Below are 72,089 nucleotides of genomic sequence, written 5' to 3' on the forward strand. Positions count from 1 at the left end.
TCTCTGGCTTGGCACACAATAATGCTCCACAAGCGTCACCTCCGCTGGTTGGGTCCCTGGCTTTGCCCACCTTCCAAGCCAAATCGCCAGGACACCATTTCTAGTCGCCATGGCGACCTGGCGCCCAGGATTTGTCGAGCCCTGCAGTAAGGGCTTCTTATTTGTATTCCATGTCCTTCCTGCCAGTAAGACCAGCACCCTAGTGCTGCAATATATTCCTATGAGTCCTGTATTTCGTGCTCTCCAAGCTCTAGGGTTGCCACCTCATCCCTTTAAACCTGAACACATATGAATTACATGGGTTCTGAGGCAAAATTAATGCAGATAAGGCACCAAGTGAGATTACCACCTTAATCGCCCACTAATCAATATGCGTTCGGGTTTAAAGGGATGAGGTGGCAACTGTACCAAGCCCTGTACCAGGCCAGATGTAACCTTCACAGGTTCACTCTCCGAGCACACCGCCATCCGGCATGAAGGCAGAGTCCACGATCCCAACCGTACATATGGTGGGATAAATATAAAATAAGATCTTATTACCTTCTCTGCCGCCAATTCCAGTATTTTCACCTCACTACTTTATACCGACCCACCCCTCATCCAGGACTTCCTATTTATATCTGACATCACTTCCTGTCTTCCATAGAGACTTCCTATTTTGATATAAGTGAGATCACCATCTTGTGGATCTCAGAGGAACTGCAGCCCCAAGAAACGTCTCGTAGTGTGAACATGGCCTTGTGCTGTGTGTGTATGTACTGTATATCCTTATAGATGGGTCATCTCCACTCCCACCAAGGGGGAGAGAAATATATTACTACAGTGACTATGGAGGAAGAGGACGGACATGACGGGGTTACTGGGTGTAAATAGAAAATAAGATCTTATTACCTTCTCTACTGCCACATCCAGCAACGTTTTCTCTCTACTTCCTCCCGACTCACCTCTCTCCCAGAACTTCATATTTATACCTGACATCACTTCCTGTCTTCCATAGAGACTTCCTGTCTCTATGGTAGAAGTGAGATCACCATCTTGTGGAGATCAGAGGAACTGCAGCCCAGAAAAACGTCTCGTAGTGTGAACACGGCCTTGTGCTGTGTCACTGTGTGTGTATGTATTGTATATCCTCAGGGGCGGACTGACAACTCATGGGGCCCCCGGGCAATAGGAGATTATGGGGCCCCCAGGCAATAGATTTTGGGGCCACACAGTATACACACACACATACAGTATGCACACACAGAATACACATACACACACTGAAAAGGTGCTGGAGAGGTAGGGCAGCTATAATCTTGGGATTTTTTTAAAAACACAGATTTTTACATACTGTCACTGGTTTTACTGAGGCTGGCAACCCTGATGGTGCCCCCTTGTGGCATGGGGCCCTCGGGCAGTGCCTGAGAGCCCAAATGGTCAGTCCGCCCCTGTATATCCTTATAGATGCGTCATCTCCACTCCCACCAAAGGGGGAGAGAAATAATATTACTGCCTAGTCCAGACTTTCTCAGCCAGGGTTCCTCCAAAGGGTTCTAGGGGTTCCTCTCTGTCACATACCTGTAGGCCCTGGTGCAGCTTTGAAATCGCGCTACTTTAGAGCGATTTCAAAGCCACACGTCTGTGCGATTTGCACTGCCGATTTCATTGCGACTTAACCACTTTGACTCCAAAAGGTTTACTACCCCCCCCATGACCAGGCGTTCATTTATTTGACAATTGCGCGTTCGTGCGACGCTGTACCCGAATAAAATCTACTAACAGACTGCCGTTCTGCCTCAGTTGTGAATGATTGGAGGGTCCCGGCAGACATTGGGTCTGCCAGACCCACTGATTGGCTCCCACTGTGTCCAGACCCATAAGAGCAAAATTACATACTTGTATGTGATTTTGCGCAGGAAAGCCGCCACCCCGCAGTATAAGTACGTGGGGCGATTGGCAAGTGGTTAATAGAAGTCTATACAAGTCGCAATTAAATCAGTTAAAAGTAGTGCAGGAACCTTTTTCATAATCGCTGCGACACGAGTCACGGTGATATGATCAGTTCCATTGCCAGAAATGTGGTGTGACTTGTCATGCGATTTTGAGCTGTCAAACCGAGTGATAAATCACAGCGGTGTGAACAGGAGCTCAGTGAAGCTTGGGATGAAGAGGATGGCCTCTTGCCCAATTCCCATCCAAGTACCATTGGTGGTAGAGACAGGAACTTCTAGGCCAGCGGGAGGATGTAGGCGCCAGGAAGTTCATTCAGCTGACTTGAATTTGGAGATACTGAGGTTAGATGAACAGATGTGGGGAGTTGGATCATTAGCCGAGTTTGGTAATAGCCAGGCAAATATGTACACATAGGTAGATTCAGGTAGAGTTAGGCCGGCTTATTAGTAGATAAGCCGGCCTAACTCAGAATCTACGCCGACGTATGTTTAAGCGTATGCTCAAACAGAGATACGCTTAAACATATCTAAGATACGACGGCTTGCGCCGTCCTATCTTAGATTGCAATTTTTCGGATGGCCGCTAGGTGGCGCTTCCATTGCGGCCGGCGTAGATTATGTAAATGAGTTTGTACGCCGATTCACAAACGTACGCCCGGCCGCCGCAGTTGATTTATGCCGTTTCCGTAAGGCCTTTACAGGCCTAAAGTTATTCCACCTATTAGGTGGAATAACAATGTTAAAGTATGGCCGCCGTTCCCGCCGTGAGGTTCGAATTTTTTTACGTCGTTTGCGTAAGTCGTCCGCGAATCGGGAGTTACGTCGTTTACGTCCACGTCGAAATCAATAGGCCCGTACGGCGTACTTAGCCGCAATGCGCACTGGGAAATGTAGGAGCCCGGCGCATGCGCAATTAAAGAAAAAGGTCAAAAACGTGAGGTCGAGCCTCATTGCCATTAAACACGCCCCCCCCAACCCATTTGAATTAGGCGCCCTTGCGCCCGCTCGTTTTAGGCTACGCCGCCGTATATTATCAGGCAAGTATATAGAGAATCATTACTAGCCTAGCTAAGTTACGCCGTAACTTAAAGCCATTGTACCTGAATCTACCTAAGAATCACGATCAGAATCCTAATCAGAGGCAGGCAGGGATCAGCAACAGGCTGGCAGTGAGGTACAAAATCTGTAGGCAAAATCTTAGTGAAAAGTCTAAGCTGGGGTCGGTAACAGGGATCAGCAGCAGATATAAATGTAGCACTACCCCCGGAGGAGGTGCTGTTTTTTTTGGGTGGCACATTTACCTCGTGGCTCTTCCGAATTCCTAGGGGTGAATGGTGCGTATAGCAGTAGTAAAGGAATGTCCGCAACAAGTGTCTTTTCTGTGCTCTTTATTACCCAGCCGGGTAAAAACAATGAACTGGTGATGAAAGGATAGAGTTTGAAAGAAGAAGGAGAACAGCAGATTCAGACGTAGTATTTGGAACAGTCCTGCTCCCATATGTAAGGCCGGGTACTAACGAGCAAACATGTACGGTGAAACCAGTCCGTCGGACCGTTTTCACCGTACATGTCTGCCAGAGGGCTTCTGTACGATGGCTGTACTAACCATCGTACAGAAGTCCGCGCGTAAACATTACGCGGGGCGTGTCCGCGTCGTCGCCGCGATGATGACGCGGCGACGTGGGCGGGCCTGTCATTTAAAGGCTTCCACGCATGCGTCGAAGTCATTCGACGCATGCGAGGGACGGCGGGCGCTCGGACATGTACGGTAGGTCTGTACTGACGACCGTACATGTCCGAGCGGGCAGGATTCCAGCGGACGGTTTTAAAACACGTCCAGGAATATTTGTCTGCTGGGAAAAGGCCCGGCGGGCAAATGTTTGCTGGAATTCGGCCCGCTCGCGCCTACACACGACCGAACATGTATGCTGAAACTGGCCCGCGGACCAGTTTCAGCATACATGTTTGGTCGTGTGTACGGGGCCTAACACTTTCCATACCACTCCTGCCTGAGTGGGCTTAGCGTACCCGGACAGGCCTCTCTCACTGACCCGGACAGGCCCCTCTCACTGACCCGGACAGGCCTCTCTCACTGACCCGGACAGGCCTCTCTCACTGACCCGGACAGGCCTCTCACTGACCCGGACAGGCCTCTCTCACTGACCCGGACAGGCCTCTCTCACTGACCCGGACAGGCCTCTCACTGACCCCGACAGGCCTCTCTCAATGACCCGGACAGGCCTCTCTCACTGACCCGGACAGGCCTCTCTCACTGACCCCGACAGGCCTCTCTCAATGACCCCGACAGGCCTCTCTCAATGACCCGGACAGGCCTCTCTCACTGACCCAGACAGGCCTCTCTCACTGACCCCGACAGGCCTCTCTCAATGACCCGGACAGGCCTCTCTCACTGACCTGGACAGGCCTCTCTCACTGACCCGGACAGGCCTCTCACTGACCCGGACAGGCCTCTCTCACTGACCCGGACAGGCCTCTCTCACTGACCCCCGACAGGCCTCTCTCAATGACCCGGACAGGCCTCTCTCACTGACCCGGACAGGCCTCTCTCACTGACCCGGACAGGCCTCTCACTGACCCGGACAGGCCTCTCTCACTGACCCGGACAGGCCTCTCACTGACCCGGACAGGCCTCTCTCACTGACCCGGACAGGCCTCTCTCACTGACCCGGACAGGCCTCTCACTGACCCGGACAGGCCTCTCTCACTGACCCGGACAGGCCTCTCACTGACCCGGACAGGCCTCTCTCACTGACCCGGACAGGCCTCTCACTGACCCGGACAGGCCTCTCACTGACCCGGACAGGCCTCTCTCACTGACCCGGACAGGCCTCTCTCACTGACCCGGACAGGCCTCTCACTGACCCGGACAGGCCTCTCTCACTGACCCGGACAGGCCTCTCACTGACCCGGACAGGCCTCTCTCACTGACCCGGACAGGCCTCTCTCTGACCCGGACAGGCCTCTCTCTGACCCGGACAGGCCTCTCTCACTGACCCGGACAGGCCTCTCTCACTGACCCGGCAGCCGGAGTATCACTCGAACCTTAGTAGGATAAAGTCTCTGCCACAGACCCTCCTGAATGAACGTCAGGGAGACGGCTCCTTCTATAACTACATGTCGGAAAAGGAAAAAGTCTGAGGTACAAATATAAAAAACAAAAACTACACAGGGAAAATAATAATTTAATAATGCAAATCTGAAGGCACACTTTTATTAGTCAAGCGTAACATGATTTTAAATGCAGATTATATATATACTGTATATAGCTTTTCATTTATTTCATACTAAATAGATTTGCAGGTATTATCTCCACAGAAATGTAGCTGCCTGGCTTTTTCATTTGAATTTATTTCTAAAGGGGGGGTGCAGTGGCATCACTATGGGGGTGTGCGGACCACAGTGCTACCGTCATCTTTCCAGCAGAGAGAGGCAAGACAGCTCAGGATAGAGGGTGGAGCTGCCTGAGTTAACAGCTGGTGATTGGTTGTTAGGACCGCCCTGCATCCAAACAACTAATCATCAGCTTGCAGCCCCTGCCCTCTGTGGCTCTGTCCAGACCAACTGTGTCTCCAGCCCGCTGGACTGTCAATGTGAGGGAAGACAGGAGGAGGAGCAATGAGGAGGCAATAGGGGGGGGGGCTGAGCACAGTAATGGGGTACTCTGAGGGGTGACTGAAGAGAGTAATGGAGAGCTGGGGGGGGACTGAGGACAGTAATAGGGGGCTAAGAACAGTAACGAGGTCACTGAGAACATTAAGAAGGGGGACTGAGGACAGTGATGGGGGGTCATTGAGGACATTATTGGGTGGGCCTGAGGTCACTCAGGATAATAATGGGGGGACGGGACTGAGGACAGTGATGGGGGTCACTGAGGACATTAATGGATGGGCCTGAGGACAGTATTTAGGTCACTGAGGATATTAATGGGGATCACTGAGGACATTATTGGATGGGACTGAGGACAGAAATTGGGTCACCGGGGACATTATTGGGTGGGCCTGAGGACGGTACTTGGGTCACTGAGGACATTATTGGGTGGGCCTGAGGACAGCTATTGGGTCACTGAGGATATTAATAGGGGTGGGGACTGGGGACAGTAATGGGGGTCACTAAGGACATTAATGGATGGGCCTGAGGACAGTATTTAGGTCACTGAGGATATTAATGGGGATCACTGAGGACATTATTGGATGGGACTGAGGACAGTACTTGGGTCACTGAGGACATTATTGGGTGGGCCAGAGGACAATACTTGGGTCACAGAGAACATTATTGGGTGGGACTGAGGACAGAACTGGGTCACCGAGGACATTATTGGGTGGGACTGAGGACAAACTTGGGTCACCGAGGACATTATTGGGTGGGACTGAGGACAGAACTTGGGTCAATGAAGACATTATTGGGTGGGCCTGAGGACAGTACTTGGGTCACTGAGGACATTATTGGGTGGGCCTGAGGACAGTACTTGGGTCACTGAGGACATTATTGGGTGGGACTGAGGACAGTACTTGGGTCACTGAGAACATTATTGTGTGGGCCTGAGGACAGTACTTGGGTCACAGAGAACATTATTGGGTGGGCCTGAGGACAGTACTTGGGTCACTGAGGACATTATTGGGTGGGCCTGAGGACAGTACTTTGTTTACTGAGGACATTATTGGGTGGGCCTAAGGATGGTACTTGGGTCACTGAGGAAATTATTGGGTGAGCCTGAGGACAGTACTTGGGTGGGCCCGAGGACAGTACTTGGGTCACAGAGGACATTATTGGATGGGACTGAGGACAGTAATTGGGTCACTGAGGACATTATTGGGTGGGCCTGAGGACAGTACTTGGGTCACTGAGGACATTATTGGGTGGGCCTGAGGACGGTACTTGGGTCACTGAGGAAATTATTGGGTGGGACTGAGGACAGTACTTGGGTCAACGAGGACATTATTGGGTGGGACTGAGGACAGAACTTGGGTCAATGAAGACATTATTGGGTGGGCCTGAGGACAGTACTTGGGTCACTGAGGACATTATTGGGTGGGCCTGAGGACGGTACTTGGGTCACTGAGGACATTATTGGGTGGGCCTGAGGACGGTACTTGGGTCACTGAGGACATTATTTGGTGGGCCTGAGGACAGTACTTGGGTCACTGAGGACATTATTGGGTGGGACTGAGGACAGTACTTGGGTCACTGAGGACATTATTGGGTGGGACTGAGGACAGTACTTGGGTCACTGAGGACATTATTGGGTGGGCCTGAGGACAGTACTTGGGTCACTGAGGACATTATTGGGTGGGACTGAGGACAGTACTTGGGTCACTGAGGACATTATTGGGTGGGACTGAGGACAGTACTTGGGTCACTGAGGACATTATTGGGTGGGACTGAGGACAGTACTTGGGTCACAGAGAACATTATTGGGTGAGCCTAAGGATGGTACTTGGGTCACTGAGGAAATTATTGGGTGAGCCTGAGGACGGTACTTGGGTGGGACTGAGGACAGTACTTGGGTCACAGAGGACATTATTGGGTGGGACTGAGGACAGTACTTGGGTCACAAAGGACATTATTGGGTGGGACTGAGGACAGTACTTGGGTCACAGAGGACATTATTGGGTGGGACTGAGGACAGTACTGGGGGCACCAAGGACATTATTGGGGGGGGGAGTTAGGACAGTAATAGGGTCACTGAGGATGTTAATGGGGGAGGAGCCTTGCCAATGCACTAGCCTGCTGAGTGCCTTACTGGGGTGGGGGGAGGGACGCCATGTTTTACTGCACCGGGTGACACCAACCCGAGTGACACCACTGGGGGAAGATCAGACTCTACTGTAGAAAGGACTTTTTCTGTAATGAATTGCCCCCCCCTTACTCTAGCCAATCAGGGCAAGCCTTGCACTCAACACTGATCACTCGAGGGTCGTGTGGGTTCTCAGGTGTCGGTCAAGATGAAACTTCTGTGGAAAACTCTTCCCGCACTCGAGGCAAGAATACGGTTTCTGCCCCGTGTGAGATTTCTGATGTCTGTAAAGATGGGACTCCTGTGTAAAACATTTCCCGCACTCAGGACAAGAAAACGGTTTCTCGCCCGTGTGAGACTTCTGGTGTCTGTAGAGATGGTAGCCCTGTGCAAAACATTTCCCGCACTCATGGCAGGAATACGGTTTCTCCCCGGTGTGAGATCTCTGATGTCTGACTAGCAGCGACTTCTGCGGATAACTCTTCTCGCACTCAGGGCAGGAATACGCATTTTCCATCGAGTGCGACTTTTGATGGGTGACGAGTTCCGATTTCAAGGGATAACAATTCCCGCACTCGAAGCAGCAATACGGCATCTCGCCTGTGTGACACCTTTCGTGGCGGACGAGCTGCGATTTCTGCGAATAACATTTCCCACACTGAGCGCAGGAATACGGCTTCTCCCCAGTGTGAGATCTTTTATGTCTGACAAGCAGCGAATTCCGTTGAAAACTTTTCCCGCACTCGTCGCAGGAAAATCTCTTCTCCCCCTGAGCTCCGGCACCGCCCCCCACGGTACGAGGTTGCTCAGAGTCGGAGGGACTCCATGGTCTATCCACACTGTGAAGTCCTCCATCCATAGTGGAGCTCATTGTCTTTCCTCCTCCCCAATCTCCTGTGATGTCCTCGTCTTCTATTTTACAACCTGGAGATAAAGTGAGACGATCCTTCGAGGGTTTCTCCATGGCGTGTCCTGGAAAAATAGAAAAACATCGTCAATATATCTGAGAGGGTTAGTTCACTTCCATCAAGATTCCATCTGGATCAGGTAGATATGAGTGAAGAGATGTTCTCTGTGGAGGTCCCAACCAGCTGGGACTCTTCCCCCCATCAAAGAACCTTTGGTCCTCAAACCTTACTTTACTCTAATGCCCCGTACACACCTTGGGGCAGATCCACAAAAGGATTCATTTTAAATTTCCTGCGTCGTATCTTTGGTTTGTATCCACAAAACAAGATACGACGGCATCTGGGATCGATCCGACAGGCCGTCGAATCTAAGCTGCAATTTTTCGGGGGCCGCTAGGTGGCGTTCCCGTCAAAATCCACGTCGAGTATGCAAATTAGCTAGTTACGGCGATCCACGAACGTACGTCGGCCCGGCGCATTTTTGCGTTCGGCTTTTTCCGGCGTATAGTTAAAGCTACTGTTATGAGGCGTACTCAATGTTAAGTATGGCCGTCCTTCCCGCCTAGAAATTTGAAATTTTTACGTCGTTTGCGCAAGTCGTTCGCGAATAGGGATTTGCGTAGAGTGACGTCACCGTCAGAAGCATTGGCTTTTTCCCGGTTAATTTCGAGCATGCGCACTGGGACACCCCCACGGACGGCGCATGCGCAGTTTAAAAAAAATAAAACATTTTTTTTTAATATTATGAAAGATAATGTTACGCCGAGTAAATTACCCAACATGTCACGCTTCAAAATTGCGTCCGCTCGTGGAATGCCGACAAACTTTTACCCTTTAAAATCTCCATAGGCGACGTTTAAAAAAATCTACAGGTTGCATGTTTTGAGTTACAGAGGAGGTCTAGGGCTAGAATTATTGCTCTCGCTCTACCAATCGCGGCGATACCTCACTTGTGTGGTTTGAACACCGTTTACATATGCGGTCGCTGCTCGCGTATGTGTTCGCTTCTGCACGCGAGCTCGTCGGGACGGGGCGCGTTTTCTGGCTCCTAACTTTTTTAGCTGGCTCCTAGATTCCAAGCAAATTTGTCAACCCCTGTCTATTACTGACTGATCACTGGCCGGCTGCAGAGATCCGCTCTCCTCTCCTCGCTGACAACTTCCGTGTGAGGAGAGGAGAGTCAATCGCCTAGCAACCGGCTCTCTATTTACATCACATGACGGCTGTGCTTGGACACAGCTGTCATGTGATCAGGAGGGCCTATTACAGAGCCCTCCTGCTGATCGGAGATACGCCGTGTCCGGGTGACATGAGCGCCTCGGGGTTGCACGCAATCCCCCTCCTTCTGAGGGACGTATATGTGCAGTTGTTTACATAAGGCTTTTTTGGGAGCGTAAAGTTACCCCTGCTCTATGAGGCGTACCAATGTTAGGTATGGACGTCGGAACAGCGTAAAATTTTTCACGTTTTACGTCGTTTGCCCAAGTCGTCCGTGAATGGGGCTGTGCGTAAGTTACGTTCACGTCGAAAACATTGAGTAGTTGCGGCATAATTTGGAGCATGCGCACTGGGATACGTCCACGGACGGCGCAATGCGCCGGCGTAACTTAAAGTGCAAGTTCTTTGAGAATACGGTACCTGCCGCTCTAAGTTACGGCGGCGTAGTGTATCTGAGATACGCTACGCCCGCCTAAAGATAGGCGAATCTACGTGAATCTGGGCCTTAGTTTCTGTTGAAACATTTTGCAAAAAGGTAATTTTTCTCCTTCACTGATGAGCACTGCTGGGGCGGCACTGATGGGTACTGATGAGGCTGTACTGATGGGTTCTGATGAGGCAGCACTGGTGGGGCAGCAGTGATGAGGCTGCACTGATGGGCATGGTTAAGTGAGCAGTATGGGTGGAGGAATGTATTTATGGGTCACCTGTGCTGATCTCTGTAGGAGTGTCCTCCTCTATAAATGTCCCCGTTATTCCATCCTCCTCCATAGACTTTTCTCCGTGAAAACAATCTGCTGTGATTTCCTCATCTTCCATTTTCCATCTTTTACAATCTGGAGGTGAAGTGAAACGATCCTTTGTGGGTTTCTTGAGGGCGGGTCCTGAAAAAAAAATGATCAATGGATATAGAAAAAATGGATCAGGTGGATTCAGGCAAGATGTAGTGATGAGCCGACCGAGCAACTTTCCGTTTTGCTGGAGGCCTCCCCCCCGCACCCTGCTTACCGGGACATGGCTGGCGCGTGACCCTGCTTTTGCCTCCACCGAGGAGAGCATAGCACCCCCCCCCCCTACCACCACCTTTCCCAACGCATTGTTCCCACCATGGCGAAGGAAAAAACTAAGGCCACGCACGGTGGAAGCGTCCTGCTTTTAAAGATCTGTCCAGGGTTTCCTGAGAAAGTGGGTGGAGCTACACTCTCTCCAGTTGCTGTCCTGAAAGCTGATTGGGGAGAATACAACCCCCCGGGCCCCCTCATTCCAGCTATATGACAATATCCTTGGCCTGGTTACAAGAGTGGCTCTGCGTTCACAATTGACGTCACTGACCAAGTATGGTCAACTCAAGGTTGACCCGAACCCAAAGCTCATCTCTTGTGTGAAAGACGTTCTGTCCCCACAGGCTGGAACTCTTCCCTATGGCAGGGACTTGGTAAAAGGACCTAAGGTTCTTCTTTCCTTAAAATCTACTTTTTAATCGCACATCCATGTCAGAATGTTATGGGAACCAATGGGGGACTGGGAGGTGCTCTTCACACAACTGCATACTGATAGTATTTCCGACAGAATTCCGCTAAAGCTGGGCTTGCATACACACGGTCACACAGAAGTTCTCTGAACTTTCGACCGTCAAGATCAACACTACGACGAACTGAGAAAATTAAGTTCAATGCTTCCAAGCATGCGTCGTAATTGCTACACAGAGGATCGGAATTTCCAATCAGAATTTTTTCCGTCTGAAAGTTTGAGAACCTGCTCTCAATCTTTTGCTGGCGGAAATTCCGCCATCAAAAGTCCGATGGAGCCTACACACGGTCGGAATTTCCAAACAAAAGCTCACATCGGACTTTGCTGGCGGAATTTCCAACCGTGTGTACGCGGGCATTAGACACCAGGGAATGTCATCTCTGCTAAAGAGTAGGGATGAGCTTGGATTTGGTCTGGACCCTGAAGGAAGCCGTAACTCTTGTCCATTGCTGTCCAATCAACTGTGGCCGGGGCATTCTCAGCTGCACGTACACAAAAACCGGAGTTAGACTTACCGGTAACTCTTTTTCTAGGAGTCTTCCAGGACAGCCTGGTTTCAGGGCTGTCCTGGAAGACGAAAGGGGAAAGAGGTGGGGGATGGGAATGAGATCATTGCCCTAATGACCATATTAGATCAATGAGATTCACCAAGTGGCCAGATTACGTCAGTGATGTGACAGAGCAGAGATAAGAGAAGAATATATTATGGGTCACCTGTGCTGATCTCTGTAGGAGTGTCCTCCTCTATGAATGTCCCCGTTATTCCATCCTCCTCCATAGACTGCTGATCATCCCTCACATACGTCTCTTCTTCTTCTGAATTACCTTCAACTTTTATATCTATCAGATCTTCACCCTAAACCAAGAGAATCAGTGAAATGTATAATCTTCTAGGATCCATACCTAATCTCACTTTCGTGTTATAAATAGTCCACTCTACGTACCTGATGATGGTGGGGGATGGTGTGACCTTCCTGTGTGGAATCCCGGGAATACAGAGGACGGGGACATCTCTCTGGTGGGTTTCTGTAGCTGGATGACTCCACCATGGTGTCCTGGTACAGATCTTTGTGTTCTTCCTCCATCACTCCATCCTCATCATCCTCCTCCTTTATCTCTTCTTTAACCTCAACTTTAGGATCTCTCAGGTTTCCACTCTGAATATAGAATAAAAATGACATCAATGGTAACAATGCAGATAATGTACAGATCCTAATGATACTATCAGTGATTGTTCCTCATCTACCTGATGATGGTGGGGGATGGTGTGACCTTCCTGTGTGGAATCCCGGGAATACAGAGGACGGGGACATCTCTCTGGTGGGTTCCCGGTATTAGGTGGCTCAATAACAACGTCGTCACATTCTTCTGAAAACTCCTTCATCACCCCATACTCATCATCCTCATCTTCATACTCTTCTTTAATGACAATATTATAGTCAATCGGGCTTTCACTCTGGATATAAAAGAATCAGACAGTGACATCCTGACACCTTATAGGAACCTGACACACACAATGATACAGTCACCATCCAGACACACCCCTTGTCTGTTACTGGATAATGTCCCAGAATCCTCCTCACCTCTCCTGTCAGCAGCTCCATCATCTTCTTGGTGACTTCTAGAATCTTCTCCATGTTGTGTCTCTCAGGTTTTAGGGAGTCACATGGAGGCACTGTGATGGTCATGTGATCACCTGACTTCACAAGAGGAAATCTCTGTAGTGAGGAACCAATAGGAATATCGTGTTAGAATCCCAGAATCCTCCTCACCTCTCCGGTCAGGTCTGTATTATTAATAGAGATAAGAGTGATGTCATGTGACCTCCCAGAATCCTCCTCACCTCTCCGGTCAGGTCTGTATTATTATTAGAGATAAGTGTGATGTCATGTGACCTCCCAGAATCCTCCTCACCTCTCCGGTCAGGTCTGTGTTTTATTATTAGAGATAAGAGTGATGTCATGTGACCTCCCAGAATCCTCCCCTCCGGTCAGGTCTGTGTATTATTAATAGAGATAAGAGTGATGTCATGTGACCTCCCAGAATCCTCCTCACCTCTCCGGTCAGCAGGTAGATGATCTCCAGGGTAAGGTTTAGTAGGCTTTCAGTCGTTTGACTCCAGTCTTCGTCCATCACCATTTTCTGTAGAAGGACAAGGTAGAATGATCTGGACTGTACTGGTTGTACAATATTAGGATGGGGATGTATGGGGGATAATATGAGGGTTTCTATCATGTGAGAACAGTCCCCAGTGGGATTACATACAGAGGAACATTCAGATTTGTTTTTGGGGTCCAGGAGCCTCTTACCCTTTGGCCTGCCAGATCAGAAAGTGTTTGGAACTTGGACCAGACCTGCAGCATATCTGTGCGGATTCCTACGTGAAAATACACTGCACATGTGCAGACATGCTTCCAGGTCTCTGGTGGCTCCAAAATCTGGCAGAAGGCATCGTCATGTGTGCGCAAGGGTGGAATCTCATGGTGAACATGCTCCCCATAGCAAAACACTGCCTCCTGGGAGGTGGGATGTGGTCATCTCGCCTACACGAAGAAGTGATGGGCTGTAGCACCAAAAAGGTACAAAACCTTTGCAGATGCGACACCGGACCCTCCGCTTATACAGCATCCCTTTCCAGCCACCCAACCCTCCACTTACACTATATCCCGCCAAGATTGGATGAAACATGCGCTCTTCCCTATTGAGAATTGGGGTATCTACCTTCATCCCATTATTGGTTAATCTCATAATTCCTATTATAATGAGGGGCGAGTTCTTCACCTCCTCCACCGTTATTGGCGACTGGTGAAAGTCATAGACTGTGCAGCGCATTATGGGTGAGCGCCAAAATTAATCAAACATTCAGGTAAAATTCAAATCCTCGAAACTAGGGTGCAGATTTAGTACAACCCGAATCTCATTCCTCGTTATAAGAGACTGTTAAGTTGAGAAGGCGACCCATCTTCAAACAAAGACAATTAGCCAGATTCAGAAAGACTGGCTTAACTTTGTGGCGGCGAAGCGTATCGCATATACGCTACGCCGCCGTAAGTCAGAGAGGCAAGTGCTGTATTCACAAAGCACTTGCCTCCTAAGTTACGGCGGCGTAGGGTAAATGGGCCGGCGTAAGGGCGCCTAATTCAAATGAGGAACAGGGGGGGCGTGTTTTATGTTAATGACTCGCGACCTGACGTGATTGACGTTTTTAACGAACGGCGCATGCGCCGTCCGTGGACATATCCCATTGTGCATTGCTCCAAAGTACGCCGCAAGGATGTATTGGTTTTGACGTGAACGTAAATTACGTCCAGCCCCATTCACGGACGACTTACGCATACGAGGTAAAAATTTCAAGATTCGACGCGGGAACGACGTCCGTACTTAACATTGGCTAGTCCAGCTTTTTGTTGGACTAACTTTACGCCTGAAAACGCCTTACGTAAACGGCGTATCTTTACTGCGACGGGCAAGCATACGTTCGTTAAAAAAAGGCGTATCTTGCTGATTTACGTATTCTAGGCGTAAATCAGCGTTCACGCCCCTAGCGGCCCGGCCTAAGTAGAAAGCTAAGATACGACGGCGCAGGCCGTCATATCTTAGCTACATTTACGTGTATCTCATTTTCAGAGTTACGACGGCGTATCTACTGATACGCCGGCTTAACTCTTTCTGAATCTGGCTAAATATTCCGGCCCTGTAAGTGGGGAAATGTTCTGACCCTAAAGGGCTAATCTACGATCTGTATCATCATCTGTTGGAGATAAAAGACGTCACAGTGACTATGGAGGAAGAGGACGGACATGACGGGGGGATTACTGGGTGTAAATAGAGAATAAGATCTTATTACCTCCTCTGCTGCCAGGTTCAGTAATGTCGTCTCTACTTCCTCCCACATGGAACTTCCTGTCCTTATCAAGATCACTTCCTGTCTTTTACTGACATCACTTCCTGTCTTCCATAGAGACTTCCTGTCTTCCGTAGACAGTTTCTGTCTGGGTAGAAGTTAGAAGATCCCCATCTTGTGGAACTCAGAGGAACTGCAGTCCCGAGAAACGTCTCGTAGTGTGAACACGGCCTTGTGCTGTGTGTGTATGTATTGTATATCCTTATAGATGGGGTCATCTCCACTCCCACCAAGGGGGATAGAATAATGGAGAGGTACAGGTCTACTCACATCCCTTTGGCATGGCAAGAAGGACTCCAGGAAACCCCAAAAAGTATGGGGTGCTCTTCGACTCAGCTCTCATCTCTATGGGGCAAACCCTAATGCCGCGTACACACGATCATTTTTCGGCATGAAAAAAACGTTGTTTTAAATTTTTTTTATTTAAAATGATGGTGTGTGGGCTTCACATAATTTTTCGGCTTCTGAAAAACGCCAAAAAATTTTTTGGAGCATGCTGCATTTTTTAACGACGTTTTAAACCATGTCATTTTTCGGGTTGTAAAAAATGATCGTGTGTGGGCTAAAACAACGTTAAAAACCTGCGCATGCTCAGAAGCAAGTTATGAGACGGGAGCGCTCGTTCTGGTAAAACTAGCGTTTGTAATGGAGTAAGCACATTCATCACGCTGTAACAGACAGAAAAGCGCAAATCGTCTTTTACTAACATGAAATTAGCTAAAGCAGCCCCAAGGGTGGCGTCATCCGCATGGAACTTCCCCTTTATAGTGCCGTTGTACTTCACCGCGCTTTGCTAGAGTATTTTTAAAAAATGATGGTGTGTGGGCAACGTCGTTTTAATGATGAAGTTGGAAAAACTTTGTTTTTTCTACATGCCGAAAAACTTTGTTTTTTTTCATGCCGAAAAATGATCGTGTGTACGCGGCATCATTGATTGAGTGAGAAACTTATATAGCGCAACACATGCGAACTGAATCGCCTCTGAAGAATGGCTTTGTGGCGGGGGGAAGTGGACGAGGGCATTCCAGGTACGCCCGAGGAACTTAGGTGGCATTTTTAGGGCATACCTCCTACGTACAAGATCTTCGAACTACTCGAAAAACGTTTGTACACTCAGCAATCAGGAAGATGTCGATGAGTAATGGCTACATACTGGTCTACATGGCGACGGGTCCATATACTGATGACATTGGGGTAGATTCACGTAGATCTGCGTACCTTTGCGGCGGCGTAACGTATCCGATTTACGTTACGCCTCCGCAACTTAGACGGGCAAGTGCTGTATTCTCAAAGCACTTGCTCCGTAAGTTGCGGCGGTGTAGCGTAAATCGGCCGGCGTAAGCCCGCCTAATTCAAATGTGGGACAGGGGGGCGTGTTTTATGTTAATGTTCTGTGACCCGACGTGATTTATGTTTTTCCTGAACGGCGCATGCGCCGTCCGTGGAATTTCCCAGTGTGCATTGCTCCTAATACGCCGCAAGGACGTCATTGGTTTTGAAGTGAACGTAAATGACGTCAAGCCCCATTCACGGACGACTTACGCAAATGATGTAACTTTTTCAAATTTTGACGCAGGAACGACAGCCATACTTAACATTGGTACGCCGCACTTACGCCACCATATAGCAGGGGTAACTATACACCGGGAAAAGCCTAACGTAAACGGCGTAAATGTACTGTGTCGGCCGGGCTACGTTCGTGAATTTGCGTATCTAGCTGATTTACATATTTCGACGCGTAAATCAGCGTACACGCCCCTAGCGGCCAGCGTAAATATGCAGTTACGATCCGACGGCGTAAGAGACTTACGCCTGTCGGATCTAAGGGAAATCTATGCGTAATTGATTCCAAGAATCAGGCGCATAGATACGACGGCGCTACTCAGAGATACAACGGCGTATCTGAAGATGTGCCGTCGTATCTCCACTGAGAATCTGGCCCTCAGTGTAGAAAATAAGGGATTTGGATTATCATGGTCAAAATGCTGAGCTTTCATTGTGGAATAAACAATATGCAAAATAATAATGAGTTTTAGTAAATACAGTTTATTACATTCGTTCATAGTGAAAAAAATTATAAAACGTTAATTTATTTGCATTTTTTTTTTAAATATGAAATCTTACAAAAAACATTTTCAGCCAGCATGTGGTCCTCTCCATGGAAATGCAGGCTGACGGCATTACCACTACACTAAAATAGTCATGCCGTGTGGTCTGATCTCCCCTGTTTTTCACCCACAAGGAAAGCCTAGCTCCTCCCTCACTAGGATTTTCTCCTTGGAAACTCCTGTTGACATGCCGGGGAGATCAGACTACACTGCAGGTGGGAACCATCCAGTGTCCCTTCTACTCTGAACCCAATGCAGACAGAACTTGGCTTTGTTAAACACAGATTTCCTTATTTAGTTCGAAGGAGTGCTCAGCCATGTGTTTTCTGAGGCCTACATCAAGGTGTGCTTCCTATAGAAGACATTTCCCGCACTCGGGACACGGCTACGCCTCGAGGGTCGCATGGCATCTCTTGTAATGTACAGAAAGATTTGACTTCTGTGAAAAACACTTCCCGCACTTTGGGCAGGAATACGGCTTCTCCCCCGTGTGACATATCTGATGTTTCACCATATCTGCCTTCCACAGGAAACGTTTCCCGCAATCGGGACAGGAAAACGGCCGCTCCCCGGCGTGATACCTTTGATGTGTGACGAGCTCCGATCTCAGCAGGAAACATTTTCTGCAATCGGGACAGGAGAAGGGCTTCTCCCCCGTGTGAGTTCTTACATGCCTGTAAAGCTGGGACCTCCACGGGTAACACTTCCCACACTCGGGGCAGGAGAATGGCTTCTCCCCGGTGTGAGACCTCTGGTGTGCCGTCAGATCGGGTTTACGCACAAAGTTTTTCCCGCACTCGGGACAACAATATGGTTTCTCCCCGGTGTGGAACCTTCTATGGACATCAAGAGCACGTTTGACGCTAAAATCTTTCCCACATTCTGTACAGGGAAACCTCTCTGTTTGGGGGAGGGTATGATGCCTCACTGTCTGAGGTTCTATAGGATAAGAGGAGTGCGATGGTCCATCTACACTGTGTGGGAACCGGTGGACATTTTTGGTTGAGGGTTCTTCTCCAGGACAATATTGGGAGGTAGCAGTGTTTTTACCTGGATGATTTTGGGAAGAAGTGGGGTTTCCTCGAGGACAATATTGGGAGGTAGTGTGGTTTCCTCTTCGACGATATTGGGGGGTAGTGTGGTTTCCTCTCAGATGATATTGGGGGGTAGTGTGGTTTCCTCTCGGATGATATTGGGAGGTAGTGGGGCTTCCTCTTGGACAATATTGGGAGGAAGTGGGGTTTCCTCTTGGACAATATTGGGAGGAAGTGGGGTTTCCTCTTGGACGATATTGGGAGGAAGTGGGGTCTTCTGCTAGACGATATTGGGAGGTAGTGGGGCTTCCTCCTGGAGGATATTGGGAAGTAGTGGGGTTTCCCCTTGGGCAAAATTGGGAGGTAGTAGGGTCTTCTACTGGACGGTACTGGAAGGTAGTGGGGCTTCCTCTTGGACAATATTGGGAGTTAGCAAGGTCTTCTCCTGAACGATATTGGGAGGTAACGGGTTCTTCTCCTGGACAATATTGGGTGGTAACGGGGTCTTCTCCTGGATGGTATTGGGTGGTAACGGGGTCTTCTCCTGGACGATATTGGGAGGTAGTGGGGCTTCCACTTGGGCAATATTGGGAGGTAATGAGGTCTTCTCCTGGATGGCATTGGGAGGTAGTGGGGCTTTCCCTTGGACAATATTGGGAGGTAACGGGGTCTTCTCCTGGATGGTATTGGGAGGTAGTAGTGGGGCTTCCCCTTGGGCAATATTGGGAGGTAACGGGGTCTTCTCCTGGACTATACTGTGTGATGTCCTCATCTTCTACTTTACAGCCTGAAGACAAAGTGAGACAATCCTCTGTGATGTCCCGTCCATGTACTAAAAATAAAAATGATACAAAATGATCGTTAAACGCGAGCGAGTTGGTTCACCTACACCAAGGGATGTATTTTTAAAATGGAACAAAATCAAGGCTATTTTCTCTACAGGTCAAACGTACTTCATTCATTAAGAATACAGTAAATTAGACAAAGACCGCATTGTAAAGTCTATGATTTAGTTGTGAATAGCAGCCAGGCTGAGACCCACCTGTGCTGATCTCTGTAGGAGTGTCCTCCTCTATAAATATCCTCATTATTTCATCCTCCTCCATAGACTGCTGATCATCCTCAACATCCTCTTCTTCGGTTTTAACCTCAACTTTTATATCTATCAGATCTTCATCCTAAATCAAGAGAAGGAGAGAAAATAACGTCTTGTAAGGGCTATAGATCTTCTCCATGAGTCTTTTTAATGGTCTAGATGCTCCGTCCCACCTACCTGATGATGGTGGGGGATGGTGTGACCTTCCTGTGTGGAATCCCAGGAATACAGAGGACGGGGACATCTCTCTGGTGGGTTCCCATTACTGGATCCATCTGTAGGAAACACACACACTGACTGAATACATTGTTTCTATGTGTTTATCAGATGATGGGGGATCTAGGTGGAGCCTCCGTACTGCTCTCTCCTTTACAATAAAGTCTCCTCTTACCCGGTGATGTGAGGGGCGGCTGATTGTCCATCATGACGTCCTTGTAGAGATCCTTGTGTCCTTCTAAATACTCCCACTCCTCCATGGAGAAATAGACAGTGACATCCTGACACCTTATAGGAACCTGACACACACAATGATACAGTCACCATCCAGACACACCCCTTGTCTGTTACTGGATAATGTCCCAGAATTCCCAGAATCCTCCTCACCTCTCCTGTCAGTAGCTCCATCATCTTCTTGGTGACTTCTAGAATCTTCTCCATGTTGTGTCTCTCGGGTTTTAGGGAGTCACATGGAGGCACTGTGATGGTCATATGATCACCTGACTTCACAAGAGGAAATCTCTGTATTGGGGAACCAATAGGAATATCATGTTAGACTCCCAGAATCCTCCTCACCTCTCCGGTCAGGTCTGTGTATTATTAATAGAGATAAGAGTGATGTCATGTGACCTCCCAGAATCCTCCTCACCTCTCCGGTCAGGTCTGTATATTATTAATAGAGATAAGAGTGATGTCATGTGACCTCCCAGAATCCTCCTCACCTCTCCGGTCAGGTCTGTATTATTAATAGAGATAAGAGTGATGTCATGTGACCTCCCAGAATCCTCCTCACCTCTCCGGTCAGGTCTGTATTATTAATAGAGATAAGAGTGATGTCATGTGACCTCCCAGAATCCTCCTCACCTCTCCGGTCAGGTCTGTGTATTATTAATAGAGATAAGAGTGATGTCATGTGACCTCCCAGAATCCTCATCACCTCTCCGGTCAGGTCTGTATTATTAATAGAGATAAGAGTGATGTCATGTGACCTCCCAGAATCCTCCTCACCTCTCCGGTCAGGTCTGTGTATTATTAATAGAGATAAGAGTGATGTCATGTGACCTCCCAGAATCCTCCTCACCTCTCCGGTCAGGTCTGTGTATTATTAATAGAGATAAGAGTGATGTCATGTGACCTCCCAGAATCCCCCTCACCTCTCCGGTCAGGTCTGTGTATTATTAATAGAGATAAGAGTGATGTCGTGTGACCTCCCAGAATCCTCCTCACCTCTCCGGTCAGGTCTGTGTATTATTAATAGAGATAAGAGTGATGTCATGTGACCTCCCAGAATCCTCCTCACCTCTCCGGTCAGGTCTGTGTATTATTAATAGAGATAAGAGTGATGTCATGTGACCTCCCAGAATCCTCCTCACCTCTCCGGTCAGGTCTGTGTATTATTAATAGAGATAAGAGTGATGTCATGTGACCTCCCAGAATCCTCCTCACCTCTCCGGTCAGGTCTGTGTATTATTAATAGAGATAAGAGTGATGTCATGTGACCTCCCAGAATCCTCCTCACCTCTCCAGTCAGCAGGTAGATGATCTCCAGGGTCAGGTTTAGTATCTTCTCAGTCATGTGACTCCCATTCTTCTCCATCCTCATTTGAGTATTGAATTATCTATAAAGTTGTGTAAAATTTGTGAGGGGAGGCATATAGTGTATTATGATATTATTTCATACATAAGCTCGATTCTCTTCCAAATCTCTTGTTAAAGCTTCTCTTAGACTATGTTAGTTGGACTCTTTACCGCCTTTACCAACGGAGGTTCTGGAGGTATCTGTGAAGTGTGATGTGGTGCAGACAGGCTGGAAACCAGCAACATAACAACCAAGGATGTTCTAGGGCAGTATGCATGGTGTCATTAGTTGCTATGGTGTTGGTGGTCAGATCACTCGCACCATGGCAACTCATTGTGCTGATCCAGGGCAGGCGGCATGCAGCTCACTGCCTTCAGGAGAGGACGGAAGTCTGGCTCCTCCAGACCTGCTCCACCTCCCTCCCTCTGCTGTGCTACTGGGGCAAAAAGATAGGACTCTGTTGTGAAGAAGGGATTGTGTGATTGGGGGCTCTGTGATAGGAGAAATCTGATGGGATGGGGGGCTCTGATGTGATAGTAGTCCTCTCATTGGATGGGGGACCTCTGGAGTGGTGATGGGATCTTAGATGTGATGAGGGAACCTCTGATGCAGTGGGAGACCTCTGATGTGATAGGAGGACCTCTGGTGTGATGGGGGGGACCTCTGATGTGATGGGGGGGGGGACCTCTGATGTGATGGGAAGACCTCTGATGTGATGGGAGGGACCTCTTATGTAATGGGAGGGATCTCTGATGTGATGGAAGGACCTCTGATGTGATGGGGGAGACCTCGAATGTGATGAGGGAACCTCTGATGTGATGGGAGGACCTCTGATGTGATGGGAGGACCTCTGATGTGATGGAGGACCTCTGATATGATGGGGAGACCTCTGATGTGATGGAGGGGACCTCTGATGTGATGGGAGGGACCTCTGATGTGATGGGAGGGACTTCTGATGTGATGGGAGGGACATCTGATGCATTAGGAGACCTCCGATGTGATGGGAGGGACCTCTTATGTAATAGGAGGGACCTCTGATGTGATGGGGGGACCTCTGATGTGATGGGGGGACCTCTGTTGTTATGGGAGGATCTCTGGTGTGATGGGGAGACCTCTGATGTGATGGGGAGACATCTGATGTGATGGGGAGACCTCTGATGTGATGGGGAGACTTGTGATTTGATGGAGGACCTCTGATGTGATAGGGGACCTCTGTTGTTATGGGAGGATCTCTGATGTGATGGGGAGACCTCTGATGTGATGGGGAGACCTCTGATGTGATGGGGAGACTTGTGATTTGATGGAGGACTTCTGATGTGATGGGGAGACTGTACTCTACGCCAACGCAGCGCAGAGAGGCAAGCATTGCATTCAGCAAGCCAGTGCTCCCAACGCTGCGCCAGCGTGGCGTGGGTTTCGAAGGCGTACGCCGGCGTAGGTGGAAGTGGGCGTGACCCCATGCAAATGAGGTGTGACCCCATGCAAATGATGGGCCGAGCGCCAGACGGGTATGTATCACGAACTGCGCATGCGCTGTGACGTGGACGCACCCCCCTGCAACTGCTCACAACCACGTCGGAACAACTGCCTAAGCTACGCCGGATCACTGCGTACGCCGTGAACATAATGTACACCCAGCCAGACACACGTCCAACGCACAATACGCCGGCTTGTGTTCCCTGGTGCAGACCTGAGCATGTCTGTTGCTGGGTTGCACCTCCTTTATGGGGAATAACTTTACGCCGGACGTACAACTTACGCGCATCTAGCGTGGCATGCGCCGGGCACACACACGTTTGTGAATCGCTGTATTTCTCTCATTTGCATGTTTCAATGGCTAATCAATGGGAGCGGCACCATGCTCCCAGCCTAAATGTGCGCCCACCCTACGCCGGCGTAAGCAAAATACATCGGCGGGGTGTAGCCTGTTTTTAGGCGCATATTAGTTTGTGGGTTTGGCGCACATTTGCACTTACGTCGGCGTAACTTGTTATATGTCGGCGTAAGTGCTTTGTGAATCTGGGCCTATATATGTGTGTATCATCATCTGCTGGAGATAAAAGACGCCACAGTGACTATGGAGGAAGAGGACGGACATGACGGGGGTTACTGGGTGTAAAAAGAAAATAAGATCTTATTACCTGCTGCCAGTTTCAGAGATGTCTCCTCTCTACTTCCTCCTGACTCGCCTCTCACCCGAAACTTCCTGTCTGTACCTGACATCATTTCCTGTCTTCAATAGAGACTTCCTGTCTCTATGGTAGAAGTGAGAAGATCACCACCTTGTGGAGCTCAGAGGACCTGCAGCCCCGAGAAACGTCTCGTAGGGTGAACACGGCCTTGTCCTGTGTGTGTATGTACTGTATATCCTTATAGATGGGGGGTCATCTCCACTCCCACCAAGGGGGAGAGAAATATATTACTACAGGCCTGAAGCCACTCCAAAAAAAAAAAAACAGCAAATGTCCCTCCCCCTCTCGTTATAATCAAGGCTTCCTGTCTTTACCCCCTTTGTGGGTTATAGTTTGTACCTTGGAAGGATGAGCTAAGCGTCAAAGCTGAACTTCAACCCAAACCCACAGTCAAGTTGTCACGTGATAGCGGGGCCATTGGTGTAATAGCAGGCCATTGGTGCAATCAGCTGCAACTGTAGAATTCTCCTCATGGAAGAAAGGGGCAGAGATGTCGGCGACATCATTAACCCAATATAGCCACTTGGGCCATTTTTGGTGAATTGCATGGTCTAATGCCTCGTACACCCGTGCGGGTTTCCCGGCTGACTTTTCACCACCTCTGGGAAACCAGAGGGGAAAGCCGTGCAGCTTTTTCCCCCTACACATGGCCGGTTTTCCTGGCAGGAAAACTGCCATGAGAGCTTTGGCCGGGAATCCCGGCCGTGTGTATTGCTTATCGCAGTGTTTCCCATAGGGAATCCCGGCAGGAAAAAATAAAACGTGTTCTCATTTTTCCCACCGGGATTCCCGGCGGCTTTCCTGTCGGGAAAACTGCCATGGAACATACACATGGCCAGTTTTCCCGGCCAAAAGCTGTCATGACAGTTTTCCTGACGGGAACTTTGGAAGCGTGTACAAAGCATTAGACTGAAGTTGACATTGTCCAAGGTTCAGCCTGGACCCTAGCTTATCCCTAGTGCCTTCTGAGAACTGTTTTATTTTTTATTGTCTTGGGGGGTGCTGTATTTAAGTCCAGATTACACCTTTCTGTTTTCTAAGCCATGGCCATTAATACGGAAAGGCCTCTCCCCTCTTGTGGCTTTAACAGCCTCCACTCTAGAATTTAATTCACATGATTCCTGTGGCCGGGTACTGGTGTTGGATGGGAAGACCTGGCTCACAATGGAGCTGGCTTTGTATACAGGGGCAGGGCCGATCCTAGGCAGGGTGCACAGGGTGCTCTGCACCAAGGCGCCTCCTGCAGAGGTGGGGGCGCCAAAGTGGCAGAGTTCTCCCCTCCCTCCTTGTCTGTGTCCATCCAGAACTAGTGTTCTGAGCATAGGTGTGTGTCCGTCCAGAACTGATGTGTCTCTGACCATCTCCTATACTATGTCTACAGTCTCTGACCATCTCCTTTACTATGTCTGCAGTTTCTGATCATCTCCTGTACTGTGCCTGCAGTCTCTGACCATCTCCTGTACTATGTCTGTAGTCTCTGACCATCTCCTGTACTATGTCTGCAGTCTCTGACCATCTCCTGTACTGTGTCTGCAGTCTCTGACCATCTCCTGTATTATGTCTGCAATCTCTGACCATCTCCTGTACTATGTCTGTGGTCTCTGACCATCTCCCGTATCATGTCTGCAGTCTCTAACCATCTCCTGTATCATGTCTGCAGTCTCTGACCATCTCCTGTATCATGTCTGCAGTCTCTGATCATCTCCTGTACTGTGTCTGCAGTCTCTGACCATCTCCTGTATTATGTCTGCAATATCTGACCATCTCCTGTACTATGTCTGTGGTCTCTAACCATCTCCTGTATCATGTCTGCAGTCTCTGATCATCTCCTGTATCATGTCTGCAGTCTCTGACCATCTCCTGTATCATGTCTGTAGTATGTCTGGGGGTCTTTCTAACAGACTCTCTAACAGAAGTCCTCTCTGTGTCCATCAGAGAGGCCCCCCTCCAGGTCCCAATAAAGTACTCTGCTTCTCTTCCTGTATTTTGTTTATTGTTAAGAGATCATGTAAGGCTCCCAGGGTAATGAAGACTTCGTGGGGGAGCATCTCTGTGGTTGAGTCATTGCCATAGAAACATTTGTAGAGGGGAGGAGTTAGTAAAAATGACCACGCCCATGTGGGGGGCGCCAGAAATATTTCCGCACCCAGGCGCCTGTGACCCTAGGATCTGCCCTGTGCAGGGGCACAGTCATGCTGCAACGGAAAGGGGTGTTCAGTAGGGTAGAGGTTCAAAGGGGTTCAGAAGGGTTGAGGTCAGGACACTCGAGTTGAACAGTTTGCTGGGTGGTCTTCAGCTAGATCCTGATTTACCGGTGACCTAATCTGCTAGACCCTGGCTTGCCGTTGACATATCTTTGGATTGCTGTCTACCGGTTGACCTTGGCTTGTGTTTGGACTCTGTATCCTGCTTCCTGATTCTGTACCTCACTGTTCGGGCTGTCAACCTGACTTAGCCTCGGCCTCCTGTACTTGTACCTCATTGTCTGGCTGTTGACAACCTTTGGCTTGTGTCCTGAGTTTGCTCCCGTCTTCTTATTGAGTGTCACCATGTTCTGGCCTCTGCTCCTTGACTAGTGGTCCACGGTCCTCTGTGTCCTGCAACCAACAAGTTTGCACTACCAGCTACATCGGCCCTCGTGCCACTCTGTGCCCTCACAGCTCCTCTTCAATACTTTGTAGAACCCCCTTTCTCTACAAATTACAGCTGCAAGTCTTTTTGGGGATGTCTCTACCATTTCCGCCTATTATTCTTTGTCAAATATCTCAAGCTCCTTCAGATTGGACGGAGAGCATATGTGATCAGCAATTTTGAAGTCTCGCCACAGATTCTCAATGGGATTTAGGTCTGGACTGTGACTGGGCCATTCTAACACATGAATATGCTTTGATCTAAACCAGGGGTCCCAAACTTTTCAAACAAAGGGCCAGTTTATTGTCCTTCAGAATTTAGGAGGCTTGTGGTCAGCGTGGGCAGGAAATGTCCCGACCCAGCATCAGTGAGAATAAATAGGGCCTCAGGGTTCGTGATCAGTAGGAGGAGGAGCAGTGCCCCTATTAGTATGAGGAATAGTATCCCACCATTGGTATCAGTGGAAGAAATAGTGCCTCCTTGTTGGTGTCAGTGGGAGGAATAGTACCCCAAGGGACGGATAAAGGCTAGCAAAGGGCCGTATCTGGCCCCCGGGCCGCAGTTTGGAGACCCCCTGATCTAAACCATTCCATTGTAGCTCTGGCTGTACTTTAGGGTCGTTGTCCTGCTGGAAGGTGAACCTCCGCCCCAGTCTTTGCAGACTCTTATGCCGCGCACACGCCATCGGAATTTCCGACAACAAATGTTTGATGTGAGCTTTTTGGTGTGGATATTCCGACCACGTATAGGCTCCATCGGACATTTGTTGTCCGAATTTCCGACCACAACAAATGTTTGAGAGCTGGTTCTCAATTTTTCCGTCAACAAAAGTTCTTGTCGGAAATTCCGATCGTGTGTATCCGAATTCCGACGCACAAAAATCCTAGGCATGCTTGGAATCATTGAACTTCTTTTTTCTCGGCTCGTTTTAGTGTTGTACGTCACCGCGTTCTTGGCGATCGGAATTTCCAAGCAACATTTGTGCGACTGTGTATGCAAGACAAGTTTGAGCCAACACCCGTCGGAAAAAAAATCCACGGTTTTGTTGATGGAAATTCTGATCGCGTGTGCGCGGCATAACATGTTTTCTTCTAAGATTGTCCTGTATTTGGCTCCATCCATCTTCCCATCAACTCTGACCAGCTTCCCTATCCCTGCTGAACAAAAGCATCCCCACCACACGATGCTGCCACCACCATGTTTCACGGTGGGGATGGTGTGTTCGCGGTGTTAGTTTCCCCCCCACACATAGGCCCGGATTCCCAAAGCACTTACGCCGACGTATCTCGAGACACGCCGCGTAAGTGTAACTATGCGCCGTCGTATCTGTGCGCCGTGCCCACAAAACTAGATACGCCTGAAAATAGGCTTCCTATGACCGACGTAACTTGCCTACGCCGTTGTATTGTGGGCGCATATTTACGCCGGGCGCATTTGCCGCTCCCATAGATTTTCTATGCACATATGCAAATGAGGGAGATACGCCGATTCACAAACGTAGTTGCGCCCGGCGCATCATATACGCGGTTTGCGTAAATCATACATCCGGCGTAAAGTTATTCCCCATATAGGAGGCGCAACTCATGCAAAGGTATGGACCAGGGAACACAAGCCGTCGTATATTTTGACGTTTACATTGTACGTGAATATGACTAGGCGTAGGTTACGTTCACGTCGTAGGCAGTGATCAGGCGTATCTTAGGCAGTTGTTCCGACGTGATTCTGAGCATGCGCACTGCGATGCGGAAACGGGACGGCGCATGCGCCGTTCGTTTTAAGTACTTCTATGACGCTTGGCCCATCATTTGCATGGGGTCACGCCTCATTAGCATGGCTCACGCCCACTTCCACCTACACTGGCTTACGCCGAGGAAACCCAGCGTATCTTTAACAGCGAGTGGGAGCGAGTGTTTTGTGAATCCAGTGCTTGCCTCTGTGCGCTGCGCCGGCGTAGCGTAAAAGATATGCGCCGATGTATGTGAATACGGGCCATAGCGTTTTGCTTTTAGGCCAAAAAGTTAAATTTTGGTCCCATAAAGTGGTCGGTGAGTGTATATAAAGGGAGGTCAGACTTTAGAAGACGGTGACAGAAGATGGTGGAATGTGGCAGTTGAGGAGGAGAAATAAAAATACAAATTCAGACAAAAACGCATTTATTTTCATCCTCATTTATTGGATAGAAGAAAAAAAAATCAACTCCGTCCATAATTGAAATGTGAAAGGGTACATCAGAAAACAACTAACATTGTCACATTTACCACTTTCAGCCAGCAGGGGCACTCTCCAAGCACATGCATCTGCCTGTGGAAGCTCATAGCACGTCTGCTGCACAGAGTGATCGCAGCTGCTGTGTAGTCTGGTCTCCCCTGCTCAAGCAATACTTAGCTCCTCCCTCAATAATGTTTTTCTTTGAATCTTCTGCTGAAGAGCAGGGGAGATCAGGCTACACCTCAGGAGGGACAGCGACATGTCACCTCCCGTAGAGTAGACTAAGCTCAGGACACTCTTCAAGAGGTTGTGTGGGATCCCTGATGTCTGAGAAGGTGGCCCCTCTGAGAAAAACTTTTCCCACACTCCGGGCAGGAATACGGCTTCTCCCCCGTGTGAGACCTCTGATGTGCATCAAGATCTTGCTGCCGTACGAAACACTTCCCGCAATCGGGGCAGGAATAGGGCTTCTCGGTGGCGTGATACTTTCGATGTATGAGAAGCGTCGACTTCCGCGGATAACTTTTCCCACAATCGGGGCAGGAAAACGGCTTCTCGCCCGTGTGGCACCTCTGATGTTCCGCGAGGCTGGACTTCCGCGAATAGCACTTCCCGCAGTCGGGGCAGGAAAACGGCTTCTCCCCCGTGTGAGACCTCTCGTGTATCAGAAGCTCTCTTTTGACAAGGTAGCACTTGCCGCACTCGGCGCAGGAGAAGGGCATCTTGCCGGCGTGAATGACTCGATGTTTTAAAATTTGGGACTGCCACTTGAAACGTTCCCCGCACACGGGGCAGGAGTACGGCTTCTCTCCGTTGTGGAATTTCTGGTGTCTGATCAGGTAGGACTTATCCGAAAAACATTTCCCGCACTCGGGGCAGGAGTACGGCTTCTCGCCCGTGTGACACCTCCGATGTCTCTCCACGTGATATTTTGAGATGAAGCATTTCTCACAGTCGGGGCAGAAATACAACCGGTCGTCCTTCACGATCACAGTGTAGGAGGAACTCGATGGTCCATCCACTCCATCGGGAACTGGGTGGACATTTCCATTAAGGACGTCTTCTCCTGGACTATACTGTGTGATGCCATCTTCTTCTACTTTACACTCTGGAGAGAAAGTGACACAACGTCAGGCTTTCCTCATCTCCCGTCCATACACAACAACAATACAACTCTTGTACTTACCGTAAAACATTCACTAACAGTTATACTGCCAACTAGAGGAGGTCGGGACACTGGCAAACAGCATAGTGGTGTCACCTGTCCCTCAATGGTTTAATGGGGTACCCCAGTCCTCCTGTACAGTGCCTAGGTATCTGGGTGAATTGGATGTGGGCAGGGAGGTTGATTGGCATGGAGGGGGGGGCAATTACTGGAACCAATCCCCTGTACGGCTCCCTCTGCAGCAGCTGAAAGCTGGCGGCTTGTCCTCTCTCTCCTACTGGCTTTTAGCTGCTGAGAGAGCCATGCAGGGGATTGGTTCCCGCCCCCCCCCCCCCCCGGCCACCATGACGATCACCCTACCTGCCCACATCCAATTCACCAAGCTCAGTGCTGCAGGGGGGCAATTACTGGAACCAATCCCACTTGGCTCCCTCTGCGGCAGCTGAAAGCTGGTGGCTTATCCTCTCCCTCCCGCTGGCTTTCATTTGCTGCTGAAAGAAACATACAGGGGATTGGTTCCAATTATCCCCCCCAGTGCTAACCACTCTCTCTGCCCACAGCCGATTCACCCAGCTCAGCATGGCGTGTGGGGGGGCAACTACTGGAACCAATACCCTGTATGGCTTCCTCTGCAGCAGCTAAAAGCTGGCGTCTTCTCCTCTCCCTCCTGTTGGATTTCACCTGCTGCAAAGAGCCATACAGTGGCTTGGTTACAGTAATTGCCCCCCCTACTGTGCTGATCACCCTCCCTGCCCACATCTGGTTCAACCAGCTGAGCGCGGCGAGCGGGCAATTACTAGAACTGATTCCTTGCATGGCTCTCTCTGCAGCAGCTGAAATCCTGGGAGAAGACCGCGGACTAGGCCAAAGCCGCGGCCTGGTCTAAAAAATCCTACCCGCAGCATGCTGGGAAAAGGCCGCGGCTTCGGTCTAGTCTGCCTCGATCCAAGGAAAAGGCCGCAGACTAGGCCAAAGCCTAAAAAATCCTGCCCGCAGCTCGCCGCGATCCTGGGAAAAAACAGCGGACTAGGCCTAGTCCGCCGGGATCCTGGGAAAAGCCCGCGGACTAGGCCGAAGCCTCGCCTAAAAAATCCTGCCCGCAGACCGCCGCCATCCTGGGAAAAGGCCACGGCTTCAACCTAGTCTGCCGCTATCCAGGGAATAGGCCGCAGACGAGGCCGAATCCTCGCCTAAAAAATCCTGCCCGCAGCTTGCCGCGATCCTGGGAGAAGGCCACGGACTAGGCCGAAGCCGAGGCCTCGCATAAAAAATCCTGCCCGCAGCTCGCCATGATCCTGGGAAAAGGCCGCGGCTTCAACCTAGTCTGCCGCGATCCAGGGAATAGGCCGCGGACTTGGTCGAAGCCTCGCCTAAAAAATCCTGACCGCAGCTCGCCACGATCCTGGGAAAAGGCTGCGACTTCGGCCTAGTCCGCGGCGTCCGACCTCGTGGCCTTTTCCCAGGCAGGCAGGATTTTTTAGGCAAGGGTGCAGCTTCGACCTAGTCCGCGGAGCCCCGGTCTTATGGAAAAAAAAAAAAATCGGTACCACACAATCCAAGACCCCATTCTATGCATTAAGGTGAAAAAACATCCGAGGATTAGCGCCCCCCACTCCCCGTTTACTTACCTGACCCCTCGAAAGTCCCACGCTGTGAACGCGCTGGCTTCTCGGCTCATTCATTGGTTTATTGATAGCAGCGCAGCCATTGGCTCGCGCTGCTGTCAATCACATCCAATGACGCGGTGTGACGGGGCCGAGTGATACAGTCTACTGCTATAGCCGCCAGCTGCATCAAGGGAGCGCACCAAAAACGCATGCTCGGAATCAAGCAGAAGAGCCAAACTGCCTATTGAACTTCATTGATCTCGGCTCGTCGTACGTCTTGTACGTCACCGCGTTCTTGACGGTCGGAATTTTGTGCAACACAAGTTTGAGCCAACATTCTGTCGGAAAAAAATCCACAGTTTTCTTGTCGGATTTTCCGATGTTGTGTATGCGGCATAAGTCCATGTGGGGTGACTCAAAGTCAAGAGTGAATGAATTGTATCTGCAGCACAGAGAACGAAGATCATTCGAGAAAAGGAGAACGGGAAACGCAGTTCGGGAAAGTCACCATTATCAGCCAATGTGGCTTAGTCCCTGTCCTACTCTGGACCAATCAGTGAGCAGTATGGGTGGAGGAATGGATTTAGTGTTAATGACCCACCTGTGCTGATCTCTGTAGGAGTGTCCTCCTCTATAAATGTCCCCGTTATTCCATCCTCCTCCATAGACTGCTGATCATCCCTCACATACGTCTCTTCTTCTTCTGATTTATCCTTCACTTTCATATCTGTCAGATCTTCACCCTAAACCAAGAGAATGATCAATAATAACTTCTATAAATAGAAGGTCAACAATGTGAGATCACATAAACAAAATGACGTTTTGTAGGCGCCACACATTATCCCCCATGATGTCATTTTCATGTTCTAGATGCTTCGTCCCACCAACCTGATAAAGGCGCGAGTAGCTGTGATCTTCCCATCTGGAACTCCGGGAATGCAGAGGACGGGGACATCTCTCTGGAGGGTGTATGGTATTAGGTGGCTCCATCATAGGGTCCTTGTGGGGGTCTTTCTGTCCTTCTGAACACTCCTTCATCACCCCATCCTTATCATCCTCCTCTTTTATCTCTTCTTTAACCTCAACTTTAGGATCTCTCAGGTTTCCACTCTGAATATAGAATAAAAATGACATCAATGGTAACAATGCAGATAATGTACAGATCCTAATGATACTATCAGTGATTGTTCCTCATCTACCTGATGATGGTGGGGGATGGTGTGACCTTCCTGTGTGGAATCCCGGGAATACAGAGGACGGGGACATCTCTCTGGGGGGTTCCTGGTATTAGGTGGCTCCATCATATCCTTGTGTTCTTCTGAAAACTCCTCCATCACTCCATACTCCTCATCCTCCTCTTTATACTCTTCTTTTACAACAATATTGAAATCCTCAAAGTTTCCACTCTAAAATATTTAATAACACATTTATTGTAAAAAAATATAAAAAAGGCTTGTGTATAAAACATAACTAGTAATGAAAATTAATCAACAACCTCCGGTGGGTTCCTGGTATCAGGAGGCTCCATCATATCTTCGAGATCCTCTGAAAACTCCTCCATTTCACCATCATCCTCATCCTCCTCTTTAAGCTCTTCTTTAACATCAATATTATCATCCCAGAGGTTTCCACTCTGAATATATAATAAAACATTAATTGTAACAAACATGCTATGTATAAATCATAAACACCAATCATTGTTCCTCATCTACCTGATGATGGTGGGGGATGGTGTGACCTTCCTGTGTGGAATCCCGGGAATACAGAGGACGGGGACATCTCTCTGGTGGGTTCCTGTAGCTGGATGACTCCACCATGGTGTCCTGGTACAGATCTTGTTGTTCTTCTGGAACCTCCAACTCCTCCATCACCTTATCATCGTCTTCCTCTTTTATCTCTTCTTTAACCTCAACTTTAGGATCTCTCAGGTCTCCACTCTGAATATAGAATAAAAATGACATCAATGGTAACAATGCAGATAATGTACAGATCCTAATGATACTATCAGTGATTGTTCCTCATCTACCTGATGATGGTGGGGGATGGTGTGACCTTCCTGTGTGGAATCCCGGGAATACAGAGGACGGGGACATCTCTCTGGTGGGTTTCTGTTACTGGATGTATCCACCATGGTGTCCTGGTACAGATCTTTGTGTTCCTTTGGAAACTCTGACTCCCCCATATCCTCATCCTCCTCCTCTTTTATTTCGTCATTAATATCGACCTGTGTGGAATCCCGGGAATACAGAGGACGGGGACATCTCTCTGGTGGGTTCCCATTACTGGATCCATCTGTAGGAAACACACACACTGACTGAATACATTGTTTCTATGTGTTTATCAGATGATGGGGGATCTAGGTGGGGCCTCCGTACTGCTCTCTCCTTTACAATAAAGTCTCCTCTTACCCGGTGATGTGAGGGGCGGCTGATTGTCCATCATGACGTCCTTGTAGAGATCCTTGTGTCCTTCTAAATACTCCCACTCCTCCATGGAGAAATAGACAGTGACATCCTGACACCTTATAGGAACCTGACACACACAATGATACAGTCACCATCCAGACACACCCCTTGTCTGTTACTGGATAATGTCCCAGAATCCTCCTCACCTCTCCTGTCAGCAGCTCCATCATCTTCTTGGTGACTTCTAGAATATTCTCCATGTTGTGTCTCTCGGGTTTTAGGGAGTCACATGGAGGCACTGTGATGGTCATGTGATCACCTGACTTCACAAGAGGAAATCTCTGTATTGGGGAACCAATAAGAATATCATGTTAGAATCCCAGAATCCTCCTCACCTCTCCGGTCAGGTCTGTGTTTTATTAATAGAGATAAGAGTGATGTCATGTGACCTCCCAGAATCCTCCTCACCTCTCCGGTCAGGTCTGTGTATTATTATTAGAGATAAGAGTGATGTCATGTGACCTCCCAGAATCCTCCTCACCTCTCTGGTCAGGTCTGTGTATTATTAATAGATATAAGAGTGATGTCATGTGACCTCCCAGAATCCTCCTCACCTCTCTGGTCAGGTCTGTGTATTATTAATAGAGATAAGAGTGATGTCATGTGACCTCCCAGAATCCTCCTCACCTCTCCGGTCAGGTCTGTGTATTATTAATAGAGATAAGAGTGATGTCATGTGACCTCCCAGAATCCTCCTCACCTCTCCGGTCAGGTCTGTGTATTATTAATAGAGATAAGAGTGATGTCATGTGACCTCCCAGAATCCTCCTCACCTCTCCGGTCAGGTCTGTGTATTATTAATAGAGATAAGAGTGATGTCATGTAACCTCCCAGAATCCTCCTCACCTCTCTGGTCAGGTCTGTATATTATTAATAGAGATAAGAGTGATGTCATGTGACCTCCCAGAATCCTCCTCACCTCTCCGGTCAGGTCTGTGTTTTATTAATAGAGATAAGAGTGATGTCATGTGACCTCCCAGAATTCTCCTCACCTCTCCGGTCAGGTCTGTTTTATTAATAGAGATAAGAGTGATGTCATGTGACCTCCCAGAATCCTCCTCACCTCTCCGGTCAGGTCTGTATTATTAATAGAGATCAGAGTGATGTCATGTGACCTCCCAGAATCCTCCTCACCTCTCCGGTCAGGTCTGTTTTATTAATAGAGATAAGAGTGATGTCATGTGACCTCCCAGAATCCTCCTCACCTCTCCGGTCAGCAGGTAGATGATCTCCAGAGTGAGGTTTAGTATCTTCTCAGTCATGTGACTCCGGTCCTCCTCCATCCTCATTCCTGCTGTCATCTAGGAAGGTTTCCCTGTAGACAGATAAGATTAATAACAGGAAATAATCTAGATTGGCATTGGTTGTACAATATTAGGGTGAAGATATCAGGAAATAATATGAATATATGTACTTTAGAAGTATGGCCACCAGTGGGAACATTTCTTTTTTTTAATCAAAACAACGTTTATTGAGCATAGAAAGTACATGGACATACAGGTAACTAGTGCAACAGGCACTACATTTGCGAATTAATCCCATTAATATACATACAGGCATGGCAAAAAGCAGTACAGGTGCATGCATAGTACAGTTTGGAGGGGGGACAGAGCAGTGTGGGATCAGTGAGGGTGCCCCATGGGGAGCCTGCAGGGTTACCAGAAAGGAGAAAGGAGCATGGCTAGTCTTCTGCGTCACAGGTGGAGGCGTCCCCCAGCCATCTATCCTAAATGTTATGGTATTTGCCTGGGCATCCCCTATGGAGCATTTTTTTGAAATGAAGTGTGTTATTGACAGCTCTGATACACTGATGTAGTGTAGGAGGGGATCCCCTCATCCATGTCTTGGCTATTTGAAGCCTGGCAAGAAATAATGTTTTTTGCAGAAATATATTCAGGTACTTTTCGGCCTTGGAAAGCAAGAGAAGCCCCAACACACATTGGTGAGGGCAGAGGGACAGCTGGGAGCCCATGCGGTCGTGGAGGAACCGGACCACCTGGGTCCAGAACCCCTGTATGCAAGGACATGTCCAGAGAAGATGGTACAAGGTGGCGTTAGGATGGTCACAGCCGGGGCAGTTGGGGCTAAGTCCAAGTCTGTATTTTGTATTTAGAGATGCGGTAGGGCGTCAGGTATGATCGATGAAGTATATATAGGTGGGTGAGGCGATCAGAGAGCTTAGGGGAAACGATTCTACAGTTGGCGAGAGCCTCCTCCCAGTCTTCAGCCGACACGTCGCCCAAATCAGGCTCCCAGCGGGATTTCAGTGGTGGTGGTAGCCGAGGGCACCAGAAGATAGGCATAGAACTGGGAGATCAGCCTTTTGGGGTCCCTGCCCAGGACAATGTCCACCGGTAACTGGGATCTCGAGGACAGGGACGGCGTAGTGGGAACATTTCTAATCTGGATTATTAAATGTTTGCCATGATTTTTGGGGTTCCACAATTTATGTTGGATGCCTCAAAGTGACCTTGTGTATGAGGCCTGTGTGATCTCCCTATACTCCAGAGACTCTACTGATCACATTTCGGAGACTGGGATCATTATGTAAAAATTAACATTCAGGGTCACTTACGGGGCCAGAAACATCTTAAATTTTGAAGATACGTCACCTTTTCCACCTCATCAGTTTATACCGACGGATTATACCGCTTTCATTGGGTGCAAGTGATGGGAGGGTCTATTGTAGATGTGACTTTGGATTTGTATGTCTTTATTGTGACTAGAAACAAAGGGGGAAAAATACTCCTCCGTTATTCTAAATATAAATATGTGTATTATCATCTGCTGGAGATAAAAGACGTCACAGTGACTATGGAGGAAGAGGACGGACATGACGGGGTTACTGGGTGTAAATAGAAAATAAGATCTTATTACCTCCTCAGCTGCCAGTTCCAGCAATGTCTCCTCACTACTTCCTCCCGACTCAACTCTCACCCGGAAGTTCCTTGTGTACCTGACATCACTTCCTGTCTGTACCTGACATCACTTCCTGTCTTCCACAGAGACTTCTTTTCTGGATAAGTGAGACCACCATCTTGTGGAGCACAGAGGGACCGCAGCCTTCCAATTTATCATACTGAATTCATCTGCTAACCAACTACCCAAGTAGATGAGGCAGTTCTTGACTGCTCTCAATGATTTCCAAATTGAGGAAACACACAGTGTAAGGGCAGAAGCTACTTAGCAGATCTGGACACACCTTCAGACCAGCGATGATACCCTATGATGGTGGACATCATCTGTCTTAGGAGATAAATGAGTTTGTAAAATACATAAATTGATTTAACTGGTGAGTTAATTTGATCCCTGAGCTGGTTCCCACCCGGCACAGAACGGGAAGAAGAGTGCCTATCAGCTTGAGGAATGCGACTGATCAACCAATTATGCTGGGGGCCCTGTATGCTGGTGGGACAGGTGAGTGCAGCCACTCTTGTATTCCCTGAAGAAGCCAACGACTTGAAGAATGGTCAGCGGTTGCAGACGGAGTTCCAGTGAAGTGCAGAAGTCCTATCCCCTGCTTGGCAGAAAAGGATGAGGTCTCAATTGATGAAATGGGAGAAGATCTTTTCCAAGGATGATTTTTATGTGGGATCAAGGAGTGCTCAACATAGGATCCGGCTGCAGAAAGACAAACCTTTCCAAGAGCGGGCCAGAAGAACACCTTTCAGTGATTTGGAAGACTTACGAGAGCAGTTGGCGGAGTTAAAGAGGTCAGGAGTTATTCAGGAATCCTGGAGTCCTTATGCATCTCCCATCATAGTAATGAGGAAGAAGAATGGGTCACTATGCATGTGTATCAACTACCGGACTTTGAACCAGCACACCATCCCGGACCAGTACACCACACCCCGCATTGAAGATACCTTACAGTGCCTTACTGGAGCCAAGTGGTTTAGTGTGCTTGATTTGAAGAGCGGGTATTATCAGATCCCCATGCACCCAGAAGACCAAGAGAAGACAGCATTCATCTGCCCTTTAGGATTCTATGAGTTCAGCCGAATGCCTCAGGGTTTGTCAGGGGCCCCTGTGACCTTTCAACAGGTGATGGAAAGAACCTGTAAGAGAAATGAACCTTGTGGAGATGTTGGTGTATTTGGACAACATCATTGTATTCGGTAGAACGCTAGAAGAGGTATTCTCTTGCCTCCATGAAGAAGGACTGAAACTGTTATTAGAAAAATGCCATCAGTCATCTATTTGGGTCATGTTGTCTCTGCCGGAGGGACTGCCACAGACCCGTAGAAGCTGGAGGCTGTTACCACCTGACCCAGGCCAAGGACTGTAACCGAATTAAGATCTTTCCTGGGATTCTGTTCCTACTATCGACGGTTTGTGGCCAACTTTGCCAAGATTGCCCGGCCTCTCAACAAGCTATTACAAGTGGCCACAGGAGAGGAGGAATATGGATTTAAAACCAAGAAGAGTGGCACTCGTATTAAGCAGAGTCTGTACAAGGACAATGGGTCCCTCAATCGCTTCTCGGCCTTTTGGCTAAGATCAAGTGTAGTATCTGTTCTTATCAGTTGTTAGAGGAGTGCTGAAGCACCTCCGTTGGGAGGGTGGATGCACTCCAATAACGTAATAGCACCTGGAAGGGTGGTTTCAGCAGGGGCTATGCCGGGCTACCCGACAGTACTGGGGGCAGGCCACTAGTCAAGTCTGAGCCATCTGGAAGGGTGCTTCTGGTGAGGATGGGTGGCTGCACTTGGTCTGGTCTTTTTGCCGAGTTCTAGTCTGGCCTTCTGGCCGGCTGGTGTAAGTGCTATCTCTGTCGGCGATCTGGTTGGAGGAGCTGGTAATACCCTGGGATGTGACGGGGTAGGACCATGCAAATCCGCTGGGTTGATGGGGGGTCTGGAAAGGCTAGTATTGGCGGAGGCTGCTAACTGGAGCGGCAGTTCTCCCCAATAAAACCTTGATGGATATGGAACGAAAAGCCTATGGTGCATGTGCCCCTGGAGTGGCAGTCCAGGGGTATCTGAGAATCACTGTGTGAGGGACACTTTGATTCAAGGATACCACGGTCACTGCACCAGATACACGCTTTTTTTTAGCACCTGCCTCCTGGGCCGGGCCTTTTGGCTAGGACCGGAGGAATTTTTTATTCCTGGCCGGAGGGCCTGGTCATTGTTCACCACAATGACCACTTCTTCACTCTCCTCTCCACTATCCCTTCCCTCACTTTATTTTATTTATTGCCTATGTTTGTCACTTTTTTTGTTGTGCACGTTTTGTGTCACTGTGTAATCAGTAGGGTGCCGGTCCTCGGACCAGCCCTGAACGTCTTGGGAGTGGGTGGACATGGCCTTCTGGCTTAGTTCGCCTGCTCTCATGGGCTCTCCCTTCGGGGGAGCCCCACCTAGTACTGGGAGGGTTCTGTTTCGGCAGTCCCTCCGAGGAAGTTGGGTCCGTGTCGGCTTCGGTTGCTCGGACCACAGTACCTCAGTCCCCGTCTGGAGCCTAATGCCCGGGGGATCAGGGTTTTGGGTCCTTTCTTCACAGGAGGACCACTTGACGTTGCCCCCGTCTGCATGTTTTTGTGAACACTCTTTATGTGTGTGCACATTTGTTCTGCACTGGGTGGAGTTTTTTGGGTGTGTTCACACGCCATAGGCTTTTAAGAAAAAAAAACAACTTGATTAGGATAGAGAAAACCCAACAGAGACACACGGAGAAAGGCTGATGCCTCGTACACACGATCGGTATTCCTGTCGGGAAAACTACCATGCTTTCTTTTGGCCCAGGAAAACCGGCCGTGTGTATGCTTCATAGCAGTGTTTTTTTTCTCGCAGTTTTCCTATAGGGAAACACTGCGGTGGAGCATACACACGGATGGTTTTCCCGACCAAAGCTCTCCTGGCAGTTTTCCTGCCAGGAAAACCGGCCGTGTGTACAGGAGAAAAGTGACCGAGCCGGTTCTCGGTGGTGTGTACAAGGCATTAGAGTCCATGTTCTGCTCATCATGTGTGAGAAACTTGAGAAAAACATCATGTGTGAGAAACTTCTTATCTGAGGATCTGAACAATCTGTAAGGTTGACACGTCTACACATTTTCTCGAAGATTTTGTAGGCACAGAAACAACCCAACAGGAATACCTGTAGAAAGGTTTGGAATCCATATTCTACCCATCATGACCTCACGTGTGTGGAGGAATCTCCCCTCTGGGGATCCATGACTGCCCCAGTCTGTAAGATGACTCATCTACATTTTTTTTTCTATTGAAAAGCCTGTGGCGTGCATAACACAACCCAAAAAACTTCACCCGGTGCAGGAAAAAATGTGTACACACATAAAGAGTGATACACAAAAAACTGTGATGGGTGCATCGTCAAATAGGCTCCTGGCAGGGACTCGAGTAATCTGTGGTCCGTGCAGCCGAAGCCGACATGGACCCAACTTCCTTAGAGGGTCTCCCGAAACAAAACCCTCCTCGGTGAGGCTTCCCCGAAGGGAGACCCCATGAGAGCAAAAGGGCATGTCCACCTACTCCCAAGACGTTCAGAGCAGGCCCGAGGACCAGCACCCTACTAATCACGCACAAAGGTGTACAAAAAGTGCACCAACAGAAAAAGACATAAAGTGACAAACAAGGGGGTAAAATAAAAAAATAAAGTGGGGGGAGAAGGAAGGTGGGAGAGGTGAGTGGAAAGTGACCATCGTGCAAAACGATGGCCGGCCCTCCGGCCAGGAAACAAAAATTCCCCTGGTCCTAGCCAAAAGGCTCGGCCCTAGAGGCAGGTGTTAAAAAGTGTGTTGTGGAGATCGTGACCAAAGTGCCATATGGTAAGTGCCCCTCAAACACTTGTGCAATGTATGGCAGTGTGGTGTGCAGGTTCCAACTCAAACCATTGGTTGACTTATCTTATGGGCACTATTTATGCTATTGGAGTTAACTTACTAAAGAGTTGAATGAATCATTGTGAAGGAGCTTGGTTGATCCTGGACCTCAGAGAATAGGGATCGTGAGTACAAGACTTACACAATTTATGTTGGTGACTGTGACGGTATCGGTATGATATCCCCGTCAACGTTCCCTTCTTCCCATAATGAAAATCACCCCAATATTCCACGAGGAGGGATATCCCTGGAATCGCCCAGAAAGCCACACATGAGACCAGCTTACTGCTTGAACAACACAGCCTTTAATGTTATGACACACAGCTTATATGTCATTTCCAAAACTGTTACAATGACAAATCTCCGCCCCCCTCACACTGGGGCTTCCATACAGATTATAGGCAGACACGACGGGGCCGATGCTGAAAACACATTTTCTTTAGACAATGACATCAATGACGCTGAGCACTAGCTGTACTGAATACATCAACCAGACCGCTCGACCCCGCATATAGAGAGATAATTACCACAATGAAGCAATCAGAATAATTAACACAAGCCACTTAAACCCAGCTCTCCTTCACACAACACAATAGATCAATTAACCTTTAGAAATAGTGAGGGGACATTAGCACATCAATAACCTGGCTAGCAGGGAGCAGTAAACTGAGACATATAGGCACATGTATCACAATGGCCCCCCTTTTGCTCCCTGCTCCGGAAAACCCGGTTGGACCTTCCCTGGTCCAGTAGGGTTGACGGGTTCAGAGCTATTAGTCAGAGGTTAACTCCGTTTGGCATGACTGACCTCCCTTGGCAACTGCTTCAGACTCAGGTATGTCACCGGGTCGTCAGATCACACGCCGGTCAGTCCCCAAGTCTTTGTGCGATCTGCAAAGTCACCAGAAGTCAGTGTGAAGACAGCGAATGGGTCTGTGCACCGCCGTCTAGGTGTCCCGCTATGGGAGGGGGCAGGTTATGGCTCTGAAGTGACAATCCCAGGAGATTCATAAAAAGAAAAAGTTATATTTGTTGAAATGCTGTAGCACTGGTGCTCAGAGTCTGGGGGGGGGGGGAATCAGAGCCCCATAAGGTCAGCCACCCCCTGCTCCCTCCGCAGCCGCCGGTTCTCCTCTTGGAGCTTCTCCAGCTCCATCTCCAGTTCATGCTGCTGTGACCTCAGGTGGTTGTTCTCCTCCTCCATGCGGCTTATGCACTCCTCCAGCTCTATGTACTCACGGATCAGCTCCTGCTTGCTCATGTCCTGCAGGCTCTCCACGTGGTCCTTTATCATCAGGAACTGGGTGGTGGTGTAAGGGGCCACCGGTGGGCCCTTGGCGAACATCTCGGCACGCATCTGGGACGCCCGCTGCGACTCCCTCTCCTCCAGTCGCTTCTTCTCCTCCCAGGTCAGCTTGTTATACGGCTTCCAGGACCTCTTCTTCTTGAAGGGTGGCCGGCGGTGCCTCTTTCTGCCCAGCTCCCTCCAGGGCCCCTCCGGCTCAGGGCTGTCGCCCATGACCAGCTGACAATGGTGTTCCCTGTTGTCCGTAATAACAGATTGTACCATGAGGGCTTCGTAAGGGGTGCCCAATGGTTCTTCCTGACCCAGCTCCTTTGGATCCCAAGCCGAGTCTACACAATGGGCTGCTGCTGGTGGGCGGTACCCAGGTTGAGACCAATTCGACCTGGTGTTGTCATTCATGGGGCAATTCTGCTTGAAGTGACCCAGCTGTTTGCACCGGAAGCAGCGTTTTTCGTTGCCCTCCTGGCGATGATAGCGAGGGCTAGATGTCACCGGTCTGTTAGGAGGTTGGTATCTAGCGGTTGGTGGGTGTGAGGGCACCGTTTGTGGTGGAGGTTGTTCCTGTGGTGTGACCTGGTTCGTCTTGCGAGTATCTGCATATTCATCCGCCAACTTCACGGCCTCTGGTAGAGTCATGGGCCTGCGATCTCTCACCCAATCCTTGACGTCCGTCTGGATGTGATTGTAAAATTGCTCCAGGAGCATTAGTTGCAAAATGTCCTCTGCGGTGGTGGCCTGGCTGCTGTTAGCCCAGTTAGAGGCCGACCGGGACAATTGGCATGCCCATTCCGCATAAGAGTCTTTCGTGGTTTTGCGTGAGTCCCTGAACTTCTGTCGGTGGGACTCTGGGGTTACTGCATAACGAGCTAGGAGCACTTCTTTAACCCGGGCGTAGCTATGAATATCCTGATCTGGCACGGTCCGGAAAGCATCAGAAGCTTTGCCTGACAGTTTGCCTGACAATATTGCAACCCAGTCTCCTCTAGCTATTCGGTGCAGGTTACATTGTCGCTCAAAATCCGCCAGGAAGTCATCAATCTCACAGTCCTTTTCATCAAAAGCTTTAAAAGCGCTAAACGGAATCTTCCTTGCGTCTGCTGTGCTGTACTCACTGTTCGGAGAAGGTGCGGCTGCTTGTTGGACTGCTGCCAGTTTTAACTGTAGCTCTGCGTCTCTTATTTGTTTATCCTTCTGTAGCTCTGCGTCCCTTATTTGTTTATCCTTCTGTAGTTCTGCGTCCCTTATTTCTTTATCCTCCTGTAGTTCTGCGTCCCTTATTTCTTTAGCCTTCTGTAGCTCTGCGTCTCTTATTTCTTTAGCCTTCTGTAGTTCTGCGTTTACTAACAGGTCCATCACTTTCAGTACCACATCTGGCGTTGGGTTCGGGCCGAACCACGCTAGCTTCTCTCTCATTAGCTTGTTGGCTGGCGATTCCTCCTCCTGAATCACTGGTGTCTCCATCTCTTGTACTGCTGGCGTTGCTGCAATCCCGTCCTCCTGGTCTAGCTCCATTGATTCTGCTATGATGACCCGCTTGGTTTTGTTGCTAGCAATCCTTCCACGAACTTCCAGTAGTTCTTCCAGTGTCTGCTTGGAATCCGGGTGTAAAGGAGAGTAGAAGGGAAGATCCCGCTGCTGCCAACCAATTGTGACGGTATCGGTATGATATCCCCGTCAACGTTCCCTTCTTCCCATAACGAAAATCACCCCAATATTCCACGAGGAGGGATATCCCTGGAATCGCCCAGAAAGCCACACATGAGACCAGCTTACTGCTTGAACAACACAGCCTTTAATGTTATGACACACAGCTTATATGTCATTTCCAAAACTGTTACAATGACAAATCTCCGCCCCCCTCACACTGGGGCTTCCATACAGATTATAGGCAGACACGACGGGGCCGATGCTGAAAACACATTTTCTTTAGACAATGACATCAATGACGCTGAGCACTAGCTGTACTGAATACATCAACCAGACCGCTCGACCCCGCATATAGAGAGATAATTACCACAATGAAGCAATCAGAATAATTAACACAAGCCACTTAAACCCAGCTCTCCTTCACACAACACAATAGATCAATTAACCTTTAGAAATAGTGAGGGGACATTAGCACATCAATAACCTGGCTAGCAGGGAGCAGTAAACTGAGACATATAGGCACATGTATCACAGTGACTAAAGCCTGTTAGCTCACCATGACATGAACCAGGGCTACTGGGCTAGGCCAAGGGGTAGGTGGAAGAGGTGGCTGCCTTCGACAACTCAGCAGGAGACAGATGAAAAATGGCAGGAACTTCAACTGATGCGGCACACATTGGCCTTCTTACCTTCTGTGCTGAAGGCCTTATCACAGGACTGAACCTTACCAACTTAAGCCATTGGTTGACACATCTTATGGGCACTCTTTACGCTATTGGGGTAAATAGGACCAGGGGAATTTTTGTTCATGGCCGGAGGGCCGGCCATCGTATTGCACGGTGGCCACTTTCCACTCACCTCTCCCACCTTCCTTTTCCCCCACTTTCTTTTTTATTTTTCCCCTTTTGTCACGTTACGTCTTCTTTTTGTTGGTGCACTTGCACTTTATGTGTGATTAGTAGGGTGCGGGTCCTCGGGCCAGCCCTGAACGTCTTGGGAGTAGGTGGACATGGCCTTCTGGCTTAGTTTGCCTGCTCTCATGGGGTCTCCCTTCGGGGGAGCCGCACCGAGGAGGGTTCTGTTTCGGCAGATCCTCCAAGGAAGTTGGGTCCGTGTCGGCTTCGGCTGCACGGACCACAGATTACTCTAGTCCCTGCCAGGAGCCTAACGCCCCGGGGGATCAGGGTTGGGTCCTTTTCGGAGGACCATTTGACACAGCCCCCGTCACAGTTTTTTTGTGTTTCACTCTTTATGTGTGTGCACATTTTTTCCTGCACCGGGTGAAGTTTTTGGGTTGTGTTATGCACACCACAGGCTTTTCAATAGAGCTATTGGGGTAAATTTACTAAAGAGTGGAATGAATCATTGTCAAGGAGCTTGGTTGATGCTGAGGAGACTCAGAGAATTAAGATTGCGTGTACAAGACCAACACAATTTTTGTTGGTGACTAAAGTCTCCTAGCTCACTATGACACAAACCAGGGCTGGACTAAGGGGTAGGTAGAAGAGATGGTCGCTTTCGACAATTCAGCAGAAGAGCCTCTCATTGGTCCCGGGCCCCTGATGGGTCAGTTCGCCCCTGCACAGGACTAAACCTTACCTTAAGGAACCTTTCCAAGTCAAGCCATTGGTTGACCTATCTTATGGGCACTCTTTACGCTATTGGGGTTCACTTACTAAAGAGTGGAATGAATCATTGTCAAGGAGCTTGGTTGATGCTGGACCTCAGAGGAGACTCGGAGAATAGAGATTGCGAGTACAAGACTTACACAATTTTTGTTGGTGACTAAAGTCTCTTAGCTTACTATCACATGAACCAGGGCTGGACTAAGGGGTAGGCAGAAGAGGTGGCCGCCTTGGACAATTCAGCAGGAGATGGATGCTAAAAAGTCAGGACCTTCAACCGATGCGGCACACTTTGGCCTTCGTTTCTTCTGTGCTGATGGACCTCATTACAGGACTGAACCTTACCTTAAGGAACCTTTCCAACTCAAGCCATTGGTTGACATATCTTATGGGCACTCTTTATGCTATTGGGGTTCATTTATTAAAGAGTGAAATTAATCATTGTCAAGGAGCTTGGTTGATGCTGGACCTCAGAGGAGACTCAGATAATAGGGATTACGAGTACAAGATTTACACAATTTGAGTTGGGTTGGTGATGGACCTCATCACAGGACTGATATGGGGGATGGTGTCACCACAGGTTGTCCAAGCCAAGATATCACCAGCACACCATGTGTAGATAAACAGATAGGACATTTCTAACGTTTGCAGCAGAAAGTTTACACCACAAAATGTACTCAGCCAATGAGAGGTAATGACTAAATATTTTATTTTAAAAGGCCTAGAGGACCGCCTTTTAAGTGGTGGGGTTTGCGCGTTTCGTCCTGGAAGACGACTTGAAAAAACAGACCTCTTGCAAGAGAATAATAGACCTATAAGTCTACATACAACAAAATGTACTCAGCCAATGAGAGGTAATGACTCAATTTTTATTTTAAAAGGCCTAGAGGGTTGCCTTTTAAGTGGTGGGATTAACGTGTTTCGTCCCTCCCTGAGGACGACTTGAGAAAACAGACCTCTTACAAGAGAATAGCAGACCTCTAAGTCTCCATACAATAAAATGTACTCAACCAATGAGAGGTAATGACACCATTTTTATTTTTCTACTACTACCAATGGCCGACACGGTACAAAACCACATGCATGTCCTTGGAGAAATCTAATCTACTTATGAACTGTTTCTTACATGATGAAGATCAACCCCATATTTTCTGAGGTGAATATCAAGGTGGGCTTCCTCCCAGTGTGGGATCTCTGATGTACGGCAGAATACGATTCATATAGCAGACATTTCCTGCACTTGGAAATCGAATACACTTCGAGTGATCTCTGGAGTAAGACAAAACTTCTGTGAAAAAAATTTCCCGCACTCAGGGCAGGACTATGGTTTGTATCCCCGTGTGTATTCTCTGATGTCTGTAAAGATTGGACCTCTCTGAAAAACTTTTCCCGCACTCATTACAGGAATACGGCTTCTCCCCCGTGTGAGATCTCTGATGTCTGTAAAGATAGGACTTGTCTGAAAAACATTTCCCGCACTCAGGACAGGAAAACGGCTTCTCCCCCGTGTGTGATCTCTGATGTATGTCCAGTGCAGATTTATGAACAAAACATTTCCCACACTGATGACAGGAATGCGACTTTTCACCTGTGTGCAATTTCCGATGATTGCAAAAAAGGAAATTCTCTGAAAAACTTTTCCCGCAGTCAGGACAAACATATGGCTTCTCACCTGTGTGTGACCTCTGATGTTTTTCCAGGGCATGTTTATTAAAAAAACATTTCCCGCACTCGGGACAGGAATACGGCTTCTCACCCGTGTGCAATCTCTGATGTGTACAAAGATTGGACTTCTCCAAAAAACATTTTCCGCAATCGGGACAGGAATATGGTTTCTCACCCGTGTGCGATTTCTGGTGTCTGTAAAGTTTGGACTTATCCGAGAAAGATTTCCCGCACTCAGGACAGGAATGCGGCTTCACTCCCATGTGAGACATTTGATGTGCGACAAGTTTTGCATTACGTACAAAACATTTCCCGCACTCAAGGCAGGCAAATGGCTTTTCCCCCGTGTGAGATCTTTGATGTCTGTAAAGATGGGACGACTCGGAAAAGCATTTCCCGCACTCAAGGCAGGAATACGGCTTTTCCCCAGTATGAGACCTTCGATGTTTGGTGAGATCCGCTTTATGTAGAAAACGTTTCCCGCACTCAGGGCAGGAATGTGGCTTCTCACCTGTATGTGATTTTTTATGCACATAAAGACCAGATTTAAAACGGAAAGTCTTCCCGCACTCGGGACAGGGAAACCTCTTTTCTGTTGGAAGGACGGCCCTGTCCCGCACAGTCTGAGGTTCCTCAGGATAAGAGGAATACGATGGTCCGGCACCGTCCCTCACAGTCTGAGGTTCCTCAGGATAAGAGGAATACGATGGTCCGGCACCGTCCCGCACAGTCTGAGGTTCCTCAGGATAAGAGGAATACGATGGTCCGGCACCGTCCCGCACAGTCGGAGGTTCCTCAGGATAAGAGGAATACGATGATCCATCTACACTGTGTGGTGCCGGATGGACATTTGAGGTAGTCGGGTTTTCTCCTGGACTATACTGTGTGATGTCCTCATCTTCTACTTTACAGTCTGGAGACAAAGTGAGACAATCCTCTGAGGTTTTCCTCATCTCCCATCCATCTACTAAAATAGAAATACAAAGATTATTACTAGACATGAGCTGATTGGTTCCCCTAACCCAGGACTCCGCCCACATCAGGCAGCTTTGTCTCTGAGGATCTTACAATTCCCCCCTCAAGGTAACTAGTAAATGGGTCCTCTGATCTCCTACCAGATCATTTCTTTATTCATGGACCTTAGTCAGAGAGTGAGGAAACAACGAGAACTGTCTTTTATAGGAGTGACAGTGATGAGGAGATTATAGGACGAGTGTCCCCACCCCCTCTATCACTCATTGCCATCTTCCCAACACAAGAAGTCCCGCACTCCATGATTTAGTCATAAATAACAGCGGGGCTGAGCCCCACCAGAGGTCAGAGAGTGAGGATGGGGGAGAACAACCAAAATGAAGACTGGACTGATCCTGAAGATCACCATCATTGGTCATTTACTCGTCATAAATGAAACATTGTTTTCCTCGATGAGTTCCTTGTCAGGCTTGTCGAGAATCTTGACAAGCTTTCTTTACGTACACACTGTCAAGACAAAATCTGTACAACGGCACTATAAAGGGGAAGTTCGATTCCACTGGCGCCACCCTTGGGGCTGCTTTTGCTAATATTCATGTTACTGCATGTTACAGTGTGACGAATGTGCTATCTCCATTACAAACGCTACTTTTACCGAAGGTGCGCTCCCATCTCATACTTTATTCTGAGCATGCGTGGGTTTCTAAGCATACACACGATCGTTTTTCTCGTCGTAAACCAGCCCGACGAGAAAATTGAGACTCCCGATGAGAAAAAGGAGAACTTGTTCTCTTCTTTTTCTCGTCGAGTTCCATGACAGTTTTCTCGACGAAAAACATACACACGACTGTTTTCCTCTGCAAAAAAGCTCTGCCACCAAGTTTCTTGATGGATTCTGTCTAGGAAAACGGTCGTGTGTATGAGGTCTTCGGTTGAGTAGGGTGAAACTGTGTGGGGAGTGAGGTTTGTTGGGTTTAGACATTATGTATGATGCAGCCACCTCTCTTTTCTTTCATGGAATAAAACTATAGGTTGCTTTTACTACTCAGTGTGACCCTCATCTAGTGTATACTTCGAATGTTGGAGCGGAGACGGCTCATTGGAGTCAGCATCATAATAGTTTGTCAATGACCCACCTGTGCCGATCTTTGTAGCCATGTCCTCCTCTATAATTATCTCTATTATTCCATCCTCCTTCACAGACTGCTGATCATCCCTCACATACGTCTCTTCTTCTTCTTCTTCTTCTTTAACCTCAACTTTTATATCTATCAGATCTTCACTCTAAACCAAGAGAAGGATCAACAATATCATCTGTAAGATATAAGCTTTAATATTGTGACATCACATTAGCAAAAAAAATCCACACATCCTCCCCACAAGTCCATATTGTTGATACTACGTTCCACCAACCTTGTAGTGGTGAGGGCTGGTGTGACGATCCAGTGTGAAATTCCGGGAATACAGAGGACGGGGACATCTCTCTGGTGGGTTCCCTTTACTGGATCCATCTGTAGGAAACACACACACTGACTGAATACATTGTTTCTGTGACAGACCAAACAATGACAAGGGATTTTGGAGGGGTCTGCAGTATAGCGTCTTGCCTACTGACTACGGGCCCTGGCTTTGGAGGGGGCTATATTCTTTGGGAGGTGTGTGCCTGGGGGACCTCTGAAGCAGTTATACGTCTAAATCAAGTCCATGTCTCCCCAATTCACACAGAGTCTGAGATCTGGAGGACCCGGATGCAGATTTGGGGCCTCTGCGTTTTGTTGGGGTATAGACAGCGCAAACCAGCATTGACTGCTTCAACTCCCTCCTGGACTCAAAGTAGAAGATTCGGCTCAAAACAACCTGAGGCTGGTGTCTCTTGCCGGTATGTGTAATCTGTTTTCTGTTATAATATTTACCTGTGTTTGCCCATCCTGTCTAGGTGTGAAGTGTCTTTCTACCATTGTGTGCCTCCTAGGTGTGAATTCCCGTTGTTAATTGAGTCGCCTATTGTCTCTGTCTGTTTGCTAATCCTCCTGGAGATTCCTACAGCATGTAATTAGTCTTGTGTCAACTTTACCTCGTTACCTAGCCATTGTGGCATGTTTACCCCGATGTGCGAAATTTGTTTTTATTGTTCCTGAGGGGACTGCCCCTGTTTTTGACGTGTATAAAAACCTGAATTTCTGTTTAATAAATGTATTTCTTTGATTTTTATCCTAACATCTTATCTGCATACGATGCTTGGGGTAAAGGGCTGGTATTAGCAAACGGTCTGCTGGAAGGGTTTGGAGTGCAGGAGGCACTGTTTGGGGGAAGCACCCAGTCGGGGTGCCAGGTGGCCTGTCACAGTTTCTGTGTTTATCAGATGATGGGGGATCTAGGTGGAGCCTCCGTACTGCTCTCTCCTTTACAATAAAGTCTCCTCTTACCCGGTGATGTGAGGGGCGGCTGATTCTCCATCACGACGTCCTTGTAGAGATCCTTGTGTCCTTCTAAATACTCCCACTCCTCCATGGAGAAATAGACAGTGACATCCTGACACCTTATAGGAACCTGACACACACAATGATACAGTCACCATCCAGACACACCCCTTGTCTGTTACTGGATAATGTCCCAGAATCCTCCTCACCTCTCCTGTCAGCAGCTCCATCATCTTCTTGGTGACTTCTAGAATCTTCTCCATGTTGTGTCTCTCAGGTTTTAGGGAGTCACATGGAGGCACTGTGATGGTCATATGATCACCTGACTTCATAAGAGGAAATCGCTGTAGTGAGGAACCAATAGGAATATCATGTTAGAATCCCAGAATCCTCCTCACCTCTCTGGTCAGGTCTGTGTATTATTAATAGAGATAAGAGTGATGTCATGTGACCTCCCAGAATCCTCCTCACCTCTCCGGTCAGGTCTGTGTATTATTAATAGAAATAAGAGTGATGTCATGTGACCTCCCAGAATCCTCCTCACCTCTCCGGTCAGGTCTGTATTATTAATAGAGATACAAGTGATGTCATGTGACCTCCCAGAATCCTCCTCACCTCTCCGGTCAGGTCTGTGTATTATTAATAGAGATAAGAGTGATGTCATGTGACCTCCCAGAATCCTCCTCACCTCTCCGGTCAGGTCTGTGTTTTATTAATAGAGATAAGAGTGATGTCATGTGACCTCCCAGAATCCTCCTCACCTCTCCGGTCAGGTCTGTGTATTATTAATAGAGATAAGAGTGATGTCATGTGACCTCCCAGAATCCTCCTCACCTCTCCGGTCAGGTCTGTGTATTATTAATAGAGATAAGAGTGATGTCATGTGACCTCCCAGAATCCTCCTCACCTCTCCGGTCAGGTCTGTGTATTATTAATAGAGATAAGAGTGATGTCATGTGACCTCCCAGAATCCTCCTCACCTCTCCGATCAGCAGGTAGATGATCTCCAGGGTGAGGTTTAGTATCTTCTCAGTCATGTGACTCCGGTCCTCCTCCATCCTCATTGGAGCTGTCATTTTATCTAAACAGGTCTCCTTGTAGACGGATAACTTTGGGAAATGAAAGTAAGAATTATTTGGATGGTATTTGTCACACAATAATAGGATGTGGATGTGAGGGGGAATAGGTGCCTGCTGGATCAAAAATCAGCAGACAGGGAATAATTGCTCTGAGGACATGGGAGGGTCATCATGATGTACAGAAGGGGAAATTGCTGACGTTTGTCCGGAGTTACCGGCTAATCAGGATAATTGCCAAAAGTCCGGCTGCAAGGCTCCAATTTCTGGCAGCCTGCTGACTGACAGGAGTGATGTCACACTCTGCAGTAAAATAAGGGATTGGATTGGATAGCAGGAGGATGATGCTGGTGGAGTAGAGAGGAGTCAGGGATGAGTTTGTTCTCTTCCCTCCAATTGAAGCCCAGTGTGGGTAGGAGGAGGACAGCAGAGGGGGGGGGGTGTTCTCTTGGTTGCCAAGTACACTGCAGCATCCAATACATTGTAAAGGGTGGTGATTGGTTCTTGGGGCTCTGAATTTCAGGACTGGGCACTGCCAGAGCCTGTGCAATGGGAAGGTATTGCACTGCACCCCTATATGCATATTACTGATACTGTGGCCACACAATAGTCAATACTGCACAAACAGTCCTCCTCAAAATACGAGTGACAACCAAGGGATGAAGGACTGTCCTTCTTCATTCCACTTGGTATCCTAAAACATATCACTTGAGCAGTAATACAATGAGAAGGTGAAGGCCACCTACACTTCCTTCACTTGCAGGTGCCAGTACGGTAAGGTCTTTATAAAAAAAATACATGCTAATGGGGAGGGAGGACCATCATAGAACCATGACACCTCCACTAGAGTCCCTCTGAGCCTTAGAGCCTCCTATTTCCTCAAAGCCCTACAGTTCTTCAATCCTATCAAGGGCCCAAAGTCTTTTAGCTGTACTATCCCCTCAGGGGCCCTAAAGTCATTCAGCCTCAGTACCTCCTGAGATGTTCCTCAGCTCCTCTACATCCCTCAGAACCCTCAGTATTTTCCTCCCTCTGACACCAATGATGGAACGTATTCTTCATGGCAGGCTGGGGAATGTTTTCTTTCTCCTGACCAGCAATACTGTATAAGGGGCTCTATGCTCCATACACCTGACCCCGGCACTCCATCATTGTGTTGGCTGCATAGTGTAATGATTTGCCATTTTCAGGGTAATAATTGCCCTTTGTAGGCCAAGTATGGTCATTGTCTTGGGTGAACGTGGTCTGGTGTAATTGACTTGGCTCTAAATAACTGGAAAATGCCATTGACATTGGATTTAATAGGAAAGAGATTATTTAAAAAAAAAATGAATGAGTAACAAGGGGAAGTATGTAATAAGGGGCCCCCTTATTATAAACGGGACTTCAATACTAATAGGTCCCCCTGCAGACCCCCACATCCATTTTGAGGGACAGAATGCGGGAGGCCCATCAACATGGAAGGAAAATGTTCTGACCCTGAAAGGGTTAATCTAGGTTTCCACACTATATATGTGTGTATCATCATCTGCTGGAGATAAAAGACGTCACAGTGACTATGGAGGAAGAGGACGGACATGACGGGGGTTACTGGGTGTAAATAGAAAATAAGATCTTATTACCTCCTCTGTTCCCACTTCCAGCTTTGTCTCCACTCTACGTCCTCTTGACTCACCTCTCACCCGGAACTTCCTGCCTATACCTGACATCACTTCCTGTCCTCCATAGAGACTTCCTGTCTGGGTAGAAGTGAGATCACCGCCTGAGCTTAGAGCCCAGAGAAATGTCTTGCAGTGTGTGTATGTACTATATATCCTTATAGATGGGGTCATCTCCACTCCCACCAAGGGGGAGAGAAATATATTACTGCCTAGTCCAGCCTTTCTCAGCCAGGATTCCTCCAAAGGGTTCTAGGGATTCCTTAAAGCGGGAGTTCACCCATTAATCTAATTTTTCAAACAATCCCCTTAGATTAATGCTCGTTTTGTCTAGGGGAATCGGCTAGTTGTTTTAAAATATGAGCAGTACTTACCCGTTTTCGAGATGCATCTTCTCCATCGCTTCCGGGTATGGGTCTTCCGGAGCGGGCGTTTCTTCTTGACTGACAGTCTTCCGAGAGGCTTCCGACGGTCGCATCCATCGCGTCACTAGCCGAAAGAAGCCGAACGTCGGTGCGGCTCTATACTGCACCTGCGCACCGACGTTCGGCTTCTTTCGGAAAATCGTGACGCGATGGATGCGACCGTCTGAAGCCTCTCGGAAGACTGTCAATCAAAATAGGAACGCCCAGTCCCGCAGCCCATACCCGGAAGCGACGGAGAGGATGCATCTCGTAAACCGTAAGTACAGCTCATATTTTAAAACAACTAGCCGATTCCCCTAGACAAAACGAGCATGAAGCTAAGGGTAAAAAGTATATTGTACGGGTGAACCTCCGCTTTAAGCAATGAACAATTTCTGTTTCTCAGTACCATCTGACATCAATGAACTGTAATGGGGGCACTCAGGGGTTTTTCTAGGTGGAAAAAGACCAGGGGCTTCAGCCCGAAGTCCAGGCCCGGCACCGGGGGGGCCTGGACAAATTGGGGGCAAATTGCGCGGTCGTGCGACGTGGCTTCCAAACAAAAGTGACGTCCTTTTTTTCCCACAAATAAAGCTTTCTTTCGGTGGTATTTGATCACCTATAAACGAAAATAGAGCCACAATTTTGAAAAAAATTATATATTTTTAACTTTTTCTATAATAAATTTCCCCAAAAAACATTTTTTCCTCAGTTTAGGCCAGGGGTTTCCAAAGTACGGCCTGCGGGCCACATCCGACCCGCAAGGACGTTTCTTCCGGCCCGCAGCTAGAGTCCTCAGGGACGGTCTCTGCTCGGGTTGCAGGGCTTGCTCTGCATACTGACAGGCGGTGACACGTGCACGCTGTTGACGTTCAGATTTATTCAGTGCAGACTAGCCTCCCGCCCGCAGTTAAATTCAGTGACCTTGACGCTGTCATGTCACAGCGTGCACGTGTAACAGCTGAGTGGGAGCCGGGAAGTGCAGTAAATCTTCTCTACAGCCAGCCCTTGAGAGGAGTATCAGCGGTAACGTACACAGATCTACAGGGGAAGTATAGGACGGTGCAGGGAGACTGATGGAGAAAGAAATGTGCTCTAGTGGGGATGCAAGAGAAGGGGGGGACTGTGATGGGGACAAAAGTGTGGAGGGAGGGAGCTGTAATGGAGGACACAAATGTTAAGGGGGGGCTCTGATGGGGGCACAAGTGTGGGGGGACTCTGATAGAGGACGTGTGTGTGTGTGTGGGGGGCTCTAATGGGGACACAAGTGTTTGGGGGGCTCTGATGGGGTCACATATTCAGGGGGGATTATGATGGGGACACAGTTGTTCATGGAGTCTCAGGTGGGGACACAAATGTGGGAGGGGAACTCTGGTAGGGGACACAAGGATGGGGGGGGGCTCTGATGGATGCACATATTCAGGGGGATTATGATGGGGACACAATTGTTTGGGGGGACTCTGATGGGGGCACAAGTGTTTGGGGACTCTGTTGGGGCACAAGTGTTTGGGGGGGGACTCTGGTGGGGGCACATATTTAAGGGGGATTAAGATGAGGACACATATTTGGGGGGGGATTAAGATGTGGACACATATTTGGGGGGATTAAGATGTGGACACATATTTGGGGGGATTAAGATGAGGACACATATTTGGGTGGGATTAAGATGGGCACACATATTCAGGGGGGATTAAGATAGAGACACATATTCAAGGGGGGATTAAGATGGGGAGTTTATCAAGGAGTCTCTGGTGGGGACACATATGTGGGAGGAAGACTCTGATAGGGGACACAAGGATGGGGGGGGCTCTGATGGGGGACATAAGTGTGCAGGGGGGCTTTGATTGGGACACAAGTGTGGGGGCTCTAATGGGGACACAAATGGGCAGAAGGGGATTTAATGGGTGTGGGGAGGTGGCTATGAGGATAGTGTGTGGCAGGGTCTCTGATGTGGACACAAATGTGTAGGGGTGGCTTTAAATGGAGACACAAATGTGCAGGCAGAATCTGATGAGGACACAATTGTGTAAGGAGACTCTGATGGGGACACAGATGTATGGAGAGACTCTGCTGGGGACAGAAATGGGCAGGGAGTCTCTGATGGGGACACAGATGTATGGAGAGACTCTGCTGGGGACAGAGATGGGCAGGGAGTCTCTGATGGGGACACAGATGTATGGAGAGACTCTGCTGGGGACAGAGATGGGCAGGGAGTCTCTGATGGGGACACAGATGTACTGTATCAGGAAATTCTAAGTGTTTAGCCCTGGTGCACGAGACTCGGGGCTCTGAGAGCAGCCTTTCAAATTCTATTCTATTTCTTGGCTGAGGATTAATTTCGAAATAACTCGGCCCGCGAAAATCTGTGAAATTTATAAAGCGGCCCTCGAAGTAAAAAGTTTGGAGACCCCTGGTTTAGGCCGATACGTATTTTTCTACATATTAGTGGTAAAAAAGAAAAGAAAAATCGCAGTAAGGCCTCATTCACACATGTCAGTTTTGACGGCGGACCTGAACGGCCGCTCCATGCATCCCTATGGAGCGTCGGATGTCAGCGGAGACATGTCCGCTGACATCCAACCCTATCTGATCCACTAAAAACAGACGTATGGGGGGGCATGTCCCCATCCGTCCATGCAGATCGGATCGGGTAAGATCTGATGAAATGCTGTCCGTTTTCATCAGATCGCTCCATAGGAGACAGCGGTGCCCGACAAGCCCCTCCCCGCTCAGTGAGCAGAGAGGAGCTTGTCATCCGTCGGCTCAGCGGAGATCTGCGGACTGATCTCCCGCTGAGCGGGCGGACTCCGTAGGAACGGAGTCCGCCTCGTGTGAATGGGGCCTTAGGCCGCGTACACACGGTCGTTCCAAACCAATGAGAATGGTCCGACGGGCCATTTCCATCGGTTCACCGCTGAAGTGGCCTGATGGTCTGATGTGCGTACACACCATCGTTCCAAAAACCAATCGGGTCAGAACGCGGTGACGTCAAACACACGACGTGCTGAATAAAACGAAGTTCAATGCTTCCAAGCATGCGTCGACTTGATTCAGAGCATGCGCGGGTTTTGAACCGATGCTTTCTGTACTAACCTTCGGTTTGGACCAATCGGGCAGTGGTCCATCGGTTTGATTTTGAAGCATTTTTTTTAAAATTTTGGACCGAAGGAAAACAGACCGATGGGCTATACACACGGTCGGTTTCGACCGATGAAACTGAACCTCGGTCCATTCTCATCGGTTTTGTCCGACCGTGTGTATGCGGCCTGAGTGTTTATTGATTGGTTTGCGCAAGTCATAGCTTCTAGTGATGGACGAACATCCGATGGGACAGTTCGCGAACGATTTCAAATGTCCGCGAACCGCAAGTTCGCATCGGGCTCCATTGACTTTAATGGCAGGCGAATATTAAAAACCTGCAGGTCATATTTGCAGCCACAAAATACTTACTAGCTGTGCACAAATAGTCCCACAACATGGACACTGACCTACCAGAAGTATTAAGTGAAAAGCCGGATACATAAGTAAGTGCCGGCCATTACAGGCCCCAAAAAGCAAACAACTTTGTATTCTGTGGCTGGTGGTACATTAGGCATTCACTGGATACAGAAGTAAGTGTCGGCCATTACAGGCCCCAAAAATTAGCCCACGGCCACAGGCGTTCACCGAGCAGCAAACAACTTTGTATTCTGTGGCTCGTGGTACATTAGGCATTCACCGGATACAGAGTAAAGTGTCGGCCATTACAGGCCCGAGAAATTAGCCCACAGGCGTTCACCAGAATTTGAATGAAACATGGTCTACTGGTCACATATGTTGAATTCCTCCGAGATCCATCCCTTATTCATTTTTATAAATGTGAGGTAGTCAAGACTGTTGTGAGCTAGGCGAGTGCGCTTATCGGTCACGACCCCCCCCCTGCTGCGCTGAACGTCCTTTCGGACAGCACACTGGATGAGGGGCAAGCCAACAGTTCCATTGCAAATTGTGCAAGCTCTGGCCAGAGGTCAAGCCTGCCCACCCAGTAGTCCAGGGGTTCATCAATTCTCAGTGCGTCCACATCGGCCGTTAACCCGATGTAGTGGACAAATGAATAAAAACTCACATGTTGCAGGAAACTACAAGACGTACAAATGAACAAAAACTCACATGTCGCAGGAACCTACAAGACGTACAAATGAATAAAAACTCACATGTCGCAGGAACCTACAAGACGTACAAATGAACAAAAACTCACATGTCGCAGGAACCTACAAGACGTACAAATGAATAAAAACTCACATGTCGCAGGAACCTACAAGACGTACAAATGAAGAAAAACTCACATGTCGCAGGAACCTACAACACGTACAAATGAACAAAAACTCACATGTCGCAGGAACCTACAAGACGTACAACTGAATAAAAACTCACATGTCACAGGAACCTACAAGACGTAAAAAATGAACAAAAACTCACATGTCGCAGAAACCTACAAGACGTAAAAAATGAACAAAAACTCACGTCGCAGGAACCTACAAGACGGACAAATGAATAAAAACTCACATGTCGCAGAAACCTACAAGACGTAAAAAATGAACAAAAACTCACATGTCGCAGGAACCTACAAGACGTAAAAAATGAACAAAAACTCACATATCGCAGAAACCTACAAGACGTAAAAAATGAACAAAAACTCACATGTCGCAGGAACCTACAAGACGTACAAATGAACAAAAACTCACATGTCGCAGGAACCTACAAGACGTACAAATGAACAAAAACTCACATGTCGCAGGAACCTACAAGACGTACAAATGAATAAAAACTCACATGTCACAGGAACCTACAAGACGTATAAATGAACAAAAACTCACATGTCGCAGGAACCTACAAGACGTACAAATGAACAAAAACTCACATGTCGCAGGAACCTACAAGACGTACAAATGAACAAAAACTCAAATGTCACAGGAACCTACAAGACATACAAATGAATAAAAACTCACATGTCGCAGGAACCTACAAATGAACAAAAACCCAAATGTCGCAGGAACCTACAAGACGTAAAAATGAATAAAAACTCACGTCACAGGAACCTACAAGACGTACAAATGAACAAAAACTCACATGTCGCAGGAACCTACAAGACGTACAAATGAACAAAAACTCACATATCGCAGGAACCTACAAGACTTACAAATGAACAAAAACCCAAATGTCGCAGGAACCTACAAGACGTACAAATGAATAAAAACCCAAATGTCGCAGGAACCTACAAGACGTACAAATGAACAAAAACTCACATATCGCAGGAACCTACAAGACGTACAAATGAAGAGATCCATGCTTAATTCATTTTTATAAATGTGAGGTAGTCAACACTGTTGTGAGCTAGGCGAGTGCGCTTATCGGTCACGACCCCCCCTGCTGGGCTGAACGTCCTTTCGGACAGCACACTGGATGAGGGGCAAGCCAACAGTTCCATTGCAAACTGTGCAAGCTCTGGCCAGAGGTCAAGCCTGCCCACCCAGTAGTCCAGGGGCTCATCACTTCTCAGTGCGTCCACATCGGCCGTTAACCCGATGTAGTCGGACAAATGAATAAAAACTCACATGTCGCAGGAACCTACAAGACGTACAAATGAATAAAAACTCACATGTCGCAGGAACCTACAAATGAACAAAAACTCACATGTCGCAGGAACCTACAAGACGTACAAATGAACAAAAACTCACATGTCGCAGGAACCTACAAGACGTACAAATGAACAAAAACTCACATGTCGCAGGAACCTACAAATGAACAAAAACTCACATGTCGCAGGAACCTACAAGACGTACAAATGAATAAAAACTCACATGTCGCAGGAACCTACAAGACGTACAAATGAACAAAAACTCACATGTCGCAGGAACCTACAAGACGTACAAATGAACAAAAACTCAAATGTCGCAGGAACCTACAAGACGTACAACTGAATAAAAACTCACATGTCACAGGAACCTACAAGACGTACAAATGAACAAAAACTCACATGTCGCAGGAACCTACAAGACGTACAAATGAACAAAAACTCAAATGTCGCAGGAACCTACAAGACGTACAACTGAATAAAAACTCACATGTCACAGGAACCTACAAGACGTAAAAAATGAACAAAAACTCACATGTCGCAGGAACCTACAAGACGTACAAATGAACAAAAACCCAAATGTCGCAGGAACCTACAAGACGTACAAATGAACAAAAACCCAAATGTCGCAGGAACCTACAAGACGTACAAATGAACAAAAACTCACATGTCGCAGGAACCTACAAGACGTACAAATGAAAAAAAAACTTACGTCGCAGGAACCTACAAGACGTACAAATGAACAAAAACCCAAATGTTGCAGGAACCTACAAATGAACAAAAACTCACATGTCGCAGGAACCTACAAATGAACAAAAACTCACATGTCGCAGGAACCTACAAGACGTACAAATGAACAAAAACTCACATGTCGCAGGAACCTACAAATGAACAAAAACTCACATGTCGCAGGAACCTACAAGACGTACAAATGAACAAAAACTCACATGTCGCAGGAACCTACAAGACTAACAAATGAACAAAAACTCACATGTCGCAGGAACCTACAAGACGTACAAATGAACAAAAACTCACATGTCGCAGGAACCTACAAGACGTACAAATGAACAAAAACTCACATGTCGCAGGAACCTACAACACGTACAAATGAACAAAAACTCACATGTCGCAGGAACCTACAAGACGTACAAATGAACAAAAACTCACATGTCGCAGGAACCTACAAGACGTACAAATGAAAAAAAAACTTACGTCGCAGGAACCTACAAGACGTACAAATGAATAAAAACTCACGTCGCAGGAACCTACAAGACGTACAAATGAACAAAAACCCAAATGTTGCAGGAACCTACAAATGAACAAAAACTCACATGTCGCAGGAACCTACAAGACGTACAAATGAACAAAAACTCACATGTCGCAGGAACCTACAAATGAACAAAAACTCACATGTCGCAGGAACCTACAAGACGTACAAATGAACAAAAACTCACATGTCGCAGGAACCTACAAGACGTACAAATGAACAAAAACTCACATGTCGCAGGAACCTACAAGACGTACAAATGAACAAAAACTCACATGTCGCAGGAACCTACAAGACGTACAAATGAACAAAAACTCACATGTCGCAGGAACCTACAAGACATACAAATGAATAAAAACTCACGTCGCAGGAACCTACAAGACGTACAAATGAACAAAAACTCACATGTCGCAGGAACCTACAAGACGTACAAATGAATAAAAACTCACATGTCGCAGGAACCTACAAGACGTACAAATGAACAAAAACTCACATGTCGCAGGAACCTACAAGACGTACAAATGAATAAAAACTCACATGTCGCAGGAACCTACAAATGAACAAAAACTCACATGTCGCAGGAACCTACAAGACGTACAAATGAACAAAAACTCACATGTCGCAGGAACCTACAAGACGTACAAATGAACAAAAACTCACATGTCGCAGGAACCTACAAATGAACAAAAACTCACATGTCGCAGGAACCTACAAGACGTACAAATGAATAAAAACTCACATGTCGCAGGAACCTACAAGACGTACAAATGAACAAAAACTCACATGTCGCAGGAACCTACAAGACGTACAAATGAACAAAAACTCAAATGTCGCAGGAACCTACAAGACGTACAACTGAATAAAAACTCACATGTCACAGGAACCTACAAGACGTACAAATGAACAAAAACTCACATGTCGCAGGAACCTACAAGACGTACAAATGAACAAAAACTCAAATGTCGCAGGAACCTACAAGACGTACAACTGAATAAAAACTCACATGTCACAGGAACCTACAAGACGTAAAAAATGAACAAAAACTCACATGTCGCAGGAACCTACAAGACGTACAAATGAACAAAAACCCAAATGTCGCAGGAACCTACAAGACGTACAAATGAACAAAAACCCAAATGTCGCAGGAACCTACAAGACGTACAAATGAACAAAAACTCACATGTCGCAGGAACCTACAAGACGTACAAATGAAAAAAAAACTTACGTCGCAGGAACCTACAAGACGTACAAATGAACAAAAACCCAAATGTTGCAGGAACCTACAAATGAACAAAAACTCACATGTCGCAGGAACCTACAAATGAACAAAAACTCACATGTCGCAGGAACCTACAAGACGTACAAATGAACAAAAACTCACATGTCGCAGGAACCTACAAATGAACAAAAACTCACATGTCGCAGGAACCTACAAGACGTACAAATGAACAAAAACTCACATGTCGCAGGAACCTACAAGACTAACAAATGAACAAAAACTCACATGTCGCAGGAACCTACAAGACGTACAAATGAACAAAAACTCACATGTCGCAGGAACCTACAAGACGTACAAATGAACAAAAACTCACATGTCGCAGGAACCTACAACACGTACAAATGAACAAAAACTCACATGTCGCAGGAACCTACAAGACGTACAAATGAACAAAAACTCACATGTCGCAGGAACCTACAAGACGTACAAATGAAAAAAAAACTTACGTCGCAGGAACCTACAAGACGTACAAATGAATAAAAACTCACGTCGCAGGAACCTACAAGACGTACAAATGAACAAAAACCCAAATGTTGCAGGAACCTACAAATGAACAAAAACTCACATGTCGCAGGAACCTACAAGACGTACAAATGAACAAAAACTCACATGTCGCAGGAACCTACAAATGAACAAAAACTCACATGTCGCAGGAACCTACAAGACGTACAAATGAACAAAAACTCACATGTCGCAGGAACCTACAAGACGTACAAATGAACAAAAACTCACATGTCGCAGGAACCTACAAGACGTACAAATGAACAAAAACTCACATGTCGCAGGAACCTACAAGACGTACAAATGAACAAAAACTCACATGTCGCAGGAACCTACAAGACATACAAATGAATAAAAACTCACGTCGCAGGAACCTACAAGACGTACAAATGAACAAAAACTCACATGTCGCAGGAACCTACAAGACGTACAAATGAATAAAAACTCACATGTCGCAGGAACCTACAAGACGTACAAATGAACAAAAACTCACATGTCGCAGGAACCTACAAGACGTACAAATGAATAAAAACTCACATGTCGCAGGAACCTACAAATGAACAAAAACTCACATGTCGCAGGAACCTACAAGACGTACAAATGAACAAAAACTCACATGTCGCAGGAACCTACAAGACGTACAAATGAACAAAAACTCACATGTCGCAGGAACCTACAAATGAACAAAAACTCACATGTCGCAGGAACCTACAAGACGTACAAATGAATAAAAACTCACATGTCGCAGGAACCTACAAGACGTACAAATGAACAAAAACTCACATGTCGCAGGAACCTACAAGACGTACAAATGAACAAAAACTCAAATGTCGCAGGAACCTACAAGACGTACAACTGAATAAAAACTCACATGTCACAGGAACCTACAAGACGTACAAATGAACAAAAACTCACATGTCGCAGGAACCTACAAGACGTACAAATGAACAAAAACTCAAATGTCGCAGGAACCTACAAGACGTACAACTGAATAAAAACTCACATGTCACAGGAACCTACAAGACGTAAAAAATGAACAAAAACTCACATGTCGCAGGAACCTACAAGACGTACAAATGAACAAAAACCCAAATGTCGCAGGAACCTACAAGACGTACAAATGAACAAAAACCCAAATGTCGCAGGAACCTACAAGACGTACAAATGAACAAAAACTCACATGTCGCAGGAACCTACAAGACGTACAAATGAAAAAAAAACTTACGTCGCAGGAACCTACAAGACGTACAAATGAACAAAAACCCAAATGTTGCAGGAACCTACAAATGAACAAAAACTCACATGTCGCAGGAACCTACAAATGAACAAAAACTCACATGTCGCAGGAACCTACAAGACGTACAAATGAACAAAAACTCACATGTCGCAGGAACCTACAAATGAACAAAAACTCACATGTCGCAGGAACCTACAAGACGTACAAATGAACAAAAACTCACATGTCGCAGGAACCTACAAGACTAACAAATGAACAAAAACTCACATGTCGCAGGAACCTACAAGACGTACAAATGAACAAAAACTCACATGTCGCAGGAACCTACAAGACGTACAAATGAACAAAAACTCACATGTCGCAGGAACCTACAACACGTACAAATGAACAAAAACTCACATGTCGCAGGAACCTACAAGACGTACAAATGAACAAAAACTCACATGTCGCAGGAACCTACAAGACGTACAAATGAAAAAAAAACTTACGTCGCAGGAACCTACAAGACGTACAAATGAATAAAAACTCACGTCGCAGGAACCTACAAGACGTACAAATGAACAAAAACCCAAATGTTGCAGGAACCTACAAATGAACAAAAACTCACATGTCGCAGGAACCTACAAGACGTACAAATGAACAAAAACTCACATGTCGCAGGAACCTACAAATGAACAAAAACTCACATGTCGCAGGAACCTACAAGACGTACAAATGAACAAAAACTCACATGTCGCAGGAACCTACAAGACGTACAAATGAACAAAAACTCACATGTCGCAGGAACCTACAAGACGTACAAATGAACAAAAACTCACATGTCGCAGGAACCTACAAGACGTACAAATGAACAAAAACTCACATGTCGCAGGAACCTACAAGACATACAAATGAATAAAAACTCACGTCGCAGGAACCTACAAGACGTACAAATGAACAAAAACTCACATGTCGCAGGAACCTACAAGACGTACAAATGAAGAAAAACTCACATGTCGCAGGAACCTACAACACGTACAAATGAACAAAAACTCACATGTCGCAGGAACCTACAAGACGTACAAATGAATAAAAACTCACATGTCACAGGAACCTACAAGACGTACAAATGAAGAAAAACTCACATGTCGCAGGAACCTACAACACGTACAAATGAACAAAAACTCACATGTCGCAGGAACCTACAAGACGTACAAATGAATAAAAACTCACATGTCACAGGAACCTACAAGACGTACAAATGAACAAAAACTCACATGTCGCAGGAACCTACAAGACGTACAAATGAACAAAAACTCAAATGTCGCAGGAACCTACAAGACGTACAACTGAATAAAAACTCACATGTCACAGGAACCTACAAGACGTAAAAAATGAACAAAAACTCACATGTCGCAGGAACCTACAAGACGTACAAATGAACAAAAACCCAAATGTCGCAGGAACCTACAAGACGTACAAATGAACAAAAACCCAAATGTCGCAGGAACCTACAAGACGTACAAATGAACAAAAACTCACATGTCGCAGGAACCTACAAGACGTACAAATGAAAAAAAAACTTACGTCGCAGGAACCTACAAGACGTACAAATGAACAAAAACCCAAATGTTGCAGGAACCTACAAATGAACAAAAACTCACATGTCGCAGGAACCTACAAGACGTACAAATGAACAAAAACTCACATGTCGCAGGAACCTACAAATGAACAAAAACTCACATGTCGCAGGAACCTACAAGACGTACAAATGAACAAAAACTCACATGTCGCAGGAACCTACAAGACGTACAAATGAACAAAAACTCACATGTCGCAGGAACCTACAAGACTAACAAATGAACAAAAACTCACATGTCACAGGAACCTACAAGAGGTACAAATGAACAAAAACTCACATGTCGCAGGAACCTACAAGACTAACAAATGAACAAAAACTCACATGTCGCAGGAACCTACAAGACGTACAAATGAACAAAAACTCACATGTCGCAGGAACCTACAAGACGTACAAATGAACAAAAACTCACATGTCGCAGGAACCTACAAGACGTACAAATGAACAAAAACTCACATGTCGCAGGAACCTACAAGACGTACAAATGAAAAAAAAACTTACGTCGCAGGAACCTACAAGACGTACAAATGAATAAAAACTCACGTCGCAGGAACCTACAAGACGTACAAATGAACAAAAACCCAAATGTTGCAGGAACCTACAAATGAACAAAAACTCACATGTCGCAGGAACCTACAAGACGTACAAATGAACAAAAACTCACATGTCGCAGGAACCTACAAATGAACAAAAACTCACATGTCGCAGGAACCTACAAGACGTACAAATGAACAAAAACTCACATGTCGCAGGAACCTACAAGACGTACAAATGAACAAAAACTCACATGTCGCAGGAACCTACAAGACGTACAAATGAACAAAAACTCACATGTCACAGGAACCTACAAGACGTACAAATGAACAAAAACTCACATGTCGCAGGAACCTACAAGACATACAAATGAATAAAAACTCACGTCGCAGGAACCTACAAGACGTACAAATGAACAAAAACTCACATGTCGCAGGAACCTACAAGACGTACAAATGAACAAAAACCCAAATGTCGCAGGAACCTACAAGACGTACAAATGAACAAAAACTCACATGTCGCAAGAACCTACAAGACGTACAAATGAACAAAAACTCACATGTCGCAGGAACCTACAAGAGGTACAAATGAATAAAAACTCACATGTCGCAGGAACCTACAAGACGTACAAATGAACAAAAACTCACATGTCGCAGGAACCTACAAGACTTACAAATGAACAAAAACCCAAATGTCGCAGGAACCTACAAGACGTACAAATGAACAAAAACCCAAATGTCGCAGGATCCTACAAGACGTACAAATGAACAAAAACTCACATGTCGCAGGAACCTACAAGACGTACAAATGAACAAAAACTCACATGTCGCAGGAACCTACAAGACGTACAAATGAATAAAAACTCACATGTCGCAGGAACCTACAAGACGTACAAATGAATAAAAACTCACATGTCGCAGGAACCTACAAGACGTACAAATGAATAAAAACTCACATGTCGCAGGAACCTACAAGACGAACAAATGAACAAAAACTCACATGTCGCAGGACCCTACAAGACGTACAAATGAATAAAAACTTACATGTCGCAGGAACCTACAGGACGTACAAATGAATAAAAACTCACGTCGCAGGAACCTACAAGACGTACAAATTACAAAAACTCACATGTCGCAGGAACCTACAAGACGTACAAATTACAAAAACTCACATGTCGCAGGAACCTACAAGACGTACAAATGAACAAAAACCCAAATGTCGCAGGAACCTACAAATGAACAAAAACTCACATGTCGCAGGAACCTACAAGACGTACAAATGAACAAAAACTCACATGTCGCAGGAACCTACAAGACGTACAAATGAACAAAAACTCACATGTCGCAGGAACCTACAAGACGTACAAATGAACAAAAACTCACATGTCGCAGGAACCTACAAGACGTACAAATGAATAAAAACTCACGTCGCAGGAACCTACAAGACGTACAAATGAACAAAAACTCACATGTCGCAGGAACCTACAAGACGTACAAATGAACAAAAACTCACATGTTGCAGAAACCTACAAGACGTACAAATGAACAAAAACTCACATGTTGCAGGAACCTACAAGACGTACAAATGAACAAAAACTCACATGTCGCAGGAACCTACAAGACATACAAATGAACAAAAACTCACATGTCGCAGGAACCTACAAGACGTACAAATGAACAAAAACTCACATGTTGCAGAAACCTACAAGACATACAAATGAACAAAAACTCACATGTCGCAGGAACCTACAAGACGTACAAATAAACAAAAACTCACATGTTGCAGGAACCTACAAGACGTACAAATAAACAAAAACTCACATGTCGCAGGAACCTACAAGACGTACAAATGAACAAAAACTCACATGTCGCAGGAACCTACAAGACGTACAAATGAATAAAAACTCACATGTCGCAGGAACCTACAAGACGTACAAATGAACGAAAACTCACATGTCGCAGGAACCTACAAGACGTACAAATGAACAAAAACTCACATGTTGCAGAAACCTATGAATGTAAATGTTGATGGCATTCCATGTTACATATTCCTGTGCACACCGGAGTGAGAACAATTCCACACCCGATATTCACAATTACCTCCAAACTGATGACCTGTGAAGGCTTCCAAAGCGCCTCCTATGAGGAATATATTGGATAACAATGTTTGTCATTACACCCACACACACAATACATTTTTTTTATTATAATTTTTACTTTTAAACAGATTACAGTCATAGAATCAGGAAATAGTAAAAAGGTAGAAATGCGATTGGTCAGGAAAATGACTTGTCTGGAATGTGGAGGCGGAGTCATACAATACAATACACAACGTGTTCCATTATTATAACAAAGTATTGTAGAAAAGATCACACCATAGAAAATGGGGGAAAAATAGAAAATAAACCCGGATATTAAGGGGGAATTTGTGTACGAGGAACACCTTAACAATCACCACCATTTTATTCTCCGGGGCCTCTGCTTTCAGATAATATACAGTCCTGATCAAAAGTTTAAGACCACTCGAAAAATGGCAAAAAATCATAATTTTCATTGTTGGATCTTAACAAGGTTCCAAGTAGAGCTTCAACATGCAACAAGAAGAAATGAGAGCGAGACAAAACATTTTTTGAGCATTCAATTTAATGAAAACAACGAATAAACTGACACAGGCTGTTTTTCAGCTGATCAAAAGTTTAGGACCACACGCCTTTAAAAGGCCAAATCTGGGGGAGCTGCGGTGGCTCAATGCGATTGGCACTGCGCTGACAAGCCATTCACCTCTGCAACTAGGGGTTCAGATCCCGGTCTCAGCTACATGTGAATTGAGTTTGGTGGTCTCAGCCCGGCTCCCGGTGGGTGTGCTATGCGAGGTAAGCTTGCGCTTAGTACGCCCACCCCCCTCCCACAAAAACCACCACACTTACACGCACTTGAAATTGGGTTAACATGCACGCACTTTGACCACGCGGTCTCTAAAAAGAGAGGCGAAGGACTAACGGGGCTGGTTGAGCGGGCAAATCCTCTCACTCCCTTATAGGGAGTCCCTCTGCCCCGTTGGGCTTCAAAGCGGAGCAGGTAGGGCGGGCTGTGTGGGAGGACCCCCTCACACACCCGCCATTGCCACCCGGGGCATGGAGAAAGGTGGCAGATTGCCTCTGGGGGAGGCCTGCCTACTCCCAACTCCTACAGTCCGGCTCCTCTCTTGAGTACACGCACAAAATACACTTAAAAAAAAAAAAGGCCAAATCTGTGCAAAGATGTGGATTCTATGGCCCGGATTCACAATGCACTTGCGCCGACATATCTCAACATACGCCCACGTAAGTGCAAATGTGCGCCGTCGTATCTGTGCGCCGGACCCACAAACTAAGATACGCCTAAAAACAGGCTTCATCCCGCCGACGTAACTTGCCTACGCCGGCGTAGGGTGGGCGCACATTTATGCCGGACGCATGGTGGCGCTGCCATTGATTAGACATTCAAATGAGGAAAGTATGGCGATTCACGAACCTGCGCGCGCCCGACGCAGGCTACGAGAGGTGCGCGTAAGTTGTACGTCCGGCGCAAAGTTAAGCCCCATAAAGGAGGTGTAACTCATCAGCAGACATGTAAAGGTCTGCACCAGGGAACACAAGCCGGCGTTGGACGTGTGTCTGGATGGGCGTAGATTACGTTCATGGCGTAGGCAGTGATCCGGCGTATCTTAGGCAGTTGTTCCGACGTGGTTGTGAGCATGCGCACGGGGAAGCGTCCACATCACGACGCATGCGCATTTTGTTAAACGTACTTGTCTGGCTCTCAAACCATCATTTGCATGGGGTCACGCCTCATTTGCATGGGGCAAGCCCACTTCCACCTACACATTTGAAACCTACGCCGCGCCGACGCAGCTTTGGGAGCACTGGCGTCCTGAATTCCATGCTTGCCTCTCTGCGCTGCGTCGGCGTAGCGTACATCGATTTGCGATACGGCGGCGTAATGTGCGCCCGCTCTCTGTGAATCCGGGCCTTTGTCATTTTCTACAATACTTTGTTATAATAATAAAGATCCAACAATGTAAAATATGATTTTTTGCCATTTTTCAAGTGGTCTTAAACTTTTGATCAGGACTGTATGTTTTGGGGGTTTTATCTAATCTTCAGGCCCAAAAATCTGCAAGAACAGCTCCGACAGTGAAAGGGTTTATGTGAGCTAGATGGGATCACTCTGCTGTGCTCACACATTAGAGCTCCCCCTAGCTGCAGCCTGGTAATTACATCACTACATTGCTATATACAGTGGAACCTCGGATTGCGAGTCACTCGCATTCACAATATGAGCACTGTATTTTGAAAAATCCCGACTCGGTTTGCGAGTGTTGTCTTGCGAAACGAGCACGATTCAAGCCAAAGCGGTGTGCAGTACCACGTTTGGCCTGAGGTGGGAGGGCGACGGAGCCGTCCGGAAATGCTCAAAAATACTCCGTTCCCGATTTCAGCAGAGATGTCCCCGGGCCCTTCCGAGGCTCTCCGGCGCCCCCCACCTCTGGTCACATGCGGTATTGCATGCCATTGAAGTCAATGTGGAACAAACTATTTTTGTTTCCATTGACTTCTATGGGGAAAGTCGCTTTGATATGCGAGTGCTTTGGATTACAAGCATTATCCTGGAAAGGATTATACTCGTAATCGGAGGTTCCTCTGTACCTCCCAGCTTTATATAAATGTCTTCTGATAATTCTCACTCAGAAGTTGAAAGTGGCTTCTCCCCTGTGTGAGATCTCTGATGTCGGTCACGGTTGGACTTGTCTGCAAAACGTTTCCCACACTCAGAACATAAATACGGCATCTCACCCGTGTGCAATCTCATATGCCTGTGACGACTGGACTTGTCTGCAAAGCATTTCCCGCACTCGCTACAAGCATACGGCTTCTCACCCGTGTGCAGTCTCTGATGCGTGTAAAGAACATACTTCTCAGAAAACTGTTTTCCGCACTCCGAACAGGAGAACGGCTTCACACCTGTGTGGGTTCTCAGATGCGTGTTAAGACTGAACTTCCTTGAAAAGCATTTCCCGCACTCTGAACAAGAATGCGGCTTCTCGCCCCTGTGCAATTTCTGGTGTCTGTGAAGATAGGACCTATCTAAAAAATGTTTCCCGCACTCAGGACAGGAATACGGCTTCTCATCCGTTTGAGAGCTCTGATGTGTGACAAGTTGTGATTTTTCTACAAAGCTTTTCCCGAGATCAGGGCAGGAATACGACTTCTCCCCCGCGTGCGATCCCTGATGTTTTTTAAGACTAGACTTACGTGAAAAAGATTTGCCGCACTCGGGGCAGGAATGTGGCTTCTCACCTGTGTGAGATCTTTCATGCTCATTAAGACGGGATTTTAAACTGAAACATTTCCCACACTCAGTACAGGAAAACCTCTTATCTGTTGGAAGGACGGCACCGTCCCTCACAGTCTGAGGTTCCTCGGGATAAGAGGAATACGATGGTCCGGCACCGTCCCGCACAGTCTGAGGTTCCTCGGGATAAGAGGAATACGATGGTCCGGCACCGTCCCGCACAGTCTGAGGTTCCTCAGGATAAGAGGAATACGATGGTCCGGCACCGTCCTGCACAGTCTGAGGTTCCTCAGGATAAGAGGAATACGATGGTCCGGCACCATCCCGCACAGTCTGAGGTTCCTCAGGATAAGAGGAATACGATGGTCCGGCACCGTCCCGCACAGTCTGAGGTTCCTCAGGATAAGAGGAATACGATGGTCCGGCACCGTCCCGCACAGTCTGAGGTTCCTCAGGATAAGAGGAGTACGATGGTCCATCTACACTGTGTAGTGCCGGATGGACATTTGAGGTAGCCGGGTTTTCTCCTGGACTATACTGAGTGTCGTCCTCGATTACTATCCTTATTATTCCATCCTCCTCCATAGACTGCTGATCATCCCTCACATACGTCTCTTCTTCTTCTGATTTCACCTCAAATTCTATATCGATTGGATCTCCACTCTAAACCAAGAGAATGACAGGAAATATCATTAAAATATAACGTTAATGACGTGAGACCATATAGAAAAGTATCATACATTTCCATGAGTCATTTTCATGTTCTAGATGCTCCATTCCACCAACCTGATAAAGGTACGAGTAGCTGTAATCTTCCCATCTGGAATCCCGGGAATACAGAGGACGGGGACATCTCTCTGGGGGGTTCCTGGTATTAGGTGGCTCCATCATATCCTTGTGTCCTTCTGAAAACTCCTCCATCACTCCATACTCCTCATCCTCCTCTTTATACTCTTCTTTAACAACAATATTATCATTCCCGAGGTTTACACTCTGAATATATAATAAAAATGACATCAATGGTAACAATGCAGATAATGTACAGATCCTAATGATACTATCAGTGATTGTTCCTCATCTACCTGATGATGGTGGGGGATGGTGTGACCTACCTGTGTGGAATCCCGGGAATACAGAGGACGGGGACATCTCTCTGGTGGGTTCCTGGTATTAGGTGGCTCCATCATATCCTTGTGTCCTTCTGAAAACTCCTCCATCCCTCCATACTCCTCATCCTCCAATTTATACTCTTCTTTTACAACAATATTATCCTTGGGGTTTTCATTCTGAAAGATATAATAAAACATTAATTGTAACAAACATGTTTGTGTATAAATCATAACTACTAATCATTGTTCCTCATCTACCTGATGATGGTGGGGGATGGTGTGACCTTCCTGTGTGGAATCCCGGGAATACAGAGGACGGGGACATCTCTCTGGTGGGTTCCTTGAGCTAGATGACTCCTCCATGGTGTCCTGGTACAGATCCTTGTGTTCCTTTGGAATTTCAGACTCCGTCACTCCTTCCTCATCATCCTCC

General features: G+C 47.4%; 3 protein-coding genes and 1 pseudogene across 3 annotated transcripts; 1 reads left to right on the forward strand and 3 right to left on the reverse strand.

The window, feature by feature from the left end:
- Positions 1-7,439: 7,439 nt before the first annotated feature.
- LOC120909728 (oocyte zinc finger protein XlCOF6.1-like) lies at positions 7,440-32,177 on the reverse strand. Its single transcript, XM_040321455.1, has 5 exons — positions 32,118-32,177; positions 12,592-12,621; positions 12,060-12,201; positions 10,523-10,699; positions 7,440-8,661 (listed from the first exon to the last, which is right to left on the reverse strand). Exons 1-5 carry the CDS (start codon positions 32,121-32,123, stop codon positions 7,859-7,861), a joined length of 1,158 nt encoding a protein of 385 aa, XP_040177389.1. The 5' UTR covers positions 32,124-32,177; the 3' UTR covers positions 7,440-7,858.
- Positions 32,178-38,024: 5,847 nt separating this feature from the next.
- On the forward strand, positions 38,025-38,127 carry LOC120912502 (annotated as a pseudogene).
- A 7,856-nt stretch (positions 38,128-45,983) lies between these two features.
- LOC120910653 (gastrula zinc finger protein XlCGF17.1-like) lies at positions 45,984-48,764 on the reverse strand. Its single transcript, XM_040322408.1, has 2 exons — positions 48,743-48,764; positions 45,984-47,298 (listed from the first exon to the last, which is right to left on the reverse strand). Exons 1-2 carry the CDS (start codon positions 48,762-48,764, stop codon positions 46,280-46,282), a joined length of 1,041 nt encoding a protein of 346 aa, XP_040178342.1. The 3' UTR covers positions 45,984-46,279.
- Positions 48,765-69,826: 21,062 nt separating this feature from the next.
- Positions 69,827-70,670, reverse strand: LOC120909730 (gastrula zinc finger protein XlCGF67.1-like; the record flags this gene model as incomplete). Its single annotated transcript, XM_040321457.1, has 1 exon — positions 69,827-70,670. A coding segment is annotated over one exon (735 nt), but the record flags the coding sequence as incomplete, so codon positions are not given.
- Positions 70,671-72,089: the final 1,419 nt, after the last annotated feature.

The sequence above is a fragment of the Rana temporaria genome, chromosome 8 (assembly GCF_905171775.1).
Source record: "Rana temporaria chromosome 8, aRanTem1.1, whole genome shotgun sequence".
Taxonomy (NCBI): domain Eukaryota; kingdom Metazoa; phylum Chordata; class Amphibia; order Anura; family Ranidae; genus Rana; species Rana temporaria.

Coding starts and splice junctions, on each gene's coding strand:
- LOC120909728 (XM_040321455.1), bottom strand. Junction 10,700..12,059: donor TCCTACAGAGATCAGCACAG/GTGACCCATAAT, acceptor TTTTTTTTTCAG/GACCCGCCCTCAAGAAACCC. Junction 8,662..10,522: donor TCCTACAGAGATCAGCACAG/GTGACCCATAAA, acceptor CTATTTTTCCAG/GACACGCCATGGAGAAACCC.
- LOC120910653 (XM_040322408.1), bottom strand. CDS start 48,764: ATGGCTACAAAGATCGGCACAG. Junction 47,299..48,742: donor GGCTACAAAGATCGGCACAG/GTGGGTCATTGA, acceptor CTGTGAGGGACG/GTGCCGGACCATCGTATTCC.